Raw genomic sequence first — 72,089 nt, forward strand, 5'->3', positions numbered from 1 at the left:
GACTTTTGGAGATCCCATGGGGGTTTCAAGGTTAAAGACAAATAAATGTAGTTTGCCGCTGCCTGCCTCTGCGTAGCAACTGTGGTCTTTGAACCAGGGTCCATCCTGCTCAGCTTCTGAGAACTGATGAGATTGGATTAACCAGGTCAAGGCAAGAGATGAGCAGAGGTTTGTCATTGGCTGCCACTGCATCACAACCGTGGATTTCTTCATTGTCTCCAATCTAAATACTCGCCCTGGCTGTCCCTGTCTAGCTTCCAAGATCTGGCAAGCCTGGTGTATCGAGATCAGGGGGGTGGGAGGAGGAGGAGGAAAAGGAGGAGTTTGGATTTATATCCCACCTTTCTCTCCTGTAAGGAGAGGATTCACAAGCTCCTTTCCCCCTCCTCTCCCCACAACAGACACCTTGTGAGGCAGGTGGGGCTGAGAGAGTCCTGTGGCTAGCAGCCCAAGGTCACCCAGCAGGAATGTAGGCATGTGGAAACACATCTGGTTCACCAGATAAGCCTTTGCCACTCAGTTGGAGTGGGGAATCAAACCTGGTTCCCTGTATTAGAATCCACCTGCTCTTAACCACACCTGCTGTTAGCCACCACACCAAGCTGTCATACATGCTCCAGAAAGATTCACCTACATTTTGCAAATGAAACGTGTAGCCAGCTCCTATACATGGAGGATTGGCTCCAAACCATTGCAAAAATGAAAGGATTTCTGCTCACATTTTGCGCTGCCACCCACTCCCTGCAACTGATGCTATTCTGTAGGTCAAGACGCAGAGGGAAGTGTGTGAGGAACGCAGGATTACGCAGAAATCTACTCAGGCTTTGGATTGAACCCAGAAACTAAATATAACCACACTGCCTACTGTGAAGAGTAAAACAAAGGGAGCATAAATCGTTAAGAGATTCACCTGAATGGCCACCTAGTCCTTCATGAGCCTACTCTACGTCCACAGTAATCTACTACACAGGGCTTGCTCCGGGCTCCCTCACGCTCTGAGACTGCGTAGCTAGTAACTCAAGAGATAAGTTACTCAGTAGTGGCAACAAAACTTTCTACTTAGGGAGATTTATCTGAGCTCTTCTGCTGCTATCTTCTGCCAAAGCAGGAAGACTCCTTTATCTCACGTGACCTTCCCTAACCTTTCTTGCTCAAGGCTTTAACTCTTGTTTGTGTCTTCTGTAGTTATTTTAAGCTTCAATTTTAACTTATTTTAAGGATGGAACAGTTATCCCTTCCACACCGCTGGCGTTAGGGGAGTGGCGCAATCTGGAAATCCGCATAAAAAATGTTGGTCCTCTCTTCATGCCACGAGAATAAGTCTGGGTTTTTTTTTTCCTTTTCTTTTAACTTTAAATAAGAAACTGTGTCTATTAATGGTATTTTTAAAAAGATCAAATGGGTTGATGTTATATAATACGATACAGATATTTTATGCATTTCTGAGTTTCTAAACTTCTTCTGTGTGGTCTGCTGGCCTTTGCAGGTCATTTGCAGTTTCCGCAAAACTCCACCCAAATTGCCATGAAATTTATTATGCCGACCCACAATATATCAAAACTGTGATGGGGAAAATCATGATGTGAAGAAGAAGAGTTGGATTTATATCCCCCTTTTCTCTCCTGTAAGGAGACTCAAAGAGGCTCACAATCTCTTTTCCCTTCCCCCCCCCCTCACAACAAACACCCTGTGAGGTGGGTGCGGCTGAGAGAACTCCTATGAACTGTGACTAGCCCAAGGTCACCCAGCTGGCGTGTGTGGGAGTGCACAGGCTCATCTGAACTCCCCAGATAAGCCTCCACTGCTCAGGCGGCAGAGCGGGGAATCAAACCCGGTTCCTCCAGATTAGAGTACACCTGATCTTAACCACTACGCCACCGCTGCTCCTCTGGAAGGGATAACAGTATTTGTGTTGGTTCCATTTGTCTGTTAACTTATCGGCCACACAGCCCAGAAAATGCACGACAGCAAAATAGAATGGTCTCGTGTTGCAAAAGCCAACACTTGCTATGGATCCTGCGCTTGCTTCCTGTGATAGGCCTAGGAAGCAGTATGATCGGGGAAACCATCTCCAGCTTCCAGGCACAGAAGGCCTGTGTGAATGACTTAAAGCCGGGAAGTCAGAGTGAATGACTTAAATCCGGGAAGCCAGGTTGAGAAGAAGGAGGAGGAGGAGGAGGAGGAGGAGGGGGAGGAGGAGGAGGAGGAGTAGTTTGGATTTATATCCCCCCTTTCTCTCCTGTAGGAGACTCAAAGGGGCTGACAATCTCCTTGCCCTTTCCCCCTCACAACAAACACCCTGCGAGGTGGGTGGGGCTGAGAGAGCTCCAAAGAACTGTGACTAGCCCAAAGTCACCCAGCTGGCGTGTGTGGGAGTGCACAGGCTCATCTAACTTCCCCAGATAAGCCTCCACAGCTCAGGCGGCAGAGCGGGGAATCAAACCCAGTTCCTCCAGATTAGAGTACACCTGATCTTAACCACTACGCCACCGCTGCTCCTCTGGAAGGGATAACAGTATTTGTGTTGGTTCCAGTGGTTTTTTTTTTTTTTCAGATGATAATTTGTCTGTTAACTTATCGGCTTCTTTGGTGACTCTATGAGGGCAGAAAGGCAGGGTAAAAACCTTAATAGTTAATAACAGTAACGAACAACCCAGGGTAATCCCAAACACTGCATATTTTCAGAATGCATCAATGCTGTAGTACTCAGAGAAATTTAATGCTGTCAAAAGAAGAAGATATACAAAGCCGCATGCATATAAGTAAAAAAAAAAGAGAGAGAGAGAGCGCAGAGGTACAAAATAGTAACACCCTCCAAGTAAACGTGGGACCATCATTTGACTTTATTTCATCAGCACACAGGAAACCGCACCTGCCCCTCCAGTTAGGGAAATAAATATCACAATTCTCCAAAGTTTTTGCTGCATTTACCCCTGAGGTGTTCCAACATTTTTAGCATTTTTTAAAAAGTCACAAAAAACGAAAAGTGCTCCCCCCCCCCTTTTTTTTGCAGACTTTATGAACAAGAGTGAGTCCCCTTGCCGGAATATGTGATGCGCTGAATACATGGATTTAATCTCATTTTGGTATACATAAAGGAGCGGTGTATTAAGCAGGCATAACTGACACAGTGCTTCGACCACTTTAAAGTGCCAAACGTAAGGAAAGGGAATCCGCAAACGCTGCGCTTCTTTGTAGCCCACAACCCTTTGACTGCACTAGTAGTAACGACAAAATATATATATATATATTTGAAAGGGTGCACGTGTAGCAAGTTTAAAACACGTGCTATGTCATTATGACACTTAAAATCGTTATTGTTTAATATATGGCTTTCCGCTTGCATTTTTTTTTTTAATTTCAAACCATCGTTTCCACCCGGTTTTGCGCTTTTTAGACCTACCACTACTTTTACATAGAAAAAAAGGAAGAGTTTTCTCTCCAGTGCTAAAGCCAGATCTGCTTTCTTGTCTCATTTCCCATGTAGCATTTCAAATAATTAGGTGCTCACGAGGATTCAGCTGATACCTTTCTAGTTTGAACTTGGTGGACTTGTTCATTTTAAGCATTTATTTGCAGATCCAGTGAGGGTTTGGTGGTTTTAACCCCCAATTGCTAGAACTTTATGAATACAAACAGTGCTTTCCCACTGACGCTCTCAACGAGGATTACAAATTGAATACAGTGATGTTAAAGGCCAAGCACCTGACCCATGCAAGAGGGATAAAATAATGTTTGCTGGTATTACGCTACCCTTAATTGAGAAAGTTCCTTAAGTTACCGTTTCACTGTTTCAGCAATCCCTAACTCGGCAACCAGTTTTAAGGCTATATATACACACAAATGTATATTTCAAAGTTAGGAGGGAAAGACAAATATAGAAAAAACACATTTTACATTGCTTCCTATAAAAAGGTACATTTTACACCTTTTTAAAAAATGTTTCTAGCTACATTGCTACAACTTATTTATATTTTGTTGATTTTCCTTTTTTTGTGGGGAGGGGTATCTGCTGACTGAAAGTAGAGAAAGCTACATATTAATCATACAGTATCTTCAACTTAATAAAAAGACAAAATACAAGGTGCATGAAATAGTAATTCGGCAATCACCCAACTCATCTGAAAATTCACTTTTGTATATGCTCTGTAGAGGAAAAGTCAAATTAGTTGTATTACTTTCACCGAGTTTTTTAAAAATGTCAATTTAAAATCCAAAACAGTTAAACGTTCTGAACAGGCTGCGTTTCTAATGACACGTATTGTGAAACCGCGAGGAGGGTGTGTGCTGTCTGTTTGCTTTTGTTTTGTTCTAAGTCAACGGGGGTCATATAAAACATACCATAAAAGGCAAGATTGTCAGGCTCTGACAAATGAAATTTGCATTAACGTGAACTCAGGAGATTCTCTCAAAATAAAAACCACAACATAAATTCATGTAAATAGATTATTTCCATTTTTTTTCAAGCTAGGCTACCCACTAATGGAGGAGAGGAAGAGAAAGAGAGAAAGAGATAGAATCCATCTGTGCCTTGGGCAACAGTCAAGCGTTCTCCCCATTTCATAAATGGGCAACAATTTAATAAAAAATAATTATCCACATATGATATCTCATTTACAAGCATTTCTGAAGGGGGAAAACAAAAAGGAATTACACATATATTGTTAAATGTCTTGTTTGTTAAATCGAGCTTTATTGATAAAATGGAAATCAGAATATTTCACTTGGAACAGCAGCTGACCCAGCCGATTAGGAGAATAAAAACGGTGCAGGGACCCACTGAATACAGAAGATGCTGCCTTTCATGCAGCTGAGAATTAACTGAAGGTAAACGGGGACCGTCCTGCCTGTCTGCCATCCACAGCAGGGCTAGCCTGTGAGGCAACTTCTGCCTCAGAGGAAAGCGCTGCTGTTAGCAGAGCGACAGGATACGACCAAAATGATCTGTTCTGAAAAGAAAAGAGGGCAAATTATCCAGGCATTTTAAATCTTCCCCACGCCACAGTCTGTAGCCTAACCCCGATTTGCGGCTATAATGGCAATGCCTCAATGTTCGCTAACCCTGTCCTGGTTTCCGCTAAATCTCCCACACGTTTCAGTGGGAGCTCTAGGCTTCCCAGAGGAATTCAAGAACAAGGCAATTAAGGGTCTGACGGAGAACAGACTGAATTCCAGTTATTTTCCACACCGAAGTCAACAGTGACGTTCCGCTTTGTGTAAAATACCCTTTTAAAAAATCTTTCTGTGCACCTTCTGAGCGTTCCAAGCCTGCTAGGTTGCTGCTCCCAGCAATCCGGAACCACAAATATGAATGGAAAGGGCGGGGGTGCGGGGCGGGGGGGCTGCTGGGCGTCTCTTGCCCTGAAACGATAAACCGAGCATCTCATCTAACCTCGAGTGACGTAAAGCCGTTCATTATTAAATAAGCATTTTGTACAACCACAATTGCACTTTACAAAACCAAAAAAAAAAAAATCATACAACATAAAATCGTTTTCGGAGTCCAATTTACAACATTATGGGTTTTCAATGTCACTTGTACAGAAGATCTGCTTCGCAAAATAAGATCATCAGTTCTTGGGCTGGGTGGGTGGTGGGATTGCCGCCTCTTCCTGTGTCGCCGCTTCCCCACCCCCGACACATTTTCCCCCCTCATTCGGTAAGGTGGAGGATGAACGTTAAGAAGGATCGCTGTGAGCTGGGTGCATTTTCTTTTCCATAGGGAGGATGGATGTAAACTCCACACAGCTTAGATGGCAGTCTTACCACATTTCATCCGTTGACGCAGAGTCCTTAAAAAGAGAGAGACAGAAAGAAAAGGGACCCTTTAAAGTCTGGAGCGCCCAAAATGACAGCAGTTTCTGGATAATCCAGACTGGAAAGGGTAGAAGTGTGGATAGTATTAGGGATTCGGTTCTCTTTTATTTTCCCGAAGAGCTTTCCTCTAAGAATAACGTTTTTGAGCATTTGACAAAAGAGCGGTTATTGAAAGCTGTTTTTAGAGTTTGGACTTTGCCTTTGAATGATTAACTTCAAAGCAAGCTGTTTGCGATGTCAGAGTTAGTTCGGCTAATGATTTAACCTTCAAGTTACTCATACATGTGCCGCGCCGGGTTTTTTTGCAGCGTAAGGCTTAGGCACGCTTCAAAGTACCGCAGTGACGTCAGAGGGATGCGCTATAAAGTTTAGATACTAGCTTTACTTCGCTAATGAGAAGTTAATGTTAAATAATATTTAAGCCAACAGGAGAGATTCTCTCCCCAAACTGCCATTCTCTTCAAAGGTAAATTTTATTTATTTCCTTCCTTCTATATCCTACTGACTCTCCAAAAAGGACTCGGGACGACTTACAATAAAAAACAGGCTCTGTACAATACATAATATAAAACATTTAGAACACCATAATAACAATTTATTGTCGGAGGCTTTCTCGGCCAGATTCAACTGGTTGTGAAATTGGGTTTTCTGGAAACAATGGCTGTGAAGCTGTAGTCTGGCGATCTGGTTCCCTGACGTTTAAGCCTGTAAGTGTGGCTCGGCATCTTCAGAGGTGTATCACAGAGGGAAAGCCTGTTATCAAAGATCGAAGTCCAGACTACAGTAAATATGAACTTCCTCTGTGATATTAATCTCTCCGAAGACGCCAGCCACAGATGCAGGCGAAACGTTAGGAACAAGATCCACCAGACCATGGCCACACAGCCCAGAAAACCCACCACAACCAATAATACAATTTGTTAAAATTTACATTTCATTACAGTTCAAAAAGATGGCATAGAACAGTGATGGCGAACCTTTTTAAGACGGAGTGCCCAAATTGCAACCCAAACCCCACTTATTTATCGCAAAGTGCCAACCTGGCAATTTAACCTGAATGCTGAGGTTTTAGTTTAGAAAAAACTGGTTGGCTCCCTCTTCCTCCGCCCCACCCGCTCGAGCAGGGGCCAGCCTGTTCTAACCTCCAGCAAGTCCTGTGTGCACCGCTCTGTGCCTCTCTAGCATCTCTGCCTCCTCTGCGCCCTCCCTCTTTGGCCAAGTAAGGCAGCAGTCACCCGGAGCACAGGCACCAGGCCCACCAGCCGAGTCCTCCCTGGTCACCACAGTGCGCGCATGTCGTGCTCAGTGGCCCAGGCCAGCCTAGATGTATGTGTGTGTGTGTGTGGGGGGGGGTGATTTTCTGCCCCCCGCATGAAGAACTCTGTGTGTGCGTGCCCACAGAGAGGGCTCCGAGTGCCACCTCTGGCACCCGTGCCATAGGTTCGCCATCACTGGCATAGAACAAAATGGGGAGTGCAAAATTTAGATGCTCAATAAGGCAATGCTGGGCCATATGCCAGCTCTGCTGAGCTGAAGTCTGAATTAACCAAGCAAGTATCACACAAATCCTACAAATGCCCCAAACCTACAGAAATTTACCACTATGTGACACACCGGCTATTTGGTTATTAGTACTGTCTCCCTTATTCAGACTTTTGAACACATACGGGTTTTCCAGATGTGTGGCTGTGGTCTTGTAGTTTTACCCGCAAATGTTTCACCCACATCCAGGGCTGGCATCTCCAGAGGCATGTCACAGTGAGATACATTTCCTCTCTGTGGCCAGCCACAGATGCGGGCGAAACGGTAGCAGACAAAACTACCAGACCACGGACACACAGAACAGAAACCCCACAACAGACAGTCGATTCCGGCTACGAAAGCCATTAACAATACACTTTGAATACATGATTTCCCCGACTGGCTGGTGTTTTGAGAGCAAAGCAACCCAGAGGAAAGGCTGGAATTCATTCATTTTTTCAAACAGTGCCTTTATGCATAATTGCAGGAATGTGTGTGTTTGCCTGCGACCCACGTGGCCGAAATTCGCACAGTTTATCTCACACAAGATGCCTTTCCTCATGACTGCTAGCTTGTATCTCTACAATGCATTCATTCTATCCACATGATGCAGTCAGAGCTATATTCTAGATTCTCCTATAACAGAAAGCAATTGCCACTTCAGACTTATCCAAAAAAGGTACACAGATATTTTGTATAGAAAGCATGCAAGATTTGGAAGTTGTTTGGAATTAATACGTCTGACCAGACATGTAAAAGTCAAGCAGAAGAAGAGCAGATTTTGAATAACGGTCCGGCCCCTGCGGGATCTTGGCAAGTTCCACAGGGCCTGTAAGACTCAGCTGTTCCACCGGGCCCTTGGAGAAGCTGGCCGCTGATGGGGCCCCCCTCTCTCCCTCTTTTAACTTCTGCAGCCCTTATTACATCTATGGGCCTCCCTGTCTCCCTCTCGAGAGGGGCTTTTTAGATCATCTGGATGCTATATTTTGTGCGCTGTGTTTTAAATGGTTTTAATTATTTAATGTTTAGAGCCCTAGTTATATTGTATATAGTTATATTGTATATAGTTATATTGTATTTAGATTTATGAGGGTGCTCTATTTGTTAAGTTTTGTTATGTTGTTTATGTTGTAAACCGCCCAGTGCCCTTTGGGGGTGGGCAGTATAAAAGTTTAATAATAATAATAATAATAATAATAATAATAATAATAATAATAATAATAATAATAATAATAATAATAATAATAATAATAATAATAATAATAATAATAATAATAATAATAGTGTGGGGGGAAAGAGCGTGGATAGTCGATGTTGCAATTCCTGGTGACAGCAGAATTGATGAGAAGCAACTGGAAAAACTTACACGATACGAGGATTTAAGGATTGAACTACAAAGACTCTGGCACAAACCAGTAAAGGTGGTCCCAGTGGTGATCAGCACACTGGGTGCAGTCCCTAAAGACCTTTGACGGCACTTAAAAACAATGTCCCGGGCGCTTGACCGGAAATCACCATTATTGTCCCAGCTGCAAAAGGCCACCCTACTTTCGGGCTCTGCACGCGTGATAGGTCGATACATCACACAGTCCTAGATGCTTGGGAAGTGTCCGGCTGATGTGATGTAATACAAAATCCAGCATATTGATCTTGTTTGCTGTGTATACCGTATATACTCATGTATAAGACGAATTTTTCAGCACATTTTTAATGCTGAAAAAGCTCCCCTCGACTTATACGCGGGTCATTAAAAAATTTTTTGAGTTTTTACTTTGCCGGTGGCAGAGCAGTTTTTATGCTAGCGGCACCAAGACTCTCCTGATGATACTGCAGCCAGAAGTTTGGTAGAAGTTTGGTTCAGAGTCCAAAGTTATGGACCCCCCCAAAGCGAAGGTGACCCATTCCCACTGTTTCAATGGGGAGCTTTATTAGTAGAATGGGGCTGCCATTTGCGAGGGTCCACACTTTGGCCCTTCTTAGTTCAACATCGTTCTCTAGAAACCTGGCTGGTCTCATCAGGAGAGTCTCTTTATGACCTGTTTTCAGCCAGGTTTGGTGAAGTTTGGGGTCCAGGGGATCCAAGTTATGTGGACCCCCAAAGGGAATGCCCCATCCCCCCATTGTTTGCTAAATTCTGAGACCCTAATAGCATGAATTTTCTTCCATTTCCTGATAATATCCCTCTTAAAATCTAAGGTTGGGTTACATTTGGACATACAGATGATGATGAGGGAATCCAGTTTGAAGGATTTTAACTCCTTGGTGTTTCTTAGCCTTGGTTGCTGGTTGAGCTAAGATTTTTGTGGCCCAGCCTTTCTTTAAAGTTATTGTTGATACCATATTGTTCTTGTTGACCCTTTTTTCCACTTACAGAGCTAGTTTACTGTTTTTCTTTGAAATAAATATTCAAAAGCATTTAACCTACTGATGCCTCAATTGATGTAATTTTATTGGCATCTATTTTTATTTTTGAAATTTACCAGCAGCTGCTGCATTTCCCACCCTCAACTTATACGTGAGTCAATAAGTTTTCCCAGTTTTTTGTGGTAAAATTAGGTGCCTCGACTTATATGGCCTGAATTAGAGCTTATACCTAGTATGTACGGTAACTGTTTTTGTATCAATATAATAATAAATGGGGAAGGGGAGATTTTCACTGGGCACCATCCTTGTGCATTAGAGTAGTGCATTCCCAGACTCCTCCCTTAAAAAGAAAAGACACTTTTTGAAAAAGCAGAAAAAGAAACATACAAGAAAAGAAAATAAGAAGCTAACAAAAAGATAAAACAGTGAAACCAAATGAGGTAGTCATCGGCGAGCTATGAAAAATAGCACCATGCCAGGCTCGCATCTTGACAACTGACGGAGCAGTTTGTGAAACCAGGAAATTTTATCCAGTGAAAAAATACGTGAGGCAACAAACACAGAGGAGGCAGGTATCAAGATTTTTCTTAAAAAATGGAACCGCCATAAAATAATGGCGCATCTGCCAAGTCTGGCAACACTCGACTTCTCCCCAGGCATTCTGCGTTATGATACTGGGGAGGCTAAATTATATATGCAACAACCGAAGACGTTTTGCCACGCATGGCGAATTTTTTTTCTTGCTGATCCAAAAATAAGGGACATTTTTGCAATGAGTCAGTTTTACAGAAGGCCCTGCGCACATTTTCAGGACAAGTCGACTGTAGCCGTTGCAAACTTTATGTTCCGAAAAACAACTGCCGCCTCTGAATCAGAGTCAAAACAAGGAGTAAGTACCAACTGGGGATAGAAAGGATACTCACAGTCTCATCGTTTCTATAAGGGACCAGTCTGTTATAAACGGCTTCAATCAAACCCCGTCTAAAGCAAACAAAGAGGGGGGAAAAGTTTTACAGAAGGTCAATGTTTCTCAAAAAGACACCCATGATTTATGACCCTTAAAACAGAGATACTTCAGAAATAAACAATCTATTGTTCCATGCCATTTATTAACGGGCTGGATCCTACAGGCAGGGAACGCAAGGAGAAGTTGGTTGCAGGAGAGCTCCTACTGCTGTTCCCCTCCCACTCCCCCAGTCCTGGGAACTGCAGCTGGCAGAATTTCCTCTGTGGGGAGGGGTACCCCCTAATTCCCCCTTCCTCGTGCTAAGTGGCTTTGTATCCAAAAGTATCTTCTGACACTTGGCAAATTCCTTTTCAAGGATCACAGGGAACTACTGTAGGAAGGGCAAGGCAGGAGAAGGCCCACTTCTACGAGCCCAGCGATCTAACACATAGGCAACCCAATCTTGGGGGGGGGGGGGATTTGCTAAAGGGGTTACTTATCCCGCTGGCTGGGTGCTGTGTGGCACCCAACCCGGAAGCTGCTGCTGTTGCCAAGGCCCAGGCATGGCCTGGGGTGATCCAGGGGGTGGAGCCAACCTTAGTGGCCCTCCATTGCCTAGCCCAGAGGTCTGCAACCTGTGGCTCTCCAGATGTTCATGGACTACAAATCCCGTCAGGCCCTGCCACCATGGCCAATTGGCCATGCTAGTAGGGGCTGACAGGAATTGTAGTTCATGAACATCTGGAAAGCCGCAGGTTGCAGACCCCTGGCCTAGCCAGCCCCCGTGTGCCAGCACAGCCGCCGGTGGAGATACGCCATGTCTTTTGTGACAGATTTCTATTCTCCCCTATGGGGGATTCTCTGGGTTTTTAATTTTTTAAAAACTTTTTTTGGCTTCCTGCACCACAGGAAATCACTTTTGAGAGGGTGGTGCTGGAACGGAGCTGTCCCTGCTTGCCGGCCTGCTCTGGATGGGGCTGTTAAGAGTATTTTTGCCTGCTATTACATTTTTCACATTGTTGCCAGAATCCTTCGAGTCCCAGCCGGTGAGAAATTAGGAGGCTTAAGGGAGCCAGAGAACAGGGGGATACGTCTTTTCCAAAAGAATCATTCTAGTACTACAGAACACTTGTAGAATCGGGAGAGTCTTGAGTCAAAGAATCAGAGAGCTTAAATTTCCACTTCTTGAATAGTAAAACCCAACCTATCCTGGCAATTCCCTCTCAAAAATGAGAGGGGGAAAAATCTGTGACGATCTGCTGCAGGTGGGGGAGTTAAATACTTCACTGGTCATTCCTAAGTAGCAGGCAATATACCGTGACCTTTCTTCGGCTACAGTATGACCCGGTTTACTTTTAGAATCCACCTCCTTGTCTGCCACAAGTTTGCACGTGCTTCAACTTCCTTTTTTAAAAATAATCCCAAATTGGAAATGGGTGGTTCAGTTTAAGAAGAAGAAGAGCTGGATTTATATTCCGTCCCCTTTCTCTCCTGGAAGGAGACTCAAAGGGGCTTACAAAACTCCTTTCCATTCTCCCCTCACAACAAACACCCTGTGAGGTGGATGGGGCTGAGAGAGCTCAGAGAACTGTGACTAGCCCAAGGTCCCCCAGCTGGCATGTGTTGGAGTGTACAGGCTAATGTGAATTCCCCAGATAAGCCTCCACAGCTCAGGCAGCAGAATGGGGAATCAAACCCAGTTCCTCAAGATTAGAGTACACCTACTCTTAACCGCTATGCCACTGCTGCTCCCTTAACATTGGTAAGCCCCTTTTTTTGTTCCAAGATATTTTGGTGAGCTTCCCAACCCCTCCCCGTCCCTTAAAAAAACCCTCAGTGGTCTTATGTACATATTTAAAATCAAAAGCACATTTACACTAGCGTTAACTCACTTGCTCGCCAATTCACCCCCTGGTGGAAGGTTCGGGATGTTCTCCGTTTGCAACGTACGCATGACGTGGACTAAATCCGGTGCTCCTTCGCCCTGCTTCTTTATGATCTCTGGGAATCAGAAGTGCTTTCTTAGTAAATTCAGTTGAAATGCCATTGAAAAGATTGCAATTCTCAGTTTTATAAAAGGCAAACTCTGGTATCAAAGACTTCTCACAATAATGACTTATAGTAAAGTTAACACTCTAAATCATGGGGGGGAACGGTTTTGAGGGTCGTCTTTGCATAAGACCAGTTCCTCGGCAGACCTTTCGCGCAAGAACTCCTTTGGAAGCGCACAGCCTTAATTTTATTCAATCATTATGTAATTATCAAGTCTGATGTTCTTATTGTACCGCAGGAGAGCTTGTACGGAAAGAGCGCTAAGATCTGGCCTGCTTGTGCTGCCTGAGAGAAAAACAAATTGAATATAAATAGACTTCACAGTTAAATGCAGCTGCCATTTTTAGCCAGTGAGAACGACATCCTCCAATAGGCTGGTTTTTCAGTTTTACCATTTACAGTGTTAAAATATGATTGACACAGCAAAAGGCACACCAACAGGAACAAAAATATAAGTGGGTGAAATAACAAAAGATGCATTACACAGCGTATTTACGGGGGAACAATGCAGACGGGGAAAAAAATCACAGAACGACTTAAGCTCCGTTGTATGAACCATTCAACAGCCAAGAATATGATTTCTGCTACAATACTATTATTCAATTTTAAACAATATTTGAACACTAAATGCATTTAGCCAAATCATTTTCAAGTCATTTTTCTCTCAAATAAAAAAAATGTTACATTCATAGGAAATCAAGCACCAAGATTTTACAAAATGAGTGGTTTCTAATTTCCCAAAGTGCTTCATCTCACCATCTCAATGGCTACCAAAAATCTTAAGACAACGATGCTGAAGCATCTTATAGAAGCAACCAAGAATTGCTGGGATAAGGATCTACCTTAGATGAATTGAGCAATGGTCTTGTCTTCACTGTTAAGAAGCCTGTTCCAACTTTACTACCAGAGATCCTTTCACTGAAGGCATTAAAGGAGTCAAACTTGGAAATGTTTAAAAACTTGTCCTACTTTCCAATCTTCTGGCTTTCTTCGCAGAAGAAGCGTAACTTTAAACGGAGAGAATATCTGACCTTGATGTACACGAGAACGATTTTGCGCAAAGGCCAACAAAAAAGGCACAAGTTCCATCTTTCCCCAAAAGATGTAAATTAAACCTTTTATTCAAAACAAAACGAAAAAGGGAGATTTACCCAATATGACTGGAAGCCCTGGAGGGCAAAGCGGGGTATAACCATTTTAATCAACAGAAACGTCATAAACTTCTCATAATCTATTCCCTACAGGCTGTATGCAAAACACGTGGAAAGAGAACACAGCTGGCAAAGTAATTTTTGGAGCATCTCCCGTCATCTTTTCCTTATGGCACGTTTTGGCCCAATTCGTAGCTAAATCCATGCTTAATACATCTGACGGCAAACACGTTGGGGGAAAGTTTTAGCAGCTGCCAACAAATTTATAGGCAACATTTCATTTCACTCTAGAACTATTTTTTTCCAGTTAACCAAGGACTGTTATAGCGGCCCAGGATCAGACGAGCTCTTTAAGATTGCTGGGTTTATGCTAATCCAGTGGAAGTTCAGACATTTTTCCCCTTCCAGCAGTCAATTCTGACTCCATTTCAAAACATTGGCCATATGAAACAAAAAACAGTTGTTCAAGGGTGGGGGGGGGGGGGGATGTCCCTCTGGGCTGACAGAATTAATGTCATAGTTCTTAGGCTCCGGGGACAGTATTTCGAAGCAAGTGCTTGACATTTGAGACCGAAGGTATTTTAAAAGCGAAGCACCGGGCCAGAGACTCGTTTTTCAACGCCTACTATTTTGGGACAAAAAGACCTCTGATGCTGAAAGCTCAATAAAGAGAAAAGATGTCAGTTTTGGTTTGCCAAGTTCTTTTATTGTCAGTTGTGAACATCTAGTATTCGCTACAGCACTCTGACACCGTGTTATCTTTTGTACAAAAATAAAGGGATCTGAATGTACCTGAATGACAACAGTTCTAAAACCTAAAGCTGTAGTACACTTAAAAAGTACATTCTCCACTAAGTTAATACATTTGTACTCAAATTGAGATATATGCACAGCTCACACGAATAATGATGGCACGGACGGAACCAACATGCTGGCCTTCATGTTGCAATTATCTTTTTTTTTTTGCATCAATGCGTATCTCAGCTTCCTTCTCATTAACTGAGTATACTCGAACTGTAGCACAAAAAAGATTAAAAGACAGCCACACGGACAGTGTACCTTATTTTAATAGGAGGCCATGGAGTTAAAACGTTGGGAAAACCAGGTTCTATATTTTCACAACAGCGGGAGACGTTTTTACATCCAAACAACAAAAAATCTACTTGTCCTCTTTTGAGAGAGAACACATCTATAGCTAAACATTGTCTCTTGTTGAAGATACGGAAGGACACGTCTGTACCACGCTAAAATTTACCAAACTCAATGGATTTGTCAAAATACAGACATTTAAATAGTATTCAATATCGTCTGCTACAAAACATATTTCAAAACACAGACTTTCTGACCAGTTTTAAATCGATGTACTTGTGCAAGTCCCTCTAAAATGGAATTTGCACACTGGCAGAACAAATTCAGGTCTAAAAGTCTAACAGTGAAAGGTTTGGAAGTTTTTTTGTTTTTATAAAGTTGGCCTAGACCCCATTACCTGTGGTGTCAGTGGGACATTTTGGAACAAAGTTCTCAACATATGCAATTTTATACTGGAACAGGGTAGGAAAGCTTTAAAGATAATTTGTCGCATTTATTTACAAATGAACTTGTTTGACGTGAATACAAGAGACTGAACGGAGAACAAAAGAATTCGTTATTGCCATATGTTCTTCTAAACCAGCCCGCAGCACGGCTCCTTCACAGCGGTAAGATAAACCGTAGTGCTAACAGCAGCCCTTTTTAAAAAAATCACCTGGTCAGAAGGATAAGCCCTAATAGTGTGTACTGACTGGACTGCCTTGATTCATACATTCTGAAATGCTTCAAACATTACCACAATTATTTCATTTCTAGCAGCATAATGTTAAACTGCTTGCAAGTTTTCTTCCTGCTCGGCCACTTTCAGGTGGTGTAAAAAAAACAAAAACAAATCCTCTATTAACCAGAAGATATCCATCCTCAAATGGAAGTGAAGGCCACAAAATCAGGTGCAAAGGTACCCTTGGCGGCAGTGCCCCCAAAGACCTCCTAAATTGTTCTACCCAGGGGTGTCCAACTCTGGCGCTTCAGATGTTCATGAACTACAATTCCCAATGCCAGCAGGGGCTGATGGGAATTGTAGTCCATGAACATCTGAAGAGCCAGAGTTGGACACCCCTGTTCTAACCTCTCTCAGCTAAAAAAAAGAAGAAAGGAGCAATTATGCACAAAAGCCATTCAAAGAAAAACACGGGGGTACATACAGCATGCATGCTCCCAGCTCTGGCATCAAATTCCTGAAACTGAAGGTTATAGTAAGTAAATCTTTAAAAAAACAGTTTGGGAGATCATGAGAAGAACAGAACAAGAAGTGTTTCAAGAAGATGAGGCATGATCACGTCACCCGCTGGATCACAAACAGCTTTCAGAGAATGTTTGGGTGCTGTGTGGTTTCCGGGCTGTATGGCCGTGTTCCAGCAGCATTCTCTCCTGACGTTTCGCCTGCATCTGTGGCTGGCATCTTCAGAGGATGCCAGCCACAGATGCCAGCCACAGATGCAGGCGAAACGTCAGGAGAGAATGCTGCTGGAACACGGCCATACAGCCCGGAAACCACACAGCACCCAAGTGATTCCGGCCGGGAAAGCCTTCGACAATACATTTCAGAGAATGGCCATGTGGGTCTGTGGTGCAACAGTTCCGATTTCTGTCCAGCCGCACCTTATGTCTGAAAGGGGAGGGGCAGCCTATTATATTAAATCTAATTAATAAGAAGAAGAATGACAAGATTTGCAGAGTATAAGCTTGGTTGAGCGAAGGTGTCTGACAAAGGGGGCGGTGACCCTTGAAATCTGACACCGTGAACATCTTGCTGGTCCCTAAGATGCGACTGGACTTGGATCTAAATGGCTCACAGATGCGGGGCTTGTTCATAGTTTTGACAATTCCATGTGCACAAATTAAGAACCCCAGATTTAGGATTCATTAACAGGCTTACATTTTTAATGCTTCTTAGCTTTTGGCCATCTTGGCTGCAATCCAAAACAGCTCATGCACGCCATGCATGTTTTCTCCCGCGCCAACAAGAATCGTGGAGAAGCCACCAATTGCCCCCTTCCGGCTACTTGCGCTGTATCTAATGCTGCCGCAGGAGAATACTCTGACCTTCAGAAGAAACTTTTCAAGAGGAAGAACCGTGGCGGCGGTGGGGGACCCTCTGAACCCCCGCCTCCAGAGTGCAATTTTTAAAAATTCAGTGCAAGGAAAATTGGCAACTGCGGACCAACAAACGAAATATAAACGGGCTTTGATAAAACATAACAAACAGGTCACAGAATTGCTTGCAGACATGACACGCAGACAGCAGCCGCCTCTTAACCAGGGTCAAGGAAAAAGAACCTCGTTACATCCGCACCAGACCCCTGTGAATGTCACATGCCATATCTCCATGAAATGTGGCTTAAATAATATTAGTAACCATTAAGTGCACTGCCTCGAGTGTAAAGCACTATGGTTTTGTTTGTCTCTAAAATAAATTCCCCATTCCACAGGCTATCACACACACACCCCAATGCGTAAATTTCAAAATACTGACAGGCACTCTCACGTTTGATGGAGAAGTGTTTTTGTGTAGCTTAATACACGAAGTGTGTGGGATGTGTAGCTCAATCACTGCTACAGTAGAGACAGAAGCAACTCATTCATGCCAGAGCACAATACTGATGCCATCCACAACACCATTTTATCAGTGCATCCACTCTAATCCGTTTTAATGGGTATGAAACGTAACACTTGCAGGAATGGGTTTCTCCGCTTAGGAAATAACTATGCATTCCTGGTGACATCACCCCAGCCTTCCGTCTTTAATGTTCCAAGGCACTATGTGTTCCTGATTGCGGCACACCTTGCAAACTTAACGTTTTAACCGGATTCTATTTCCAACCAACCGGTAAAAGTTAACACACCTTTTTACCTACCGGTTCAAAAATTATCGGTTTTCCAGGCTGTGGTCTGGTAGCGTTTGTTCCTAACGTTTTGCCTGCATCTATAGCTGGCATCTATAGAGCCAGGATGGTGTAGTGGTTAAGAGCAGGTGGATTGTAATCTGGAGGTTTGATTCCCCTCTCTTCCACCTGAGTGACTAAGGCTCATCTGGGGAATCAGATGTGTTTCCGCACTCCTTCGTCCCTGCTGGGTGACCTTGGGCTAATCACAGTTCTCTCAGGATTCTCTCAGATCCAACTACCTCACAAGGTGTCTGTTGTGGGGAGAGGGAGGGAAAGGAGTTCGTAAGCCTCCTTGAGTCTCCTTACAGGAGAGAAAGGTGGGATAGACATCCAAACTCCTGCTCATTTTAAGAGGCCTGTCACGGTGAGGTGTGTTTCTCCCCATGGCACAGGGAGTGACTGTGTGATGGGGTATGGGGGGGGGGGAGGATGAGGCACATTTGCATGTGTCTGAGTGGAGCTCATTGGCAATCGCATTCTCAACTGAATTTGCAAATCGCATTCGCAACTGCATTTTATCAGCATTAACATTTCCTATGGAGCAGCAGTGGCGTAGTGGTCAAGAGCAAGTGCATTCTAATCTGGAGGAACCGGGTTTGATTCCCAGCTCTGCCGCCTGAGCCATGGAGGCTTATCTGGGGAATTCAGATTAGCCTGTGCACTCCCACACACGCCAGCTGGGTGACCTTGGGTTAGTCACAGTTTTTCGGAGCTCTCTCAGCTCACCCACCTCACAGGGTGTTTGTTGTGAGGGGGGAAGGGCAAGTAGATTGTAAGTCCCTTTGAGTCTCCTTACAGGAGAGGAAGGGGGGATATAAAACCAAACTCTTCTTCTTCTATGGCCTACATTGATCTCAGGATGTCTATTATGTAGCCATTACAGAAGTTGACACATCATCCCCTTAAGCATAATTATGCCGGCTAACCCGTGTTTCAGGAACCTGGAACAAGAAACCATTTCAGTCCTGAATTTATTGCTGTTAATGCTCCATCAGGAACATTACTTTCAAACTTTCATCTCTGGCAACCGTCAGCAACAGGCAGTGGACAGACCTGTTCATTGGACAGGACATACTACACACATCCCAAAAGACAATAAAGCTGCCTTTCCAAGGGATGTATGCAAAATGTCCCACGGCACTTAAGGATTTAATTATTTTTTTAAAAAAGCCTACAGACATTTAGTGTTTGGCTGCTGGGCTGTCGTTTAGAAATGAAATGACTTATTTTTTTTTAAAAGAGCCACCTTCTACTCTGCTTTCCAGGAACTTGTCCAGCTCTGTCTCTTTCTTCACTGCCTCTGGTAATACCTTTGGTGCATTTGGAAAACAGATCAGTATCACACTCATGTTGTCTCGGCTACCCTGGAGGGGAGGGATAAAAGAAGAAAAAGAGTTCAGGTGAAGTCCTGTTTTCCATCACGTTATACGTTTTAAGTGCATCGCCTTTTTTATTATTTCTAATCCACACATGCAAGTATAAAACACTCTTACGTACGAGGAAAATCTATTTGCTTACAGCACACTTCTGGGATTCCCACTGACCTCTACCGACTTCAAGACTTGCTAGGGTGGCTTCTGCCTTGGCAAACCCAAATTCAAACTGCGTGGCTCAGAAAAGGAGGCAGCTCACTGGCTTCAGAGAAACTGTTTGCGGGGGTCAACCGGGTTGAATCTCTCTGATGAAAATATAAATGGTCTAAGAGGCAGTGGGAACGGGTGGTTTAAACCAGGAAACAGAACCAGATGTGTTCCCTTTCCAGATGTGTTCCATTTGTTACCCAACTACAAGATTATTAAAGTCCAAAATTGTATTGGTTTTAATAAGTAGCCTCAGAAGGCTGTGAGTTTGGGCAGAGGATGGGAAGCAACTGTGTAGCTGCTTTTCGCTTTCAGCCACTTTTCTACTCAGATTCCGCCCCTTCAAAAAAAAATCCTATGGGTACCTGAATCTTTTCCCCAAAGTGGGGAAGAGGCAGCTGGGGGACGACGACAAAAAAGTGGGGAAAATAGCCACAGGACTATCCTCCTCTCCCACAATTCATCATCCTCTTAAAACTTTCAAACTACCGTGGATCTCCAAACAATTACATTTTAACAGTAGCACAGGGTAGAAATATTAAAAATTAAAATTCAATGTAATGCCCAGATTCCTCTGGGAAAAATAATATCCACATAACAGTGATATACCAGCATATGTGGTTCAATTTATAAGCATGGGTGTTTTTCCAAAGCCACCAGCAAACATTTTGATACCGTATGACAGATAATATTCCAGGGCCACCAATTCTTTGATAGCACATAAATGTGATTTCATGGACTGAATCTTGGGGGAGACGTCTGCCTCGGCCGTTGAGTGCTCAGGGGGCTCACCAGCTCAGATTGGCACAGGAGGCAGGTTGGCTCACCAGGCCAGATCAGGGGAGAGAGGGAGGAATTGACTCAGCTCGCTCATAAGAGCCAGCGTGGTGTAATGGTTAAGACCAGGTGGATTCTAATCTGGAGAACAGGGTTTGATTCCCCACTTCTCCACCTGAGTGGCAGAGGCTTATCTGGTGAACCAGATGTGTTTCCCCGCTCCTACATTCTTGCTGGGTGACCTTGGGCTAGTCAGTGTTCTCTCAGAACTCTCTCAGTCCCACCTGCCTCACAAGGTGTCTGTTGTGGACAGAGGAAGGGAAAGGAGCTTGCAAGCCACCGTGAGTCTCCTTACAGAAGAGAAAGGTGGGGTATAAATCCAAACTCTTCTTCTTCTTCTGATATGCCCTCTGAAGGGGCCAAATTTGGCCCCTGGGCCACATCTTTGACACCCCTGTTCTATACATCTTTGACACACATGATACATATGCTGCAAATCTTACACTCTTAACTTTTAAGTCATGCACGGTCAACACATCTGATCGCATTCCCTTGTGAGACCCTAACGAAATGCAAGCGTTACGATTTCCCCAGAATCATTTGGGTACCTTGTACAAGCAGGTGTCGACTATCTCATTGCAAACTCTCTCCAGGTCATCTGTGACTTCCAGTCTCGATCTCACAAATTCACACAGCTCCTCGTTTCCCATAACATCCCAGATCCCGTCACAGGCCAGGATGATGAACTGGTCTTCATCTTCCGATCTCTCAATCTCATAAACTTCGGGCTCAGGGGAGACGAGCTGCTCTGTCGGGCCCTTCCCGTGGACGCATTTGTAGTCGAAGTCCCCGAGCGCCCTCGACACGGCAAGAGATCCGTTCACGCGCTGGATCATGACTGACCCGCCCGCATTCTGTATGCGCTCCTTCTCCAGCGGGTTACTTGGCTTGTGATCTTCTGTAAAGAAATAAACCTTCCTGTTTCTACAAAGCAAACCTCTAGAGTCTCCGCAGTTGATAAAATAGGTGTGCTGGGGGGAGATCAGGACCCCCACCGCCGTCGAGCCGCTTCTGTCCACACCGTGCTTCTTCTCGCAGATGACCCTCATTTGATCATCGATCTGCAGAAAACCCGCTCTGATCCCGGCCTTGACGTTTTGCACTGAGGGCGGGCCGCCGCCCATTAGGAAATCATCATTGTGGGTGATGTGGTATAGTAAATGCTCGCAGCAATATTTGGCAACTTGGGATCCAGCATGCCCGTCGTACACAGCAAAAAAAGACCACCGGTCCAGTCCATTTGGTAAGCCAATGACAGCTGTATGTGCATCCTCCATCTCCACTCGCCAACCTTGCATGCTGCTCAGCCCGTAGCGTAGTCCGTTGCCCTGCCCTTGGGCATTGTGCTTCTCCATCTTTGGCTTGTCTAAAAACGCCCCCATGATGTCTTGTCCGTTCAGATCTAGGGAAACAAAAAGGTCTGTTCAGGTATTTCTAGGGAACAGTTCATCGTTTTAGGTCAGTGGTTCCCAACCTGGGGTACCCACCTGGGCATTTGGGGGTATGGGGGAAAAAAATTATTCATTTATTTTGGATTCACATCCTGCCCTAGCCCCGCAGGGCTCCGGGCGGGTCACAACAGTCAATAAATACAATCCATACAAAACATTTTGAAAATAAAACCATACAAAAATTAAAATAGTACAGTAACGCCGATACCTATACACTGCAGGATTACACAAAGCAGATGGCAAACATAATGCCTTCCCATTCACCCAGCTTCCCCTCCCCCAAATCCACATGTCTTTTCTAATATGGGGGTACAATTTTAGGGAAATAGGGTGCAAGGGGTACAGGAGTGAAAAAAAGGTTGGGAACTACTGGTTTCATTGCATGTCGCTTGAAAAGCGGAAGACTTAAAACAGAACTGTATTCCTCAACGGAGACAGTAGGGTGGCACTGTCTGTACGACCTGGGACCAGTCACAGTTCTCTCAGAACTCTCTCAGCCCCACCTACCTTACAAGGTGTCTGTTGTGGGAAGAGGAAGAGAAGGAGTTTGTAAATTGCTTTGTGACTCCTTACGGTAGAGGGAAAAAGGGGTTTAAAAACCAACTCTTTTCTTCTTCGGCAACAAGTATCAATGCAAAGAGGAATCATGCATACAGTCTACCGTAACTTGGAGCCGAGTTATTTTGCCACTGTGGATTGCACTCGTAAGCATACTTGCTATATTTTATAAATATTTAAGCTGTTACTATGCAAGAGGAGAGTTTACATTGCAAATGCAACTTTTACCAAAATGTTTACAGTGAACATAAAACAAATTAAGCCTCAGCACCAACCACAGTGCAGAAATAAAGCTCCCTCGATTATTTGCTGCGTCAAGCAGTAATATTTCAAATGCTCCCTTTTATAGCTCAACAAATAGAAGTCAGATTTGATTGGCTCAAGCATGTCATGTGCTTGGACAGCTGCCTCCACCACAGCCTTTTAAAGGTTTTTGACCATCCCCAAATGGAAAGCACAATTCATATGTGGTCTCGCTTAAGATAAACTTTTTGCATTACATAGGATATATTATACTGTCCAACCTTCAAGATATATAACTGATATACAGATATGGGGTCAGGATGCCACGGGAGGGGGAATAGTGTTGGGAAAAGGCTTTGCTTTGTGCCTTTGCCTCTGCAGGTGCTTATCAGCTGGACACCCTTGGCTCCTTGCGGTGAAGACAACTTCCCAGCCTGGTCTCTGACTGTCACTCTATTCTCATGGGGGGGGGGGGGGTTTACATTATATTATCACTGATTCTGGCGCCATTTTGCCAGAACTCTCTTTTGCTGAGCTGTTTCGCCACGAATGAATTCCTTGAACCCTCCAAGCAAGTTGTTACTGGTCCGGGGGGGGAGGGGGGGGGAGGGGGTTGACATATGGCCATTACACTGAGTTTGGGAGGGAAAACCTCATAAGACAAGTGAACGCCAACATTAAATCAAAAGGTTCGTCAGCTTTAACCAGAGAACCCATAGGCATTTTTTTCAAAAACTGAGTATATAAAACGATAAAAGTAAGAACTATATGAATTCTTAAATGATTCTTTCCAGGAAAATCATCTCTCTATTCAAAACACAAAAACATCCCAGTGCATTCCAGGGATCTCTGCTAGGTCTGTACATGCAGCTAAGACCTATCTGTGCAGAAACCTCAGAGCTAACCTAAAAATGATTCATGTCCCTGTGAGATAACTGGCTGGTACAGCCCCTACCCAGTGGTGGGATCCAAAAAATTTAGTAACAGGTTCCCATGGTGGTGGGATTCAAACAGTGGCGTAGAGCCAACGGGGTTGGGCGGGGCATGATGGGGCGTGACCAGGCATTCTGGGGGCGGGGCATTGCTGGGCGGGGCTGTGGCAAGGACACAGCCGCTGCGCCGGTCCTTGGGACGGAAACAAATGCACGCAGGTGCAGGCTGCCACCCACGCCGATGCACCTCCTGCTAGATTGCTTCAAGTTCTGCACACTATTGCTGAGGAGCGGAGGAGGGGGGTAACTAAGGCAAAAATCACGTGGCAAAATCACCAATTAGTAACCCCCTCTCGGCACACACAAATAATTAGTAACCTACTCTCAGAAACCTGTGAGAACCTGCTGGATCCCACCTCTGCCCCTACCCCCCTGACCCACATGTTGCCTACCACAAAGGCTGAACAAAATAATCCATTCTTGTTTGCTTATCATATGTTGATTTTTACAAACAGTGGGGCTGTCAAACACCCAGCAGGTGTTTAGTAAGTGATTAGTAGAACTGAGAAAATCTTTAAATTAAAAAATGGAAATGAAACCTGAAATAATTCTCGGCGTAACGGCAGATAATGTAATTTAAAAGGATGATACTCTTTCTCTATATTTGATCACCTCGGCAAGACTAGAGATAGCGAAGCTTTGGAAATCTGAGAAAACACCCTCCATGAAAGACTGGGAGAAGTGGATCTTTGATATAATGGAAGTGCATGAACTGACGTGGAAATTAAGAGAAGACGAAGAGACATCCAAAAGAAATTGGAACATTTATGGAAGTTATGTGAGCTCAATTAGTTAACGCTACTTGAAGATTATTTAACAAATGTAAAGGGAAAGGTAAAAATATTAGATGAAGCTTACTGTATTAGAATATTATTAAGGTGTAGGATTAGAAAATAGCACAAATATGTTATATAAGAATTGACTGGGTATCTTCTCATAGCTGAAGTTTTTTTTCTTTATTATTTTATGTATCTTGATTAAGGAGACTAATCAATGTTGTAAATTTAAAAAAAACAACATCCAGCAGGCCACAGTATCTGGAGGCCACAAATTCGGTGAGACTTGCATGTTCTCATGTAAGTGAAGTACATGATCTTCAGATGGAACCAAATGTCATGCTATCCCGAGAAAAATCCCTTCCATGTAGCACGTGAAGCATGAAGCAGCCCTGCCTACGAGATGCAACAATATCCCGGACAATATCCCGGACAATATCCTAGGTGCCTGCAACAATTTTTTTTTAGATGACCTAATTATTACATTTACTTAAAACATTTGTATCCCTTCTTTTCTCCCAGGATTCCAAGCAACATCAACCAAGAATCCAGGATGTTCGCTCTCATGCTCAGCATCCAATTTAACAAATATATTTTCTGCAGACAACGGCTGATGACAAATATAAATCTACTCAGGGATGGAGTAGAACATACCGTATTTCCCCAAAAATAGGACAGGGTCTTATATTAATTTTTGCACCAAAAGATGCATTAGGGCTCATTTTCAGGGGCAGGGCTCATTTTAGGGGAAATACGGTACCTTCACGATTCATTAAGGCGGGCTCTCGGCAGCCCCGTTGCTTCCCCACCACGTGTGATGCAAGCTGCATCCTCATTGGCAGGGAGCACCCTGCTGGATCATACCATTCTGTAACTACCAGCAGGGCTTATTTGTGGAGTAGGGCTTATATTTTAGCCATCCTCCAAAGATCCTGAAAAATCATGATAGGGCTTATTTTCAGTATGACTCCTTAGTTAGATTTAGAGGTGTCCCCTGTGCCCCATATTCCACCCTGGGGGCTCGCCCACATTATACCGACCACCCAATGGGTCCATTGTTTATGTTGTCATCATCTGATTTGAGGTCGGAGGTTGGAGCTGGTTGTCATTTACGTTTTAACTGGTATTTTAAAATGTTTGTTTCCCTGATCATAATTTAATGTGATTGTTTTATTGGTCGTACACCGTCCAGAGCCCTTTCAGGATGGGGCAGTATATTAAATCTGATATATAAGTATATAAATAAATAATCCTCCAGCAGATAGTATTGCCGAAGGCTTTCACGACTGGAATCAACTGGCAGTTACGGGTTTTCCAGGCTACGTGCCACAGTTTGGTAGTTTTTGCTCCTAAAGTTTCGCCCACATTGATGGCTGACATCTTCAGAGGCATGTCAATGGTGAGATGGGTTTCTTTCTACGGTAGAAACAGATTTCCCCATGCCTCTGAAGATGCCAACCAAAGATGTGGGTGAGGCGTAAGGAACAAAAACTATCATGGCCCCACAGCCTGGAAAACCCACAACAGTCTATGGCAGACCTCTAGGGGGGGAGCGTAAAATGTGGAAGTGTGGTGTGTCTTCTGTAACAATGGACTTGTTCAAATAGGCAAAGAGCTTTTGTCTCTTCCACTGAAACAAGGCTCCACTGTTAGCACACCAGAGTCATGGGATCCGACCTAGTGTTTTGCGAGGAGGAGGGATTTCTGTTGCGTATGTTGACTGACTGAATAAAAAGCAAGCACTTAAGCAACACTCCATGCCCTTGGGAGAAGCTGAAGTTGCACAGTTCTGGTTGGTGAGTCAGCACGGGCAGGCAAAGGAGCATAACCGAAGGGGTGTGTCCCACAAACGCTCCATGGTTAGCCTAATGTCACCGCATTTACTGGCTTTCTCTGCTGCTCTGTGTGCAGGGGAGTGAGAGGGGCGGTGCCAATGAATTAGGATTTCCAAACGCAGCTGAAACAAGAAGCCGCTTGCAATACTAATTGCAGTGGGTAAGTCAGGCACAAGCGAAGATAGAGACTCGGGTTATTGTGATGTCTGGGAACAGCCGAAAGATTATACAAAGCAAGCTACCATTTTCTTCTCCTGCTCAATCCTTTCTGTATGTCAAAACTGCCTCTGCACCTTCACAGCACTCGATGATGACAGGAAGCAGGAAATTAGGGTCCTGTGGGGTAACGGCTCCTCCCACACTTTAACAGGAGAGCGATACACAGATCAGCAACGGACAAGCACAAGCTGAGACGAGTGGGGTATATATAGCAGGGGATCTACACAAATCCAGCTTGTCCTTAAGGCTCCTGCGCACCAGCCAAATGGCACATTTTGCCCAACGAACAAAACGGAAATCAATCTTACAGGCTGCTTCTTTGCTTTTCACCGTGCTGCACGCTAGGGCTGAAAGGCCTGATAGAAACATTTTCAATACATAAAAATAACGTTTCGTCAAAGGCTTTCACAGCCAGAATCAGCTGCTTGTTGTGGGTTTTCCAGGCTGAGTGGCTATGGTCTTTGCTGCTGACGTTTTGTCCGCATTTATGGCTGGCATTTTCAGAGGCGTGTCGTGGCAAGAGGTATTTCTGACACACCTTCCCATGACAGGCCTCTGAAGATGCCAGTCGTAGATGCGGGCAAAACATCAGGATCAAAAACTCAGATCATGGCCATGCAGCCCAGGCAACACACAACAGTCAAACAACAATTAAGCCACAACATGGACTAATTAACAGAGCACTGGTTACTTGTTTCTAGGAGTGGTCATGACGGCACCAAAGTCTATTGCAGGGACGGCCATGCTGGCAGGGGCTGATGGGCATTGTAGTCCATGAACATCTGGAGTGCCACAGGTTGGCCAACCCTGGTCTATTGCATCTCTTGTAGGGAAGAGAGGCTTCTTTCCCTATGCGATCTGGCATGGTGCTTCAGAAGGCTACCGTACGAAGACTGAATTAATCTAGATCACTCCCCTTACCCATCTCCCTACAATTATCTCAAGGAAAAAAATATGTTTGCATAAATAAATTCTTTTCTTTGCAGGTGATCATGCCATAGTGCAAGATGGAAGCAACTTTCCAATACAGGATTCAGTTCTGGAATATGTGCATTCATACGTAGCCAAACTGTCTTCATTCTCAACTCTCATTTTTTTTCCTTTATGGATGTCCCTGTGGGCAAAACACGTCTGTCATATTTGATTGAAATTTGATATGGATGGAGTCGATATAAGTTCTTGGAGGGTGGGGAGGAGAACATTCGCAATGATTGTTAGGTAGTACTGATCTAGTCTTTACTGGGCTGTAATTAAACACAACAAATATCTTATTATTTGACCTGTCAACAGACGGTTTTATTTTTAAACCAAACAACGCTTAATATTCAACCTAGTTTGATTATCGAATTCTTGTTGTCTAAATGTAAGAGGAATGAGATAGCATAAATTCCTTGGTGAACACTGAGATAATTGTTCCAAAACAATGTATGATTCAGGTATTAATAGTCAACCGGAAAAGAAAAAAATGGTGCAAAGGGAGACACTATAAATGCAACGGCTTAATATTGCTATTTTAGAACTAAAGGTTAGAAGGTAATGTATTTTACAACTATGCAATGTTCTCTCTGAATGATATTAGTGCTGTAACTTTGAGATCCAATGTATCAGAGCCAATACATCTACAGTTTATGGGTAGTTGTATTTTTAAATTTTTTTTGCTATATTTCCTCTTTGTCAATTATGTATGAGAAAATTAATAAAAATATTTTTAAAAGAGCATAGTAGAGACAGCTTCTGAAGGGCAAACTCTGCAACACAAAATGTAAGGACACACTGCCAATTCCTTGGACCACAGTTACTTATAATTCAAATTATAGACTACACGGATTTTTTGCAGGGACGTCCTTAATCAGCGATTTCTCACACTGTTCTAAATTTTCCAGTTTGGTACATCTCATATAGTTGTATACATGTCATATACACTATTGAAGAAAAGTGTGTTCAATTATTTACTGGGAATCCTCTTTCCTCATTTCCCTATGACAGTGATGGCGAACCTACAGCACTCCAGCTGTTCATGGACGATTCCCAATTGGCCATGCTGGCAGAGACTGATGGGAACTGTAGTTCATGAACATCTGGAGTGCCATAGGTTCACCACCACGGCCCTATGAGAACACTAAGATACAATCAGAACCGTGCACGTATTAGCGATTAAAACAGAGTTGCCACTATTGTGCAAGACAGGCAGGCTACAGTCAAAGTTTAGCCTATAATAAACACACGTCATACAGAGTATATTCCCATTATAAGCAAGTTATCATCATATGACCGTGATGCTGTTATTAATACACAAGAGACTGTTCCGCGCACCAAACTAGTTTATATAACCTTGGGGAAAACAGAGGAAGGGGAAAAGATGACAGCAAAAGACAGGTAGCAAGAGATGAATGTAAGCAAATGCAATTACTTAATTGGGCAGGCTGCAAATTATTCATTTTGTTGTTAAATCAGCAAAAGCAATTTAGGATGACATGAAAGTATTGCATATTTCAATTCCGCCCCCTCACATTACAGGGTTTTTGTCCCCCTGTGGTGTCAGATTTTCCAGAATTTTTATTTTTTTACATAGGGTTTATATTGTCAGCCCCACTCCAGATGTATTTATCATTTTTTTACAATCTGAATTTTCCAAGATATAGAAAGAGAGGTGATTTTCAGCTGTTTCCCTCCCCAAGCTATCACCTGTCTCTTCAGAAGCAAAATTTCTGAGGGGAATTTTGAGCTGCCAGAGGGGAAAAAAAACTATGAAAATTGCCCCTGCTCCTTAGTGAATGCAGAAATGCTTTAAAAATGTCTGCTGGAATAGCACTAATCAGTTTTTCCCCCAGCTGCCCTCATTATTTTCAAGAAACACCTCTCCTGTTCATCAAAGAGGGCAGCACGGTGAAAAGACTAATAAGCAAACTTTATCAAGATGCTCACAAGAACGTCCACACATATCCTCGCTACCACAACTATTTATTTGCGGCTAGTTTCTGTGTAAACTGTTACATGATTTCCTAAACCTCACTGCAGTCCCATACCGGCGGGCACAGGAAAACGAAAACACCCTCATGAGGTTACAGTAATGGAAAAGTTTTCAGAAGGTATTTTCAGACATCATATCTACACCATGACAACCAAACCATTCGATGCGTCCAATGTTATCGTTGGTTTGTTTATGGAAGCAGGACACATGTTCTTTTAATACAGTCCCGATGATGTCAGCGCTAGAGATTTGGATAAATCATCAGATATTATCTGAGAAAGTTTTTAGACAGCTATTTAAAAAAAAATAAACTACCCACAGTCTCAGAATTGGCTGGTAGGGGAGATGAGAACCAGAGTTTTAAAAGTAACATACAAGGGATGTGACGAAGACCCCCCCAAATATTTTTAGTGTTGCCTGCCATGCTATAAAGCGACGTGATGACAAATTGTTACAAAGGCTATTCCAGTGATTGCATGCATGCTTTGTGGAGGCTGCCAACACCGGAGAGTAAATATAGCTTTTAAAAGCACCCCTCAGACAGGAAAGCGTAGGACTATATGGTCAATGTCATCACGGTACAAGATCAACAGAGTATCTTAAGCCTCTGCATCAAGGCAATTTCTTTTAACCATTCGCTCACACTCTATACTAAGACACGGTGACGCAGCAAAACTCGCACGCCGTGCTAGCAAACAAGTTAGCTCCAGGAGCTGCATAGGGACGAGGGAACTTTTCTTGAAGTTGACTATTAATCCGTGCATCTGAAGGCAAGACAGAACTGAGTGTTGATCTCCAAAAGTTGCTGGGATGATGACTGAATCAGCAGCTTGTCCAAGTACAGGTGGAGGTGAATGTAGCTCTGTTTGAATAGAACTACAAGATTCACCTGCTACTTAGAGAAAACCCTCAGGGCTGATGACAGCCCGAATGCAACGCCTTGAACTGTATGTGGGTTTTGTTCACATAGTACCAGAGGAACTTCTGGTGTCCAGGAAAGATAGGGATATGGACTTACACCTCCGTCAGGTCGACTGATTTGAGGAACTCCCCGGGTTGGAGGCATTCTGCAACTGACCTCAGAGTTTCCATCTGGAAAGATCTTAATCTGACAATCATGTAGTGAAGAATATCAAGTAAATGCCTTCTCCTCTTCCGGAAGGTGGCACCAGCTCAATCACTGAAATGTCCAGTAGATGCCATATTGCAGAGAGGGTTCTGTTTCTTTTGACTCAGTTTAGTGATGGGGGGAGATTAATATCCAATCTGGTGGCAGCCAAAGACATTCTATTTTGTACCCTAAGGATACAGCTTTAAGGAAACGAGATCTCCATTGTGGAGATGACGATTCTCTTCTGCCAGTAGCTGAATCGTTTTATGAGCCCATACAATGGAAGCTCTGGATACAACGGAGGCAGTGGAAGATGCCCAGATAGTCATGGCAATGGCCTTGTGCTTTCTTCAGGAAGTCAGGTCAGCGCATCGATCTAGATCAGTGGTGGCTAACCTTTGGCACTCCAGATGTTATGGACTACAATTCCCATCAGCCCCTGTCCTTGATATGGCCCTCGTCATCCTCCAGCAGGAGTCCAGCCGTTTGGAGCATAGCCACTGAGGCATCCACGAGTGGTACTTGTAGAATTTCTTCTGCATAGCAAGAAGCGTATACAGCTTCACAAAATTAGGGAACTGCCTATTAGCCATAGGCATCTCCAGTGATGGGATTCAAATAATTTAACAACTGGTTCTAGTGGTGGGATTCAAATAAATTAACCACTGTTTGTTTACAAACACCATTTTAACAACTGGTTCTGCTGAATCCCACCATTGGGTGTCTCCCATTTCACCCTGAGTTGGGTTTCAAAGAACTGGGGGAAGGGGAAAACTTTTTTGATGGTACCGACTTGGGGGAAAAAAAATCTTGGTCCTCCTTGTGTTTTTCTGATGTCAGGCTTGGGCTGGTCCTCCTCCCGCTGGGGACCCTTCAATTATAAGGCAGTCATGCATTTTGACAATAAGTACTGATAATCGTCATATCTAAAAAGCAAGCATCCTGTTCAGGGACGTTGAGTTCCTCAGAACCCTGCTGATTATCTGAAAGGAACTCGCCCGTCTCTCTGGATTCTGCCTCACTCTCAGGTGAGTCACGAGGGTCTCTACGGGGTCTAACATGTGGCCATTTTGGGCAGCTTCAGTCAGCCAATGCTTTTCTCTTTCCCCAGGAACAGGTCTTTTGGGAGTGGTCTCCCAATGAGGAGGGGATGGGGAGGGAGGGCTAGGGGTCCAGGATTCCAGTTTGGGGATCCCGTCTAATGAGAGACTTGAACTAGTCTCTTAAGGTCTCTTCACAAAGGAAAGGAAATCCAGTGGAGAGGATGGAAACTGGGTTACAGCTACATTACCCTCCCGGAAAGCGGTGGTGTGTACTCCTGAAATGGTTGTAGGACAGCTGTAGTCAGCCCTGAAGTCCTTTGCTGGACCCTGCAATCTACCAGAGCTCCTGGAGACTCGGGAATGGAAGGATTCCTTGGCAGTGGCCATTTTGTGTACCTTGTAGGTTTTCTGGCTGGTGGGCTAAAATGGTGACCGTGACTGAGGCTGCCTGAGAAGGTGAACCCGTCGAGTTGGAAGAAACTTCTGGCATGATGGGATTCTCCATGTTGTTGTCAGAGAGGAAATCAGAATTGGCCTCTCTGTGTATGTTGACCAGAAAAAGGCAAAAAAGCCTGGATGGGGCAAGCTGCGTTAAAGCGCCAGCAGTCAATTCTCCTTCCCCAGCTAGGGTGCCTTGACAGAGAAACAGAGGAAGAAGAAGGCTAAAGGAAAGGAGAAGACATGGGGGGGGGGGGGATGACCAGAAATGGATCACAAAATGAAAAGGATCAGAGAGAAAAAGGCAAGGAATTGAGGAACACAGGCAAACTAGATAGCTGCTTTTCCCCTTGAGGCAAAAAAGCACCTGAGGAGCCGGGGGGGGGGGGGGGGATTCCACCAAACAGGAAGGGGAAAGATTTCCTGTCACATTGGATGGTGAGAATCATCCACCTTGAGCTCAGAGGGAAAAAGGAACTTGAACATTTCTGCAGGTGTATCTATAGGTAACCCCCATGCAATGCTTGTCACCCACACAACTGATGTGAAGCATACATAAAGGGGCACCAACACAGAGGGAGAATGCGACATGGAATGCAGCAACGCTAAGTCTGACAAGATCACAACAGAATTATACATTATATATCATTTTTACCAACTTTTTTGTGTTTTTAAACAGGATGCAGCTGCCCGGGCTACTATTTACTTAAGCTCCATTTTTGCGCTGATAAACACTACCCTTCAAGCTGCCTTTACTTGTACTGGAGGAAACGTAGGAGTGCGCACAAATTTTCTGCAGGTGGAGTAACAGCAGTTTAGGTATGGTGGGTGATTTTCGGGAGCAAGATGAAAAAGGGGGAGGAGTTTAATATTTTACTTCACCTTTCAACTGCAGCTCCGGCAGTTTTATTCTGTAACCACTCTGTAACTCTGCCCCTAAATAAAAATTGTGGGGGGGGGGAAGGGGGGGACAAAAATAAAACCCTATAAATGTGAAAGTAGAAACATCCTAGAAACGTGAAGGCAGAGGAAAAATTGACGGCTTTTCTCTTTTGCCACCAAAAAGCATTTTTCAAGCATCGGGGGAAATGTGTTCTAACTGGAATGGGGAACTACGTAAAGTTTCCAAAGATATGCCTGTACAGTCACAAGCAGCAGTTTTCAGAAATTCTCTAAGGGGCTTTCTCTCATTCTGAATGCTTCTTGTTTCCCCCTCACTGATTCTCCTGCTTTTGTTTAATAAACAAAACTTCTGCCTTTGTTCAGCAAATATGACATGAACACATCAGCAATTCAATCAACAATACACAATCTTTACCCACATCTCTTTTCAGAATGCATCTTTGCCCTGTAACAATCCCACTCCCATGCTCTCTTCCTCTTTAATTCTCTCCCCAGCGCTCCAAGACAAATCTTGGCATTCATTCTCAGCAATCTAAGAACTGAGAATAAGTCTTTTGTAGGGCAGAGCAGCAGCCAGAGGTCTTTGGAGCTCTGCGAATGCAACCAGAACTAGCCGAGTTGACCAACTCCAGTTCCATTCGCAGAGGTCAATGATGAAGTGGAGTTCTCCGGGATGTATTGGATTGCCCCGGCTCAGACAAGTTCTCGGCAAATTAAGTTACGGCCATGTTTACACATGTTTCTGCTCTCCGCACATGACATTTAGAGGGAATAATTAGAAGGGTGTTCTCAACTGCTCCAAAAGATAATGAGGCAATAACTGGAAGCCATTTTCTTAGGTAAGCTGGTCGCATCACAAAAAGGTTTATATAGGTCAAAGCCACCACCCTGAATCTGGAAGAAAATGGGAAGTCAGCTGAGAACAGCAATACAACAAGCAGATCACGGTCTGTTAACAACCAAGGCATTAAGACACTTTAGTAGGGTAGCCCAATGTAGAGCGTCCTATGTCAACAGGAGTTCAAGATTGTGAAGACTCATATGGTCAATTATCAGGCACTGAGTGAAAGTGTAGGGGAAGCAACCCCTGCCAACATGCTAGGATAAAACAAAAATTAAAAAGTCCTTCCCCTCCTTGCATGCCACTCCCTCCCCTCCTTGCATGCCACCCTATCCCTCCCTCCCCCTCCCTTGCATGCCATCACAAATGTTTATGACAAAGGAGGAAGAGCAAACGGCTAAACGTAAAAAGCCAATCAAATGTCTGAAGACATCAAAATCAGAAAACCAGCAAGAGGGGAAAGAGCTAACTTAAATAAAAAAGAAAGATGGGGTTAAAATGGCCACGACCAACTACAGGAAGTGACCAAAAGCTTCTTCCTGCCTCGTTGACGAGTGGTGGTGAACAACCCACAAGACGGCCCCCACCATCCAGGAGATCACAGACCCATGAGCTTGGAAGGGGCCACATAGGTCATCAAGAAGAAGAAGAGTTTGGATTTATATCCCCACTTTTTCTCCTGTAGGGAGATTCAAAGGGGCTTACAATCTCCTTGCCCTTCCCCCCTCACAACAAACACCCTGTGAGGTGGGTGAGCTGAGAGAGCTCCAAAGAATTGTGACTAGCCCAAGGTCACCCAGCTGGCGTGCGCTGGAGTGCACACGCTAATCTGGTTCATCAGATAAGCCTCTACAGCTCCAGTGGCAGAGCGGGGAATCAAACCTGGTTCTCCAGATTAGAGTGCACCTGCTCTTAACCACTATACCACATTGGCTCTCAAGTTAGCTGCGTGCATCCCTGATAAGTGTTTGTCCAGTCGCTGCTTGAAGATTGCTAGAGGGGGGCAGCCGATTCCACCACTGAACCACTAACACTATAAAAAGGTTTTCCCCCAATATCAAGACGGTGTCTTTCCGTCCATCATTTAAACCCACTGTTGCAAGTCCTCTCCTCTGGAGCAGCAGTGGTGTAGGAGGTTAAGAGCTCATGTATCTAATCTGGAGGAACCAGGTTTGATTCCCAGCTCTGCCACGTGAGCTGTGGAGGCTTATCTGGGGAATTCAGATTAGCCTGTGCACTCCCACACACGCCAGCTGGGTGACCTTGGGCTAGTCACAGCTTCTCGGAGCTCCCTCAGCCCCACCTACCTCACAGGGTGTTTGTGACACACTTTCAAATACTTCAAGAGAGCATTCATGATACTCACACCTGAAACACTGTGCTGAGGGGAATGCAGCTAAAGGACTATGTCTCAGGATTAAAAGGAATGATTAAAAAAACATGACAAATTAAAAATAGCAATTAAGGGAAATGGTGGCATTTATCCAGAAGTTATCAAATCTCATACACATTAATTCTTTACAATGGGTGTGAGAATACAACTAAGAAGCAGGGTATCTATTATTCACACAGAAGACCCCAGCGTTCACTTCCTAGCATCTTCACTTCAAAGGTTCAACTACTAGAAGGTAATGTGAGTAACTTGAAACCCTGGAGAGCTATTGTCAGTTACAGAAGCCAATGCTGACCATTGTCCTGAATGCATATGAAGCAGCTTCATGTGTTTATGTAGAAGATAACATATGTAAAATCACCAGCCAGCTTTCCTGGCCGCCTTCCAATTCACAAAAGAAGATATTGAGGTTTTAGTTTTTCGAAAACACGTACAGTTAAATGTCCTGCAGCAGCAAAACACCCGTTCGGTGTTAGGAAAAAAGTTTAAAGTATCATAAAACCAACGTGCGGTTCAACCACATTCCCATTTTTGCCCATCTTTAAAAGGATGCAGAGCCACAAAAGGCAAAGGGCACACACAATGATCAAGGAACTGCAGCATTGCTCTCATACAAAAGACTAAAAAGGTTGTAGCTGTTTTGCTTAGCAAAGTAACAGATTAACATGCGTACATTCTGACTGGCTTCAGGTCACACATAAGCAAATGCTTCATCATGTAATATAATTTATATCCACTACGGCAAATTTGTGCGACTTCTCTCAGGTTACTTTTAGACCAAGATGATGACACAAACTAACAGAAGGTAAGTTATCACTCCTAGCAAAACAGTATATATATCCCCTGGCAGAATACAGCAGTTTCAACTATTAGAAACAGGAGGAGCAAAAATTACCAGCCCATGGCCACATATCCCAGAAAACCCACAACAGCCAGTTGATTCCAGCCAGGAAAGCCTTTGAAAATACTTAGCTATCTCTCTCTAACACATTTTACTTATACATTAAGTACTTCTAACACAGTGATGGCGAACCTATGGCACGAGTGCCACAGGTGGCACTCAGAGCCCTCTCTTTGGGCACGTGCACACAGAGTTCATCATGTGGGGAGGGGGCAGAAAAACACCCCCCACACACATACACCCCTAGGCAGGCCTGGGCCGCTGGGAACAATGCCCCACAGCGAGCAGGAAGGGCTGGCGGGCCTAGTACCTGTGCTTCGGGTGGCTGATGACTGAGAGGGGGCAGAGGAGGCAGAGATGCTAGAGAGGCGCAGAGCGGTGCATGCGGGACTTGCTGGAGGCTAGAGCAGGCTGACCCCTGCTCGAGCAGGTGGGGCAGAGGCAGGGGGTGGGGTGAAGGCACTGGAGCAGTACAGGGCAGAGCGGCAGGTGCATGCAAGACTAGAACCTCAGTATTCAGGTTAAATTGCCATATTGGCACTTTGCGATAAATAAGTGGGCTTTGGGTTGTAATTTGGGCACCCGGTCTCGAAAAGGTTTGCCATCATTGTTCTAACACCTTCATAATCAAGCAAACTGATTTCACTTTCTACACAATATGAAAACTACAACATTGATGTAGCTGTAAATCATAGTTAATAATAACAGGAAGTTTATCAAAAATGAAATTCAAAAATTAGTTTTGGGCATTTAGGACAGCAATCAAGCCCATGAACTATGCTACAATTGTCTGATGTCTGTTAACACAACTGTTCTTTTAATGATGCAGCGAAAAATGGGAAATCAGCAGTTTTGTTTTTAAGTCCAATGCACTGTCGCATTCATTTCACTTAACAAGGGCCATAAAGCAGGTTAAAACGATATCTCCCACTAAACTATCCAGTGGCCAGATGATCCAATAAGGTATTAATCTATGCTAAGACAATCATGTTTTAACTAGGTGCTTTTCCCTCTACAGCTTAACAACGGATTACCAGTCATGAGAAGTACGTTTTGTCATCGGCTGCCAGGTTTTCTAGCCTAAAATATCCCCAGCAATGACAAATAAATGTGAATCACAATATTCCAGCTCTCAGTCCAGAAAACCAACCAAATGTGTGAAATTAAGAACTAGGTATTTTAAGCCAGTGGAATTTCTTACATACTTCTAAATTTGGCTGACCGACACCCCACCCCCCCACCCCCACCCCCACCCTGGGACAGGCCCTCCTGACATGACCCCTCCTTTTTGCAGGTGGTTGGGGTGGGTAGGGAGAGTATGGAGGTTTTAGATTGTGTTGGGTTTTTAGGATGAGGCTTTATTGTTGATGAATTTTTATTGATGTGATTTTACAGCTGTATGGTTTTTACTGTAACCTGCCCTGCGTCCACGGTAAAGGGTAGGGTATTAATGTAAAGAAACAGGAAACAAAATTAAAAATAAATTAAAATGTGCAGAGTAATATTCAGCTGAATTAAAGTCAAAATAAGACAAGATATATCATTTTACCTACATCATCTACTCTCAAGCAAGTATTACCATCTAATAGACAAAGGTAGAAATTGGAAAAGATGGATAGCCACGTCCACTTTAGTATATGTTCACTTTATCATGTAAGTTTTAAGCTTTGTTACAAGTGTAATGCTTTAAAAAAATATGGACTGTCCCACACAAGAACTGTGTGTTCACTGCAGTCAAAATGCTTCCAAACAGGGATATTTCTATTCCAAGAATGTTGTGCTTGATCACTGGACACATTTGAAAATGTAGTTTCATAATCTTTTTTTCTTTTGTGCCATCAAGTCATAGCTAATTTATGAGGACACTCTAGGATTTTCAAGGCAAGAGACATATGAAGGTAGTTTGCTACTTCCTGCCTTCAGGTCACAACCCTGGTATTGCATGGAGCAGTGGTTCTCAACCTTCCTAATGCCGCAACCCTTTAATACAGTTCCTCATGTTGTGGTGACCCCCAACCCTAACATTTATCCATTTTACAGATGGAGAACACTGATGCAGAGAGTCTTAGGCGATCCCTGTGAAAGGGTCATTCAACCCCCAAAGGGATCCCGACCCCCAGGTTGAGAACCACTGGCATGGAGGTTACCCATCCAAACACTAACCAGGGCCAAACATCCTTAGCTTCTGAGATCTGACAAAATCAGGCTAGCCTGGGACTATCCAGGTCAGGGTAGAGAAATTCTGATGTGTATCTCAGGAAATCAACAGATGAGGAACTGAAGGAGTACAAAAAATATGGATAACAAACCATGGAGCTTTTGACTTCTGGGTTCAGTTCCACGAGGCTTCTTCAATGTCCAAGTGCTTTCTCAGTAACTACAAGCTCTCACATTTTAATACAAATTCTTTCCCAACCCTCTAGAACTCAGGAAGCAGCCTCCCGCCCCGCTCCCCCATCCCCAAAAAACACTTCTCTTGGCTCTTACTGCTGACCTACTATTTCTTCTCACATATGAATGCTCAAATCCTCTGTAGATGAAGTGATTTTTCTAAAAGGAGCTGACCTATACAGTAAGACACAGCCCACCTAACTTGATTGCCTCACAGAAAAGTAATTCCCATTGGTTGACTCCCTGAAGATTTTATTTATGGACTACATTTATATCCTGCCAAAGCAACATTGTTCTCGTCTCTTCCATTTTATCCTCACAACACCACTGTGATGTAGGTCAAGCTGAGAGCACGTGAGGGATCCAAGGATGCCCAGCGAACTTCCCAAAATCTCAGGAAGCGCCTAAGAATTTGAAGACATTTTCCATTGTAGTTCAGCAAATTTCTCCTTGAAATATCAATTTTGGTGATTCCAGTATCCAGGAAATTGAAATAATTTAGGAATCCAGTAGCAATTTAATATTGTTACCTTTCATTCTATCGTATTTTTAAAAACCTGACTTAAAAATCGCTGAGGAGGCAAAAACAAAGGATGATCTCACTAGGAAATGTGGGCAGGCGACTATATGATACACGCCTGGATAACAAATTACCGTATATACTCATGTATAAGTCAAATTTTTCAGCACATTTTTAATGCTGAAAAAGCTCCCCTCGACTTATATGCGGGTCATTAAAATTTTTGTGTGTTTTTACTTTGCCGGCCAGCAAGGGGTGCAGTTTTTATGCTAGCGACACCAAAATTGCAGGGTACCCTCAGAAGACACTCCTGATGATACCAGCCAGGTTTGGTAAAGTTTGGTTCAGGGGGGCCAAAGTTATGGACCCCCAAATGAGGTGCCCCCATTCCCCATTGTTTTCAAGGGGATCTATTAGTAGATGGGGCTACCCTTTTGAGGGTCCATAACTTTGGACCCTCTGAACCAAACTTCACCAAACCAGGCTGGTTTCATCAAGAGAGTCTCTTTATGATACCAGCCAGGTTTGGTGAAGTTTGGGTCAGGGGATCCAAAGTTATTGACCCCCAAAGGGGATGCCCCATCCCCCATTGTTTACAATGGAAGCTAATAGTAGATTTTCCATTTCTGATAATATCCCTCTTAAAATCTAAGTTGGGTTACATTTGGACATACAGATGATGATGAGAAATCCAGTTTTGGAGGATTTTAACTCTTTTAGCTTGGTTGCTGGTTGAGCTAAGGTTTTTGTACTTTTAAAGTTATTGTTGATACCATATTGTTCTTGTTGACCCTCTTTTCCACTTACAGAGCCAGTTTACTGTTTTTTCTTTGAAATAAATATTCAAAAACATTTAACCTACTGATGCCTCAATTGATGTAATTTTATTGGCATCTATTTTTATTTTTGAAATTTACCAGCAGCTGCTGCATTTCCCACCCTCGACTTATACGCGAGTCAATAAGTTTTCCCAGTTTTTTGTGGTAAAATTAGGTGCCTCGACTTATATGCGGGTCGACTTATACGCGAGTATATACGGTATTCTCATACGTCTTTCCGCAACATCTTCATTTGAAACGTTACAGAATATTTACAGACACTTTGATTTAAAGTGATTTTAAAAGTTAGTATTTGCTTAGTTTTCAGGCATTGCTTCTCTCAGGACTGACTAGTCCCTTTTACAAAAACTGCACATAATACAGCATGAACTGACAAAGGAACATTTCCTTGAGTTTTGATCCATGCTACCGTGTTTCCCCAAAAATAAGCCCTATCATGATTTTTCAGGATTTTTGGAGGAGGCTTAAACTATAAGCCCTACTGGTAGTTACAGATCAGGATGGTGTGATTCAGCAGGGTGCTCCCTGCCAATGAGGATGCAGCTTGCATCACACGTGAAAGGGAAGCAACGGGGCTGCCGAGAGCCCGCCTTTATGAATTGTGAAGGTACCGTATTTCCCCTAAAATAAGGCCTACCCTGAAAATAAGTCCTAATGCATCTTTTGGTGCAAAAATTAATATAAGACCCTGTCTTATTTTCGGGGAAACACGGTGCACAAAGCACAATATTGCCTGTATCCAGCAAGGGCAATACACATATATAATTGGCTGAAAATCCATATGCCCCCGAACATTCTAACACGGCTTTGGAAAAGAGCAAGTGTTCATCATCTCTTTAGCCAGCTATCCCTAGCTCTGTATCCAGCTTGACTTTGATGCAAATATGTGGAAGTAAATTATTCCCACTTAATACAATTCCATCAAATGTACTTTAAAGCCACAATTACCTCAATGGGACAATTAAGAATGGACTACCACCACCACCACCACCACCCCCCCCCCAGCAAGTTCTACCTCTGAAAACACAAAACATGCCTCCCAGGTGACTTTTCAGCGTTCCTGCTTCAAATGCTATATATTGCTTGTGTGGATAGGTAACTTGCACACACAAAAAGAGAGAAGAGCAGCAGGTAACCTGTGAACCAGCCCCAAATTTGAACGTAGAATGATTCAATTTATTTCCCGCCATAGCTCTAATCCTGGAGTACTCCATCTGTGGAGTACACCTCCCCAGGGAAGGGAAAGACAGTTTCCTAGGCCAAACTACAAATTGTTTATCAGTATTTTAAAGGCACAACATTTATTTCCACAGAAGCGTTTGTGTTCATTTCAGTGAATGTGCATTTTTAGTCCACTCGAGAGCACTGGGTTTGCATTTTTAGGCCTGAGGAAACACCCATCCAAGACGCCCTAAGTCGCCTCCAGGAGAATGCAAACTCACCCTGTCTAAAGTTTAGGGAAGATTCATGGGAGGTGTGGGTCAAACGATGTTTCCCAAGGGACGTGTACTACTGAAAAGTTTTAAGAACGCTTCTCCGTTCACTAAATTATTTCTAGGATCACCATGACAGACAGACTAAACGGCTTCTTCCTTACACCGTGCTGACAGCAACTATACAAACTTTGCAGAGTTCTACCTTTGCACTGTATTTTGACTCCGAACATGTTTATTGTGTCTGTAGACTGCTGCATAAGTTGATAAGACATAGATAGCACTTCCAAGAGGATAAGCTCGCTCTCCTTTGCAAACAACCGAGCCTGGTCTTGTTCAAACAAAATACATTGTAGTCATTAGCTGCCTACGTTACAAGTCAGATGTTGGTTTAAATCTATACAATTGTAAAAACCATCGCAAAAACTGTACAATGTTCATCCTGTTTCGTGTCCAGGAAACTATCATTAGAGGAGTTACATCCTGATTTGAAACAATTTATATCTAAGTTTTGGACATACTGGGCATACACTTGAATCACAGGCTCAAAGCTTTTAGAGTAGTTTCAAGACTCAACATACTGTAAGGGGAAGGGAAGCATACACATTTAATACTGTGCCAGAACTGCAGTCTAGGCCAGGAGCTTCAAACGTCCAGACTCTTGAAAAGGCTTATGAGGCCCATGAACCAGTTCAGGGTTTGATTCACTGCTCCTCCACATGAGTGGCAGATTTTTTTATCTGGTAAACTGGATTATTTCCTCCTCTACATGAAGCCTGCTTGGTTACACTGGGTTAACCGCCATTCTCTCAGAACTCTCTCAGCCCCACATACCTCATGTCTGTTGTGGGGAAAAGAAGGGAAAGGAGCTTGTAAGCTGCCTTGGTGTCTCCTTATAGGAGAGAAAGGCCGGGTATAAATTCAAATGCTTCTTCGCTGCCATCCTTCATACCTTCAAGGTGGGGTCTTCAAACTATGCCCCCCATTATATGTTCAGATGTTCATGAACTATAATTCCCAGCAGCCCTGCCACTTGGCCATGCTGGAAGGGGCTGATGGGAATTGTAGTCCACGAACATCTGGAGGGCCATAGTTTGAAGACCCTTGCGGCTTTGGAAAAGAGCAAGTGTTCATCATCTCTTTAGCCAGCTATCCCTAGCTCTGTATCCAGCTTGACTTTGATGCAAATGTGTGGAAGTAAATTATTCCCACTTAATACAATTCCATCAAATGTACTTTAAAGCCACAATTACCTCAATGGGACAATTAAGAATGGACTACCACCACCACCACCACCACCCCCCCAATTATAGCTAAACATGCTCAAGTTTGGCTGGAACATGTTCACCATATTCCAGGTAACACCACCAATCTCACTTAAATCTGTGGAACTGGCAGCCGAAACAAAGCACACAGGATAGGACATAATTTCTACTGTATTAGCATTCTATAACCTTAACCCACTCAATTTCACTGGTATGCTACTGCAGTCCTTTTATAACTCAGAGAATTCATATTAATTTTAAAGATAATCAACATTTGAATACTCAGCAGTTCAGATATATTCTGTTCACAACACTCCCACCAATGTTCAAGGTGAGTGAATATTGCAGTAATAAAAAGAAACCTCACTTTTTAAAAAGAATCACAAATTACAAACTGTGACTCAAGCTCAGAAAGCTGGTGAATGGACAGCCTATTGCTTGTCTGTGGTTGAATACTGGCAAGTGTTGCATGGAGTCACAGAGTTGTGTAAGGGGCAGCCAAACCTTTTGATTGCATCATGGTGCCCATCTAATAGCCAGAAGTGTAGGTTTTTTGCTCCCCAGCTCTTGAGAAATGAGAATACGTATGTACAGACTTCACTTTGAAGTAGGCGCTCTGCCACTCCCCTGCCTTAAAACCACATTTAAGAACCAAATAAATCTTCACTATCATTCCAGTAAAGTTCATGAATTAAATACTGAATCAATATTCAAAGTCATCTGAACATTCCTTCTCAGGAACAAGTCATGTACCAATGAATACAAGGATGAAGCTCTAGAAGCCAACCTAAGAAGTGGCATCTACAAGGAAGAACAGGTAGGTAGATGGGTGGGTGAGTGGGGTGGGAGTTTTTGTCCTGCTGTTTCTTAGGATAGGATGTTGGACATCTCCACTAGTCCCTTCCCTTCCTCATCCCACACAGAAAGGAAAGCAGAGCTGAGTTCTAGCCACTCTCTAGAGCAGTGATGGCAAACCTTTTTGAGACCAAGTGCCCAAATTGCAACCCAAACCCCACTTATTTATCGCAAAGTGCCAACCTGTCAATTTAACCTGAATGCTGAGGTTTTAGTTTAGAAAAAAACGGTTGGCTCCCTCTTCCTCCACCCCATCTGCTCGAGCAGGGGCCAGCCTGCTCTAGCCTCCAGCAAGTCCTGCATGCACCACTCTGTGCCTCTCTAGCATCTCTGCCTCCTCTGCGCGCCCCCATCGGGCAGCAGCCACCCGAGCACAGGCACCAGGCCCGCCAGCTGAGTCCTCCCTGCTCAGTGCGGTGCGCACACAGAGGCCCAGGCCAGCCTAGATGTGTGTGGGGGGGAGGTGATTTTCTGCCCCCCACATGACGAACTCTGTGTGCGCGTGCACACAAAAAGGGCTCCGAGTGCCACCTCTGGCACCCGTGCCATAGGTTCGCCATCACTGCTCTAGAGCATAAGTGTCAAACTCAGTCCCTCTAGGTGTTCATGGACTACGATTCCCATCAGCCCATGCCAGCAGGGCCAATGGGTCATGCTAGCAGGGGCTGCTGAGAATTGTAGTCCATGAACATCTGGAGTTTGACACCTATGCTCTAGAGCAGTGGTGGCAAACCTTTGGCATTCCAGATGTTATGGACTACAATTCCCATCAGCCCCTGCCAGCATGGCCAATGGGCTGATGGGGATTGTGGTCCATAACATCTGGAGTGCCAAAGGTTCGCCACCACGGCTCTAAAGGAACATAACTTACACTCTCCTATTCCCAGTGTAATGCTAATTCTTCCAACAACAAGAACAGCAGGTACAAAGTATGACCTTGAGTAAAGATGTGAAAGCCCCCCCCCCCCCGCCCGCAAAAAAAAACCCAGAAGAATTAAGTAGTGGTCTGATCCACCTCTCCTTTCCCCCATTTTGAGAAATCTTGGGGGGAAACCTCCTGGGTACTATTTTTTGCCTGTTTTTGAAACAAGTGAAACGTAGAACGAAAAAATGTAGAATGGAAAAAATCATATGAATATAGAACCAGGATGTCTGTGTTATTCATTTACTTATTCTTGGCAATAATCAATACGTTTTAATGATAATTTAAATGCCCTAGTGTTTTCAAAGTCATAAAGTTTTGATATAGGCTGAACTTCATACTTACCATTACCATATCACTATTTTTGTCCAAATAGTTCGTTTGCTTGTCCGTACCACAATTTTTTAAAATTTACATTTTTGTTTTTTCCAGTCTCAGAAAGGGCAAAAATTAAGACATATCTGTCAAGGTGGCAAGGAAAGAAGCAGTCTGCCACTCTTTCTCTCTAATGTTGGGTGTATGTGCCATTTAAATTTCATAAATATGACAATTTGTACAATTTCATATGTTACCAAGTTATAATTAATGTGTTTTATATTGTGAAAGAAACAAAATACAGTTAGGTTTGATGGGAACTATCACATATATTTCCGATTCCCCCCAAATTTTCATCTTTTTCATGGCTTTAAGATGGCTGGAAATTCTACATTTCTAACACAGGGTTGAGCTCCATTTCCACTTCATCTGAAATATATCTATGTATTTGCATTGTTGTTAAAACTGCAATAACATTAATTCAGGGCTATTGAGACCAACTTTATAATTACCCTCTCCACGGAGCAAATAACTTGCTCTAAACAACTATTTTATTGGATCCCTTGAGGAAAACTGAAACACAGATGGAGATGAATAGATTAGTAAAATCCATACTCATCTGAAAAGATGAGAACATATACATAAAATGCATAAAGAACCAGTGCACAAGGATTACAAGAGCCAATGTGGTCTACTATGATAGAGATCATTTTTAGACCTAAGACAGGGGTCTGCAACCTGCGGCTCTCCAGATGTTAAGAACATAAGAACAAGCCAGCTGGTTCAGACCAAAGTCCATCCAGTCCAGCTCTCTGCTACTCGCAGTGGCCCACCAGGTGCCTTTGGGAGCTCACATGTAGGATGTGAACGCAATGGCCTTCTGCGGCTGTTGCTCCCGATCACCTGGTCTGTTAAGGCACTTGCAATCTCAGATCAAGGAGGATCAAGATTGGTAGCCATGTTCATGGACTATAATTCCTATCAGCCCTAGCCATGCTGGTAGGAGCCGATGGGAATTGTAGTCCATGAACAACTGGAGAGCCGCAGGTTGCAGACCCATGACCTAGGAAAACACTGTCGACACATACATGACAAATTTACTGTATGGCCTTCAGCTAAGGCACTATCCTTCAACCTCAGCTCCTCAGTTATAAAATGATAGAATCATAGAGTTGGGAGAGACCCCAAAGGCCATCATGTACAACCCCCTGCCATGCAGGAACACACAATCAAAGCACTCCTGACAGATGGCCATCGAGCCTCTCTTTAAAAACCTCCCAAGAAGGATTCTCCACCACACTCCGAGGTCGTGCATCCCACTGTTGAACAGCCCTTACTGTCAGGACATTTTTTCCTGATGTTTAGGTGGAATCTCTTTTCCTGCACCTTGAACCCATGACTCCTGGTCCTAGAATCTGGAGCAGCAGAAAACAAGCTGGCTCCCTCACCAACATGACATCCCTTCAAATATCTACCAAGTTAACAACTAATCAAACTAACAAGCATCAAGCACTTTCGTACGTTAAAACAAATAGACTTGGATCCATTGCAGCATTTCCAATGATGGAAAGATTTTCTCCTCACCCACTCAAGGCTGCTCTCCAGGGCAGGGGACCTTCAGGAGAATGTTTCCAGGAGCTTCGGGGACAGAGGAGACAGAAAGGAATGCTCTGTGGTAGGAAATCCTTTCGTGAGATCCAAGCTTTGATAGTCGCAATATAATCTGTACCGCTTTGTAATAAAAAATTGATTCTGAAAGCATATCATTGGAACAAAATGCAAAACAAATCAACTTTTAATGAAAAATGTTCCCTGCACAGGAGATTCTAAGCTTAGCTGGATTCAGACACACTCTGAAGCTTTAGAACTGGAAGCTGGACGGGAGGGGGGGTTCAACCAGAGCTAGTTTTTGGTAAAGATGGAGGGACATATAGAGACTTCCTGTCCTCCTTTAATACCTTAATCCTAAACATACTGTTTAGGTTTGAAGGCAATGACATTTGATGCCAGAAAGATATTTCATGTCAGGGAATTTAAAAGTCTAGAAGATTTAAAACAGAAAAAAAGAAAGTCTGCCACATGGGATCTGGCAGCAGAGGCCACGAACCCAGCTCCAAAGGGTATGAGGAGAGTTCTAAAATTATTTTGCCATGTTTAACATTAGTCTCTAGCTGTCATCTGCATGTATAAATATTCCACCCATCTGGCTCTTGAAAGAAAACAGAAACAGAGAGGACAATTACCTGGCTTCGCTACGCCTCTAAATGTTCACATATTCCACCACCCCCACCCCAAGATCTTGCTTCCAAGCACTTGCGTTTACTGCTCCTTACAACTTTATAAAGGAAAAGAAAGAAAGCTGACAGCTCTACAGGATAGGCAAGGCCCAAGAGGATCACAATCTTAATTTCATTCTTAGAGCCTGACAACGCCTTTAGCAGCACAGGCACTGCAGCAGTCTTGGTCTGCAGACTCAGGGGGAAAAAAAACTGCTAGGTCACATTTTGAGCTTGCTACTGTTGTAACGAAGAAGCCCTTTGTAAAACAAGAACATTAAGCTGCATAAACCGGTTAAGCCAGATCACAGACACAAACCGACAAAAGAGTGTCATGACTGAAAACTTAAGACATTAGGTAAGTTACAAATTATTCCCATAAAAGATACTCGCGCCTGCAAAATATAGAATTCAGACTAATTAATGCCTGAGCAGAGAATCCTTAATAAACACAGAGGGGCGATCCAAGTGAAAAGCCACATTAACTCGAAATAACTAATCAATCAGAAGCTTGATTGTCCCACTGAAGTAACTGCAACCAAACAACTGGGAACACCTACGCTTGCCGCTATTTCCACCTCCACTTTGGGTTCAATCCCCAAACCTGTGTTTTCAAAACACCCCCTATTGAGCAGAATTATATGCACCTCTGTCTTTAAAACTTTTGGCATCAGGGCGGTGTGTATTCTGCAGTCACACCACACAACCACATGACTGCCTCCTGGGCGCAGCCCTCAGCAGCCAGGTAACCATTTCCACCTCCACTTTGGGTTCAATCCCCAAACCTGTGTTTTCAAAACACCCCCTATTGAGCAGAATTATATGCACCTCTGTCTTTAAAACTTTTGGCATCAGGGCGGTGTGTATTCTGCAGTCACACCACACAACCACATGACTGCCTCCTGGGCGCAGCCCACATGACTGCCTCCTGGGCACAGCCCTCAGCAGCCAGGTAACCTCTGCTCTCTAGCCCTTTTTTATAACATTTATGGTTGTTATGGGAGGCTTGGGAATGGAGGAGCAACACTTTGGGAAATTCGGGGGTGAGATATGTAAGCAATCTAGTGTAGGACTTCTGTGGCCTGCATAACTTTCCCCCCTCCCAACTACTACCATAAATAGAGTATGCACATGTAAATCGTATAAACAAATCAGCTTGATTGGAAGAATTTGCCTAGGCTTTTCTGGATGCAAAATCTGAACGGCAGAATAGAAGTAGACCCAACCATAACAAGCAGGACAAATAAATGTAGAATTGCTTGGTAAAACATCACTTAAAAAGCTAATTTCAACGATGACACAAAAAAAGAGCTATTTAAATACTTCCAATATTTCACTGGGTGGTGATGCAATGTTCCCTTAAAACAACAGTCTCACACCCAGTTTGAATATTTGTAATATGACAAGAGGCAGTATATTTACATAACCCTTTTAGTTTGGGTTCCCAATCCCCCCCTCCCTTTCCCACATCTTTCAGTCAGCCACAAGCAGTTAGGTGGAGGGAGGGAATCGCTGAAGCAGACAGCTTTATAAATATTACAGATTTAGAAGTATATGCCTAGTGAAGTCGATTATTCAGCAGGGTGGGGTGCTTTACAACGAGATTCGTTTATTAATGGTTCTCTGAGCGATAGGAGACTGCTGAGCTAAAGGTAGGCTGGAGGAGGAAAATGTGTACTTGCAACCATTATTAATAAATCTTGGCAGCCAAGGAGGTCTTTCGCCCACCCCCGCTGCCACCACTGCCCTCCAGGGAAAGAAACAGACATTGCGCTACGTCACCACCAAAGGACTGGGCTGACAAGAACAATGAACACAGAGCAACCAAATCCCAACTTGGCCTTTTTCTTCAGGCATCTGTAGACTGATTAACTCGTGTTGTGAAGCCATGCTTACCTGGAAAACCAGCAATATGGAAACCGATATGGGCTTTTCCCTCCTTGTCAGTGTGAACAACATGATTTTTAGGCCTCCGGGCATCAGATGCCTAGCCAACCATGCTTATTTATTTTAAAACACTGTGAAGCATAAAAGTCTTATGTTGGCCGATTTAAAAAAGAAAACTGCCACTCACTGAATCACCTGATTTTGATTGACAATGCTGATGCTTTGTCATTACCTGCTTTTGAAACTCACATTACCACCAGTCACCAGTGAGGGAGGGAGAAAAGCCAGGCAGGAATTCACTGCTGCCTCTAAACGGCCATAGCTGTCCTCACCCCATACCCTAGCTGCTTCCTGTACCTCTTACTCCCTGCACTTTAAACTTTACATTGCAAGCTCCCCAAGACAGAGACCAGGTCTTTTTTGGGAGGGGGAGGGGAGAAAGGAGTGCCTGATGCATAAGGGAAGGAGAAAAGGCAGGTGGAAATATATTCACTTCCACCACTAGAACAGCCTCACACCTCTATCCCCCTTCCTACTCTTTCTTCCCTGAGCTATCCTCACCCTACACCCTAACTACTTCCCGTACCCCTTATTCCCTGTGCTATAAACTTCACACTGCAAGCTCCTCAGGGCAGAGACTAACCCTTTTTTTGGGAAGGAAGAAAGGACAGCAGGACATACAAGGGTGTGGGGGGGCAGGTGGAAACAAATTCACCCCCACTAAACAACCACAGCTTCCTCACACTCTATCCCGGCCCCCTTCCCTGCGCTTTAAACTTCACACTGCAAGCTCCTGGGGGCAGACACCAGCCCTTTTCATATATTTTTTTGGAAGTGAGCAGGGAGAAAGGAGTGTAGTGCTTCGAACCAGCGTCGTGCGCGATGGCGACGGCCGCCCATTTCAGAGCCATAAATAAAACCTGCAAGGAAAAGCGGGGAAGGAGAAAGCAAAACCTACCTACCTACCTTCCTTCGCGTGGGTGCGTGCGCGTGCAGGAATTCTTACCTACTTAATACGGACCTATCCAGTGGTTCAAAAAAAAGGACTCCACCAATGGCCCCCCCTTTCCAGGCGCCAGATGTTAGCAGGGGAGGGGGCAGAGGCTCCTGGGAGGAGGAGTACGACCTCCCCCGCCCCCGCCCCCGCGCAAGCAGGGTTCGCTTTTCCTCCCCTCTCCCTCCAGCCCGCTCGTTTACAGGCCCAGATCCAGCCCCAGGCGGCCTCCTCTTCCTCCCCCCACTCCGAAGCCCCGGCCCCCGCCGTGCACTCACCCCGCTGCCTGGGCGGCCCAAAGAGGAGAGGCGTCGCTGGAGGGGCGGCTGCAGCTCCGGAGCCACGGGGGAGCGGGCCTCGCCGCGACCAAGGCCTGCCTTGCTCAGTTCATTGGCACGGCGGAGGCGACGACAGCCGCCGCCGCCTCTCCTGCTCCCGCTCGTCCGCTCTGGCCCAACGGGGGCACCGAGCGCTCATCTCTCCCGCCCGGCCCGACCCACCCGCCCCCCGGCCGCCTTCGCCCCCCGCCGCCCCGGCCTTCCCTCGCCTCGCCGGCCGGCCGCGCCACAGAAAGCGGCTCCCTCCCTTTTCCCCTCAGCGCCGCTCCAGCGCCCCAGGCGGGCCAGGGCTCCGGCTACGCACGCGCAAAGACGGGGGGAGAGAGGAAAAACTCCCTGCACGCACCCCGCATGCGCAGAAGAGGGGGAAGGGAGGCAGCCCGCCCCGCGCTCCCGTCCGACCGGCGCCGAATGCGCAGGCGGCAACGAGAGGCCCCGCCCTCTTTTTTGTACGGCTGACTTTGCTAGCCAATGAGCGCCCCCGCCACCTCTTCTCTGCTACCCCCCCTTCCCCCCGGTTGTCGCTCGCTCGCTCGCTTTTTTAAAGCAACTGCGTCAACGGAGGGGGTTTGCTTCTGGCTTGCCGAATCTGGCGCAGCGAGAGACCCGGATGTGGGGAGGCGGGCGGGGAGGAGAGCGACTCGGAGTGGGAAGCGCTGGCTGAGGCCGGGGTTCTTATTACGTCACTCTTGTGGTCTACTGCGCCTGCGCGCTTCTCTCCGGCCTGAGGGAAAGAAAGCGAGAGAAAATGGCCTTTCAGGGCCTGGTTGGAAAGCTGTCGCCATCCCGCCTCCTCTCGCGCGCACGCACTGTGGCTGCCTTCCGAAGCGAAAGCTGCCACAAATGTGACTGTGATGCACCCAGTGAAAACGCACCGCACTATTAAAAGTTGCCAAATGACAAGCGCCTCCTTGCATTGTTAATTTCCAGGGTTAAGGTTGTGGAGGGAATGGTTCCTCACCTAGCAAAGGTGGATTACTTACCTCACAGCCCCTAGCTATTCAGTCATGAGGTGATCAGCTATTGACCCTCCACCAGAGAAAAAACTGCATGCAGTAATTAGCACTCGTAGATGCACATTTTAAAAAATGGACACAATTGCTATAATTTAACATGAAGAGGACAGATGGCGTGGTATACAGCAGTGGTGGCGAACCTGTGGCACAAGTGCAAGAGTGGTGGTGAACCTATGACACGGGTGCACTCAGAGCCCTCTCTGTGGGCACGCACAAACAGAGCGCCCCCCCCCCTCACATCTAGGCTGGCCTGGGCCGCTGGGCTCGATTATTAGCATTAAACCTAAGACCTAGTTTTGGGGAAGCAGCGTAGGCAACCCTGTTAAGCGCTGTTAAACCCCACTGATTTTCATGCAAAGAACGAAAGCGTGCTCCTTTACCTGGGAGTAAGCTTGGTTGCTGGCAATGGGGCTTGCTTCTGAGTAAACCCTCCTAGGGTCATGATTCACCCGTTGGAAGGGTTGCACGGTTGCTTCAAAGCAAAGCCACCGACTACCGCCAACCTTACTCCTGAGTAACGCACGCCTCGGAGCCAACCGTTATTTTCTAAACTAAAACCTCAGTATTCAGGTTAAATTGCCATAAGGAGATTCAAAGGGGCTAACAAACTCCTTTCCCACAACAGACACCTTGTGCGGTAGGAGAGGCTGAGAGAGTTCTGAGAGAACTGTGACTGGCCCACGGTCGCCCAGCAGGCTTCATGTGTAGGAGGGGAGGAACGAATCTAGTATACCAGTTTAGAATCTGCCACTCATGTGGAGGAATGGGGACTCAAATCCCAGTTCTCCAGATTAGAGTCCACTGCTCTTAACTACTACACCACACTGGTTTTATGGCATTTTGGTATATTCAAAGAGCTTCTCATGGCTTATCACACTGATCCAAACATCAGTACAGCACTGTAGATTGTTATTGCGATTATCCTCATATTGGGTGGTGGAGAAGTTGAAAAAGGAGCGAGAGAGCTAAAATGACCTATTAGCTGTCCCTTGAGGCAAAATCTGGAACATTTGAACTTCTCAGCCTCGGCATTAGACCGGTTCAAATGGCTGGGGAATCAACCGAGAACAGGAAATCTTCCACCGCTCCTCCCAAGAAGAAAAGGGAATGTAGCAACTGCAGCCCTAATTTATTGGCAGGACAAGTTCTACGAGAATTGCCAAAATGTTAACAAAGAACAGACCTCCTCTGGTATCTGTGAATGGATGCACATGGATGCATATGAAAGAGATTAAGTCCCACCCAAATAGGCTAAACTTCATGTGATATGACAGGATCAGGCCCTGTGGATTCTAAGATCTAGGGTGGGGTGGTACAAGAGGAAGGGCCCATTGCTTGCGTGTGTGTGTTAAGTACCGTCGAGTTGCTTCTGACCCATGGTGACCCTGTGAATCACTGTCCTCCAAAACATTGTATAATTAGCAAACTTGTGAATCTACTTTCTTCAATTCAGCTTTCTTCATTGTCCAGCTTTCACACCCATGCATAGTAATAAGGAACACTAAGGTATAAATGTATTTGATCTTGGTTGCCAGTGACTCAACCTTACACTTAAGAGTCTGTCCTTCCTGGGATGAACCTCATAAGAACATAAGAACATAAGAACTAGCCTGCTGGATCAGACCAGAGTCCATCTAGTCCAGCACTCTGCTACTCGCAGTGGCCCACCAGGTGCCTTTGGGAGCTCACATGCAGGTTGTGAAAGCAATGGCCTTCTGCTGCTGCTGCTGCTGCTCCTGAGCACCTGGTATCGATATCCTTTTTGAGATGTGGCGACCAGAACTGAACACAGGACTCCAAGTGCGGTCGCACCACTGCTTTATATAAGGGCATGACAATCCTTGCAGTTTTATTATCAACTCCTTTCTTAATTATCCCCAGCATAGAGTTTGCCTTTTTCACAGCTGCCATGCATTGAGTTGACATTCCAACACTGAGTTGACCTCCTTCTGATTTCTTGGTTGCAGTCTCGGTTTTGGTTGGCGAGCAAGCCAAGGAATAGGAAGTCTTGAACAATTTTGATTTCCTCGTTGTCCACCCTAAAGTTAATTGTCCAGTAATTACTTTTTGTCTTTTTAAATAGTTTTTTTAAATTAATTTTCATAGTATAATGAACAGGCACAGCAGAAAGATGTGAAACAGAAAATAAAATCAAAATAGAAAAAGCAAGAAAGAAAACAATAGATCCACCCAGAACTGCACTGATATTATCATAACACATTGGATCCCAAAGTAACATTCTAGTATAATCAGAGAAACCATCAAGAAATCTTAAATTCACTATCTTCTTGTTGTTGTGGGCTTTCCAGGCTGTGTGGCCATGGTCTGGTAGATCTTGTTCCTAACGTTTCACTTGCATCTGTGGCTGGCATCTTCAGAGGTGTATCACATGAAGAAGTGTGCTACATACTGTGTCAGGTGAGAGCGGAATGTTTAGTGGGGTGATACACCTCTGAAGATGCCAGCCACAGATGCTGGCAAAACGTTAGGAACAAGATCTACCAGACCACGGCCACACAGCCTGGAAAGCCCACAACAACCAGTTGAGTCTGGCTGTGAAAGCCTTCGACATCACTTTCTTCTATCCATTAACTCTGCAACATCTTTACTAATCAATCTCTTATATCTTAATAATTATCAGATTAGTAATCTCCCAGTTGTTTTAATTTTTACACGATCGATTCAGCTTCAAATAAAAAAGAAAGTTTCTATCTCTCATCAAATTTGTGTTTGGCCATCTATTTGCAAGGTTTGTTAATTTAGCCATTATAGGATATTCTCTGATTTTATCTTCCCAAAGTTCTGTACTAACATCTTTATCGGATTTCCAACAGGATGCAATTGTTACTCTTTCTGCAGTTAATACCGTGTTTCCCCGAATATAAGACAGTGTCTTATATTAATTTTTGCTCCCAAAGATGCGCTATGTCTTATTTTCAGGGGATGTCTTTATTTTTCCTGTGTTCTGTTCGTCAGGCATGCTTCCAAACAAAAACTTTGCTACGTCTTACTTTCGGGGGATGCCTTATATTTCGCACGTCAGCAAAACCTCTACTATGTCTTATTTTTCAGGGATGTCTTATATTCGGGGAAACAGGGTAAGTGTCAGCATCGTTCATTAAGCTTCTTAGGGAGATTTTCCAGTAAGATACCCATTAACATCGTTTTAGCAATAAGGAAAACTATTAATTTGATTATTTTTTTGTCTTTTTGATGTTCAGCTATAGTCCTGCTTTGGCATTTTGTTTAATGGAAATCATTTGCATGCAGAAAATCCCCAGATTCTGTTCTAAGCATCTCCACCTATGTTGGGGAAGATATAAACAGATCTTGATTAGATAAGGAATATAGACGTAAAATAATAGGAGGAGGAGGAGGAGGAGGAGGAGTTTGGATTTATATCCCCCCTTTCTCTCCTGCAGGAGACTCAAAGGGGCTGACAATCTCCTTGCCCTTCCCCCCTCACAACAAACACCCTGTGAGGTAGGTGGGGCTGAGAGAGCTCTGAGAAGCTGTGACTAGCCCAAGGTCACCCAGCTGGCGTGTGTGGGAGTGCACAGGCTAATCTGAATTCCCCAGATAAGCCTCCTCCACAGCTCAAGCGGCAGAGCTGGGAATCAAACCCTGTTCCCCCAGATTAGATACACGAGCTCTTAACCTCCTACACCACTGCTGCTCCCAAGTTAAAAAGAAAAACCTACTATTCCCGGGCTACAAACAACAAAAAAGTGACTCGAAGGAAGGGTGAATCGAAGGTGCGGTGAATCGAAGGAAGGGTGAAAAGGAATCTAGCTCTTCCGGACTGAACCTAGCCAACCTTGCCCTGAGGGGGTTTGGATTTATATCCCCCCTTTCTCTCCTGCAGGAGACTCAAAGGGGCTGACAGTCTCCTTGCCCTTCCCCCCTCACAACAAACACCCTGCGAGGTAGGTAGAAGTTATAGTCACCTGATCCTGGAGCCAGATGGTCTGTTGAACAGAACTGAGCAACCCATGCTTAGCTCTGTGGAACAATATCACAGACAGAGTTGTCCAGAGATACTACAAGAAGTGGACTTCTTGTAGGGAAAAATGGACCCTCATGGTTAATGGCAGAGTGATCCTAAATCTCCCTAGACAAAAGGGATTTCCTGCCCTTCCCGGACAGACATCAACTTTAATGGTGGGTCATCAGCAGAGGTGGAGCAAGGGGGAAACTGCGTTGGGGCCCTGCCACGGTGTCATCTGCACCTGGAACGCCCCATCACACCCCTGCCATGCCCCCTCTGCGGCCCAGCCACGTTCCCTCCACTGCTCCGCCCATAGCGTTACGCCCCACCTGGCCCTGTTGGCGCTACGCCACTGGTCTAATGGGTTTAAACATCAGCCCGATGTGCTCAGGGAAGTTAGCTGAAGAGATTACAGCCGTGAAACAATGATAATGTAAAATAAAGTGGTCATAAGAACATAAGAACTAGCCTGCTGGATCAGACCAGAGTCCATCTAGTCCAGCCCTCTGCTACTCGCAGTGGCCCACCAGGTGCCTTTGGGAGCTCAAATGCAGGATGTGAAAGCAATGGCCTTCTGCTGCTGCTGCTCCCGAGCACCTGGTCTGTTAAGGCATTTGCAATCTCAGATCAAGGAGGATCAAGATTGGTAGCCATAGATCGACTTCTCCTCCCTAAATCTGCCCAAGCCCCTTTTAAAGCTATCCAGGTTAGTGGCCATCACCACCTCCTGTGGCAGCATATTCCAAACACCAAGCACACGTTATGTGAAGAAGTGTTTCCTTTTATTAGTCCTAATTCTTCCCCCCAGCATTTTCAATGTATGCCCCCTGGTTCTAGTGTTGTGAAAAAGAGAGAAAAATGTCTCTCTGTCAACATTTTCTACCCCATGCATAATTTTATAGACTTCAATCATACCGCCCCTCAGACGTCTCCTCTCCAAACTAAAGAGTCCCAAACGCTGCAGCCTCTCCTCGTAAGGAAGGTGCTCCAATCCCTCAATCATCCTCGTTGCCCTTCTCTGCACTTTTTCTATCTCTTCGATATCCTCTTTGAGATGTGGCGACCAGAACTGAACACAGCACTCCAAGTGCGGTCGCACCACGGCTTTTTAACGCACCATGGTCGTTAAAAGTGTTACTCATAGGAAGAAAGGATAGTACAATATAGGGCAGGCGGGCACATTAATACATCCTTTGTCTTCTCTGGTGCATATGGTCCAGGGCTGGAGATGGGAACTATCTCCACACAAGATCTTTTGTGTAGACTTAATCCTGTCAGGAAGGGTGTGAGAGGACATCGTGCAAGTTGCTTTGGAGGGAGGAGGAGGAGGACAGGAGTTTGGATTTATATCCCCCCTTTCTCTCCTGCAGGAGACTCAAAGGGGCTGACAATCTCCTTGCCCTTCCCCCCTCACAACAAACACCCTGTGAGGTAGGTGGGGCTGAGAGAGCTCCGAGAAGCTGTGATTAGCCCAAGGTCACCCAGCTGGCGTGTGTGGGAGTGCACAGGCTAATCTGAATTCCCCAGATAAGCCTCCACAGCTCAGGTGGCAGAGCGGGGAATCAAACCCGGTTCCTCCAGATTAGATACACGAGCTCTTCACCTCCTACGCCACTGCGTTCTTTTCCCTTGTAGGTACATTGAACCAATGCCCAAAACAGGCTTCCCCGTTTTGAGGCACTGTGCTGGCAAGCACCCAAGGTTGGGCTGAGGTGGTTGAGGCCTCGGTCTGTGCCTTATTAAAAGCCGGGGCCCTTTGGTCCACCACAGGTCAGTCTGGCAACACCAGAATTACAGCCAATCTTTAGATGACAGAGATCAGCTCCCTTGAAGAAAATGGCTACCCTGGAGGGTGGACCCGATGGCTTTACAGCCCAATAAGGTTCTTCCTCTCCACAAACCCCGCCCTCCCCAGGCTCCGCCCCCAAAATCTCCAACTAATGTCCCATCCCATCCACAGCAATCTGTAGTCAGACAGTACTGGGCTCATATGGTCCGACAGTAAAAGGAAACCTGGCACATTCCTAAACTGAACACTCCTCCCCAGTTCTCTCACAGCTTGCTTCCAAATGTTGGGCTCTGGCCCCAAACAAGTTAAATGTGATGGCCCCGGACATTTGATGACAGCGGCCCTGAATTGTGCTTTTAAGTATTTCTATCTATATAATGTATTTTATTGACAGCATTAGCCACTCTTGAGCTCCATCAGGAAGAAAGGCATCAGGAAGTGTGGCACTCTGGCTCCGCAGGGTCCCCCGAGAGCCCCGAATCTATCCCACCTATCCCTTCCCGGGCGTTGTTAGGCCCGTCCTCTGTCCTGGTATCTGGGGACTGTCTGCCTTTGACTAGGCCCGTCGTGGCGAACCTTTGGCACTCCAGATGTTATGGACTACAATTCCCATCAGCCTCTGCCAGAACGGCCAATTGGCCATGCTGGCAGGGGCTGGTGGGAATTGTAGTCCATAACATCTGGAGTGCCAAAGGTTCGCCACCACTGGATTGGTCCTCAACCTGGGGGTCGAACGACCCTTTCACAGGGGTCGCCTAAGACTCTCTGCATCCGTGTTCTCCATCTGTAAAATGGATACATGTTAGGGTTGCGGGTCACCACAACATGAGGAATTGTATTAAAGGGCATTAGGAAGGTTGAGAACTACTGGACTAGGCATTGGAACCACATCCTATCTTCCCCTTGCTCTGAGTCCCTCCTTGCCCCCTCTTCCATGTGGTGCTAGGCCTCCCCTCACCCTCCCTTGTCTGGTGGCAGTGGTGGGATCCAAAAATGTTAGTAACAGGTTCCCATGGTGGTGGGATTCAAACTGTGGCGTAGCGCCAATGGGGCTGGGAGGGGCACGACGGGGGCGTGGCTGAGCATTCCGAGGGCGGGGCTGTGGCAAAGACGCAGCCGCTGCGCCGGTCCTTGGGCGGGAAACGAATGCACGCAGGCGCAGGCTGCCACGCACGCCGGTGCACCTCCTGCTAGACTGCTTCCAGTTCTGCGCGCTATTGCTGAGAGGAGGGGCGTCACTAAGGCAAAAATCACGTGGCAAAATCACCCATTAGTAACCCCCTCTCGGCACACACAAATAATGAGTAACCTACTCTCGGGAACCTGCGAGAACCTGCTGGATCCCACCTCTGTCTGGTGGGCCACGTGGCCTCGATACGTCTGTCTCCACCTTCCTTGCTTCTGTCCTCAGACTCCTCCATGTTTTTTTCTGTCTCTCTGACTTTCTGACTCTCCGTCTCTCTCTCCTCTTCACTCCCTCTGTGGCCTCTCCTTCCCTCTTCCCGGTCCCTCCCTTTATACACTGCCGCCGCCGCCGCCCTGCTCCACCCCTGGGTCCAATCGGCTCTGCTGCTGCTGGATGTCCTGTGGGCCCTCCCCGCCCCCGCCCCACAGGTCTTAAGTGTTGCCCTGCCAGGTGGGGTTGGGACCTGCTGGATGGCCTGAGCTGGGGCCTCCACTGGTCTGATGGTCGCTGTGGCCGTTCCTGGGGCTGACACGCCCTTCCTGGGGGCTAGAGGGGCCTGGATGCACCTCCCCTTTGCCGGGACCGCCAATTGTGCCCCGCCTCTCGCTGGTTGCCTGGCGCATCTCCCAGGGCTTGTCGGGGCTGTCCGCCCCGTTTGGTGAGTTGGGGGGCCCTGGGCTGCAGCCAGAGGTGGGATCCAGCAGGTTCTCACAGGTTCCCGAGAGTAGGTTACTAATTATTTGTGTGTGCCGAGAGGGGGTTACCAATTTTTATTTTTTATTTTTTATTTATTGTATTTGTATACCGCCCTCCCCGAAGGCTCAGGGCGGTTTCCAACAAAATAAAAACATCATATATATATAAGTTAATTAAAATACATAAAATATTAGACTAAAGATGGCTTCAGCTATTCTATTCCCCCTTTTATGAACCCACGGGAGGCCAGATGTTTGCTTTTTGTTGCAGTTGATATCATCCCGGCTGGCCAAACACCTGGCGGAACAGGTCCGTTTTACAGGCCCTGCGGAAACTTTGTAAATCCCGCAGGGCCCTGATCTCACCTGGAAGCCTGTTCCACCAGGTAGGGGCCAGAGCCGTAAAAGCCCTGGCCCTTGTAGAGGCCAGCCGGATCGCCTTGGTGATTTTGGTGATTTTGCCACGTGATTTTTGCCTTAGTTACGCCCCTCCTCTCAGCAGTAGCGCGCAGAACTGGAAGCAGTCTAGCAGGAGGTGCACCGGTGTGCGTGGCAGCCTGCGCCTGTGTGCATTCGTTTCCCGCCCAAGGACCATTGCAGCGGCTGCGTCCTTGCCACAGCCCCACCCAGGAATGCCCCGCCCCCGGAATGCCCGGCCACACCCCCATCATGCCCCGCCCAGCCCTATTGGCGCTACGCCACTGTTTGAATCCCACCACCATGGGAACCCTGAGGCCAGGGATGTCTTCCGGGCCGGCTCCCAGCCCCTTCCCGGCCCCAGTCAGGCAGCTAATAAACATTTTAACTAAATAAGCAAATGAGCAGATATGTTTTTAAACTTTTGTGCAGGTGGGATGTTTCTAGTCGTTGGTAGCTGTTGATGTTTTAATTTATTTATTGACGTGAACCGCCCTGAGCCCCTTGGGGGAGGGCGGTATATAAATTGAACAAACAAACAAACGAATAAACAAACAAACAACATGGATGCCATAAAGTCCATCCTTCAAAGGAGCAATTTTCTCCAGGAGGAACTGGTATATCAGCTGGAATTCTGGGAGACGTTTTGGCCCCCGCCGGGAGATTGGTGACTAGACTTCCTTATGGTAGAATTAAAAATGACAAGAAGAAGAAGAAGAAGAAGAAGAAGAAGAAGAAGAAGAAGAAGAAGAAGAAGAAGAAGAAGAAGAAGAAGAAGAAGAGGAGGAGGAGGAGGAGGAGGAGGAGGAGGAGGAGGAGGAGTTTGGATTTATATCCCCCCTTTCTCTCCTGCAGGAGACTCAAAGGGGCTTACAATCTCCTTGCCCTTCCCCCCTCACAACAAACACCCTGTGAGGTGGGTGGGGCTGAGAGAACTCCGAGAAGCTGTGACTAGCCCAAGGTCACCCAGCTGGTGTGTGTGGGAGTGCACAGGCCAATCTGAATTCCCCAGATAAGCCTCCTCCACAGCTCAGGCGGCAGAGCGGGGAATCAAACCCAGTTCCTCCAGATTAGATACATGAGCTCTTAACCCCCTACGCCACTGCTGCTCACAAAAGGAGCAAACTCTGCTAAAGAAAATGTATTCTGACGTCACTGCGTGGGTATTCCCTCGCTTCTAATGACCTGAAGCCATGGAGCAATTTCAAGTCGGTGTTACAGCATCAGAGGAGGGAATGAAATAGCGTCCCTGGCAGCCCTGCGTTGCTTGCAAAGTGCCGTCCCGCCCTTCTGTGCCCTTGGAGAAGCCGGATCGGAACACGACGCAAAGGCATTCCCGCCCCCTCTCTGGCCTAGTTCTCATCGAGGCGGGACAACTGTGGCCGGGCCCTACGTAGGCACAGCTGCGGTGCCCTGGCACTCTACCAAGTTTCCAGCACCGGCCTCACCCACTATTTCGCGAGTTACCTTGTTAATTTGGGGGCGGGTTCTTTTTCCACTTAAGAGTCAGGCCAATCTCTCCATGCCAGGCAGATTGGGCAGAGATGGATGGATTCCCCAATCGAACGGGAGGCGTAAAGGCGTGTGTCACTCGAGTGTTTATCTTCGTTTAATGCCAGAGTCTGCATCCTAGCCCACCTTTCCCTTCCTCTCCCAATAAATAGATACCTTTGGAGGTAGGAGGGGCTGAAAGAGTTCTGAGAGAACTGTGACTGGCCCAAAGTCACCCAGCAGGCTGTTGGTGGAGGAGTGGGGGAAAGAAACCCGGTCCGCCAGATTAGGGGCCTTTTCCGCACAAGCCCCTGAAACTGTTTGCGAAACATTTTCAACCTCCCTCCCCATTTGTCTAAACTCACCCCCTTGAAATGATTGCTAGCTGGGCCGTCTAGGTGGGGGTTGAAAATGTTTTGGGGTTGTTCCAGGTTTGTTTGTTTGTTTAGAGATCTGTAGATCTGATGCTGTGTGGTTTCAAAGCCTCCTGCTGCTATTGTCTGGGGGTCGTATCTTCGAAGCTACAGAGACGCAAACCCCCCCACTCCCAAATTTAAAAACCTGACATTAATACAGTGCAAGACAGCTGGCATGACCTCAGAAAATGGCACTAACTAGGACAGTGGTGGCGAACCTATGGCACGGGTGCCAGAGGTGGCACTCAGAGCCCTCTCTGTGGGCACGCGCAAACAGAACTCATCATGTGGGGGGATCGCCTCCCCCCCCACACACACACACACATCTAGGCTGGCCTGGGCCACTGGGCTCAATTATTAGCATTGATTAAACCTAAGACCTAATTTTGGGGAAGCAGTGTAGGTAACCCTGTTAAGTGCTGTTAAACCCCACTGATTTTCATGCAAAGAACTAAAGCACGATCCTTTACCTGGGAGTAAGCTCAGTTGCTGGCAATGGGGCTTGCTTCTGAGTAAACCCTCCTACAGTTGTGATTCACCCATTGGAAGAGTTGCACGGTTGCTTCAAAGCAAAGCCGCCGAGTACCACCAAACTTTCTCTCGAGTAATGCATGCCTCGGAGCCAACCTTTTTTTCTAAACGAAAACCTCAGTATTCAGGTTAAATTGCCGTGTTGGCACTTTGCGATAAATAAATGGGTTTTGGGTTGCAATCTGGGCACTCGGTCTCAAAAAGGTTCACCATCACTGAACAAGGAAGTCCAGGGACTACAGAGCAGCATGGGAAATGTTTTAAAGAGATCCGCACAGCAAGTGAAAACGCTTCCGCAAAATAATCTCTTCCCAGAAACTGTCTCCAGAAAAGAACTGCTAGGAAACAGCATGCAAATAAAACGTTTTCAGGCTGAAAATAAAACATTTTGGGGGGTGGGGGGGGAAAGCCATGCAGAATTCCACAGAGGAAACATTTTTGTTTGTTTGTGCAGAAAGGGCCTGAGTCCACTGCTCATGTGGACCGGGTGCAACCAAGAGTTTTGCATGGCTCCAAGAGCTACAGCGGGTATTGCCTTTGGCTTTGCTCCACGGCTTTCCAGAACCGCCAAAAAGAAGGTTCTTTTTGAATGCCCCTGGGTGGAACGTTCTAAAAGAGTTTGTTCATGTGATATGACTACGGTTGAAACACTTGACCATTCTTTGTTTCTATGCCCTAAATACAATAAGATACGCATGAAATACATGAATTCCATTTTCTTGCAGTGTTCTCAGTGGCATGAGTGTTATAAGATACCCAATCTCCTGAACAGCTCTGATGTACTCTTTTGTGAAACTGTTGCAAATTTTATACTGGAAATTAGTAATTTAAACTGTATTTCTTAACCTTGTTCTGTTTTAAAATTTTGTCCTGTTTTATATGCCAATAAAGGCTTGTGTTGTGTGTTGTATTGTGAGTGCCCCTGGGGTGCTCCGGTGCCTTCCAGTGCCATGGGAAACTCCACGGCGGCAGCACCGGGGCCATTTTTCCCGCCTCACCATTCCGACCCGCCCCACCAATCAGGAGAATCGCCGCCCCAGCCCCCCCGCTGCGTAAAAATCCTTGCATGCGTGCGAGAATCCCCCTGTTCTACATGAGACATGGCTTTCATCGGAGTTTTAAAAAGACCTTGCTTTTGAGACAGAAAAGGGGGGTGCGTGAAGGGGAGGACGGCGATTCTCTCACACGTGCACGATGGGGGGGGGGGACCCAAGGGCGCCGATTCTCAGCGCCTGCCTGCATTCATATTTTTAAAAATGTAAAAATAGTGAAAGTGGGTGGGAGGAATGGGACTAGATTCGGCCAATCAGAGCACAGACAGCGGAGGCTGCCCACAGATGTGTGGAAGACGTTGCGGAAGAGCTCGCGGTGCGAATGGACAAGCCCCGGGCTCGTGGGGAAACAGCTGGGGCTTAGGGCAGTGATGGCCAACCTATGGCACGGGTGCCAAAGGTGGCACTCAGAGCCCTTTCTGTGGGCACGCACACATAGAGTTCGTCATGTGGGGGTGGAAAATCACCCACACACACACACACACACCCAGCTAGGCTGGCCTGGGCCACTGAGCACAACGTGTGTGCACCGCGGTGAGCAGGGAGGACTCGGCTGGCGGGCCTGGTGTCTGTGCTCCGAGTGGCTGCTGCCCGGGGGGGGGGGGACGCAGACAGGGCAGAGCTGCTAGAGAGGCACAGAGTGGTGTGCATGGGACTTGCTGGATCCTACAGCAGGCTGGCCCCTGCTCGAGCAGGTGGGGCAGAGGAAGAGGGAGCCAACCGTTTTTTTCTAAACTAAAACCTCAGCATTCAGGTTAAATTGCCGGGTTGGCACTTTGCAACAAATAAGTGGGGGTTGGGTTGCAATTTGGGCACTCGGTCTCAAAAAGGTTCGCCATCACTGGCTTAGGGCATCGGATGATGAACCTACTACCAGTCCTACTGCTACTATCATCGACACACATACAATAACACTCCTGTGTTGAGCTACACCGTTTACTTAGTGAAGTAAAAAAGTAAAAAGTGCCTTAATAATCTAGAACGGTATAAACATACAAAACGTTCCACCATACAAAAAGTACACAAAACATGTATTTGCTTACTGCACCGGCCCTGACTTGAGTCCATGAAAGAACCGGGCAGCCATGGGGGGCTAGAAGCAGGGTGAGAAGCAGGTATGCTCCCAGATATATCATGGGGCATTTTGACCGTGGAAAAACAGCCCTCATGTTCTTTCCTTGCTCCTGAGCAGAGGCGTAGCAAGGGAGAAATGTGTACGGTGCACTGGTGCATCCTCCGCCCCTGCCCCGGAACACCCCCACCATGCCCCCTCAATGCCCCTGCCATGCCCCCTGAACACTCCTGCCATGCCCCCTCAATGCCCCTTTGGGGGTAGGGCGGTTTATCAAATCAAATTAATAATAATAATAATAATAATAATAATAATAATAATAATAATAATAATATGATGATGATGATGATGATGATGATGCCCCCTGAACACTACTGCCATGCCCCCGGAACACCCTTGCCACACCCCCACAGGGGCATGCGCCTGGTGCGCCACCCCCCTGTCCCCTTGGAGCTACGCCTCTGCTCCTGAGGAGCCTCTCTCTCCTCTGTTGCCTGCTAGGGTTGGCAGCATCGTCCTGTTCACAGCCGACTGGTGTCACTGAAAAAACAATGCCAGCAGCAAAATACAGGTGAAGCCTATGGAGATATTTGTCTCCCATGAAGCATCCGTGGAACGGAAGTGTTTTGAAGTGCAAGGGGTGCTGGTAAACCTCACAAACCTCAGTGGAAGCAGGATTTCGTTTTCACTGCGCGTATTTGAATAACGACCGCAATGAGGAAACTGGCACAATTTCTGACCATAACTGATGAGAAGATGTAGGCTGACCAAGGAAGAGGCCAGGCTGTTTGCTCCCATAATAAGTTGTAACACGGGTTGGAACGTTTGCCCCGTGGCGTCCAGAGTGCTGTCAGGCCATTCATCTTTTCGCTTATTCACTCTAGCTTGCTGGCCTCCTGACATTTGTTCCCCCTACACCTCGCTGTAAATGTGGATTAGAGGAGGAGAAGGAGAAGGAGAAGAAGAAGGAGAAGAAGAAGAAGAAGAAGAAGAAGAAGAAGAAGAAGAAGAAGAAGAAGAAGAAGAAGAAGAAGAAGAAGAAGAAGAAGAAGAAGAAGAAGAAGAAGAAGAAGAAGACTTGGCACACGCCCCTGTGGGAGTGTGGTGAGGGCGTTCCATGGGCGGGATGAGGGCGGGGCGAGGGAGTTCCGGGGCGGGGCAGGAGGACACACTAGTGCACCGGGCGCTTTCCTCCCTTGCTACGCCTTTGCTTGCAACAATTACATCAAAGTGAAAGTACCCCCCCGTCACCCAGATACCATCTCGAGCAATATAAACTGTTGCAAAAGTGATCAGCTAGGAATGCCTCTCAATCTCCAGGCGCAGCCCCTGACACCCAGGAAATCTCCATAAACCACCTGGAGGTTGGCAACACATGGCCCAGACCCTCCTCCCCACACACACATGCTCCTCCTCCACCATCCTGCCGCTGCGACCTGCATTCCCAGTTGAACATGCCGAACAGTGCCGCCTGGTGGTGCCCACTTTCTGTGGGCCTTTCCGACTGCCACAGAAGCGGCACTTTCAATCCACTTCCGCAATGGTTTGCAGGTGGATTTGGCTATTCCGCACAGTAAAATTCAGCTGCAAAGTGGATTGAAAGTGGATTGAAAGTGCAGTATTCCGCATGTGCGGAAGGGGCCAAAGAGAGGGACATCCCATTCAAGGAGGTAACACTTATACATTCTTAAGGTGGTGGTAGCACCCCCTCCCTCCCAACGCCCAGGGATGCCGAGTTGCTCACTCCAACACTCCCTCTTGATTCTGCATACTGATGAGATTCAGAATGCTCAGGTTGTCGTCTTGGTACTTGTCTCTGGTAGCAGTTTGGCAAATAGGTCTGCTGTCATTTTCTCAGTGGGACAGTAGTGTGACTTGACAGGCTCCGTGCCCCTGCTGGACCTGATGTACTGGTTCCTGATTCCAGTGTGCTTTGTCCACACCAGGGGTAGGGAACCTGCGGCTCTCCAGATGTTCAGGAACTACAATTCCCATCAGCCTCTACCAGCATGGCCAATTGGCCATGCTGGTAGAAGACGATAGGAATTGTGTAGTTCTGAACATCTGAGAGCCTAAATTCCTACCCTGTGCTTACTGCTACATAGATAAGTTATCAACATTAAAATATAAAAAATGATATATATTTTTTCTCAAAGACTGGAACCCCTTGGTGAATTACACTAGAAGAAAAACCTTTCAGCATTTGTCAATATATTTACAACAATAAGATAATAAAATTGTTATAGACATAAAGTTACACATAATTTAATGGAATATAATAGCACAGTAGCTGTAATTTAATTTACAGGTTGTAGGCATAGTATATTTGTTAAGTTAGAAGATTGTAATTATAAGAAGCCAAAATAAAAACTGTGAAAAATTGTTTTAAAGTAAAAATGTAAGGTTAGTGGGAAATGAACCAGATGAGCCTCTTTTGTTTCTTTGTATTTTTGGCTTTGTGTTATATTTTCCTGTTTTTGTTCTTGTTGTGGGTAGATTGTGTAGATGTTTTGTATGTGTCTTGTCAGCGATGTACCTGAAATTTGATGTGCTGAAGGTGATATATGATCTATTGTTGGTTAAAACTACAATTAAGATATAATTACAAATATTTATTTATTTATTTATTTATTTATTTATTTCTCATGATATACCGCCCCATCCCCCAGGGGCTCTGGCGGTGCACAAACCAATAACAACAAATCAACAAAACCACAATAAAACAATAAGTAACAGTTAAAATCAGTCTAAAAACATTCCAGTAACTCCAAAAACATGACAATTCCAGTAATTTCAGTATTTTGGTAGCCCAGCTCAACTTGGTGTCGCTTATAGATATAATTCCAAGATGGAATGGAATATAGGGGCGGCACCATCACGGGCTGGTCTCCCAAAAGCCCGGGCGGAACAATTCGCCTCTTGCAGGCCCCTCTTGAACTGTTCTAGGTCCTGCAGGGCCCCTGATGGTAGGGGGAGGTGTTGTTCCACTCAGGTAGGGAGCAGAGGCACTCCAAAGGCAGTGGGAAGTGGGATTAGAAAATTTTAGTAACAGGTTCCCATTGGGGGTGGGATTCCCAAACTGTGGCGAAACCCAATGGGCGCTGGAGCAGGAGCCACGACGGCGAGTGTGGCCGAGACATTCAGGTGGAGCATTCCTGGGCGGGGCTGTGGCAGGGCATGGCAGCTGCGCTGGTCATGGTGACTTGAAGGAATGCACGCGCGAAGGCGCAGGCTGCCACGCATCGCCCGGTGCACCTCCTGCTAGACTGCTTCGAAGTTCCCTGGCGCCACTGCTGAGAGGTGAGGGGGCGTAACTAAGAGCAAAAATCGCATTGGCAAAATCACCCATTAGTAACCCCTTCCTGGAAGCTTTCACACATAATTAGTAACCTACTCGCGGGAACCTGTGAGAACCTGCTGGATCCCACCTCTGACTAAAGGGCACACTAAAATGTGTCTGTGTGTATCTATCATCTATCTATCACCTATCTCTACCTATCGCCACTAGTGGACCTTGGTCTGATATTTCTGCAGCCCAGTCTGAATCAACATATCCTAGTAGGTACTTCTCATAAGTCAGGCAGATGACCAAACTCTGTGATCTCTTTTCTCCCACCCTGGAGGGGACAGAATTATGCAAATTAGACCTCCCGCATGGCGTGCCTCTCTCTGTACCGTAAAAGAAAAGGCGTGTGGACATCACTCCAGTTAATAACGACGCGCTCCCTGGCAGATATTGGAGTAACTCTGTATAGCATTACAGCATACGTGTCTGAACAGAGTCCCAGAAACCTAACAACAGCAGCGGCTGGCAACGTGAAGGTGACTTTCCCCAATCAATCTAAGTTCTTTCTCCATGCCAGCATGAAGATAACCAGCAGGTGATAATAAAATGATGAACAGTGGTATTTTTATCTAAACAGATGACTGCATCTGTATGTTTTTACTCAAACAACTTCACATGCAGAGTTTATTAAAAACCTGTTCTGTACAGCTCTTTTCTCCAGAGTGGTTTTTTTTTGGGGGGGGGGGGGGAATGTGTGTGGCAAGGGGGGAACAGACAAAATCTTTATTTAAGGGCTTGAATAATTTGTCCCACTGAACAAGCCAACGTACAGTCTTTTGAGGGCTTGTAATTAAGATCCATCAAATAACATGATTGCAATGAATCCGCAACAGAAAATCTGACGTCCTTGAAATGTATTGTCGAAGGCTTTCACGGCCGGAATCACTTGGGTGCTGTGTGGTTTCCGGGCTGTATGGCCGTGTTCTAGCAGCATTCTCTCCTGACGTTTCGCCTGCATCTGTGGCTGGCATCTTCAGAGGATCCTCTGAAGATGCCAGCCACAGATGCAGGCGAAACGTCAGGAGAGAATGCTGCTAGAACACGGCCATACAGCCCGGAAACCACACAGCACCCAAGTCCTTGAAATGGTTTCGGGGAAACGCTCCTGCAACCTGTTAAGCCAAGTAGCCCAATGCCCATGTTATTATTGTCTTCCAAAATGGGGATAGAGCTATCTAGGCCAGTGATGGCGAACCTTTTCGAGACCGAGTGCCCAAACTGCAACCCAAAACCCACTTATTTATTGCAAAGTGCCAACACAGCAATTTAACCTGAATACTGCGGTTTTAGTTTAGAAAAAATGGTTGGCTCCGAGGCATGCGTTACTCAGGAGTAAGTTTGGTGGTACTCGGCGGCTTTGCTTTGAAGCAACCGTGCAACTCTTCCAATGGGTGAATCACAACTGTAGGAGGGTTTACTCAGAAGCAAGCCCCATTGCCAGCAACTGAGCTTACTCCCAGGTAAAGGATCGCGCTTTTGTTCTTTGCATGAAAATCAGTGGGGTTTAACAGCGCTTAGCAGGGTTACCTACACTGCTTCCCCAAAACTTGGTCTTAGGTTTAATGCTAATAATTGAGCCCAGCGGCGCAGGCCAGCCTAGATGTGTACCCCCCCCCCCCGCAACTCTGTTTGCGCGTGTCCACAGAGAGGGCTCTGAGTGCCACCTCTGGCACCCGTGCCATAGGTTTGCCACCACTGATCTAGGCAGACCTTCCAGAGGTGGGAATTCCACAGCTGTGGTGCCACAACGAAGAAGGCCCCTATTGCCAACTTTATACCTCAGGAAAGGAAACTATGTGCTACAGAGCTGCCTTTTCCAATCTTAAACTATGTTGGGATATATGGAATCACTGACCTTGCCTTAGTAGGGTGGCCAACCTACAGATGGGAGCTGGAGTTCTCCCACAATTACAATGGATCTCCAAACAACAGTGATCAGACAATAGTGGGATGGAAATGCCAACTTTGGAGTGTGGGTTTTATGGCGTTATATTCCGGTGAGACCCCTCCCTCCCCCAAAATGGCCCTCCCAAGGCTCCATCCCTCCCCCTCCCAAATCTTTAGGTATTTGCCAACCCAGAATTGGCAACCAAACATCTCGCTGCACCTCTCATGATGGGCCAGCGGGTGGCGCCCTTGCTCTGAACACATGAGTACCAGCAGCAAGTCTTCCAAAAAAGTATCCAAAACCATGATAACTCCATAGGGCCGTGGTGGCGAACCTTTGGCACTCCAGATGTTATGGACTACAATTCCCATCAGCCCCTGCCAGCATGCAGGGGCTGATGGGGATTGTAGTCCATAACATCTGGAGTGCCAAAGGTTCGCCACCACTGCCATAGCGTCTCGTGGCGCAGCAAGAGAAGATCTTCTGTATTTCATATTTTTGCTTTGTATTAACATAATAGTAGTGTGAAAGTGTATATTTTTTAATATGCTGAGAATATTAAAAATACATTTAAAAAAAGAAAAGAGGGAAGGGAGAAGATTTAGCTTGGATTTTCCTGATACTCTTCCTCCTCCTCCTCTTCCTCCCAGTTGCCTGGTAGGCTGGGGCTATTCCTGCTAGTAGTATGTGGGGTCTGACTTATATGGTGGCCAACCTCTAGGTCAGGCCTGGAGATTTCCTGGAATTACAGTGAGAAAAACAGCCCTGGAAGGGGTCTCAAAGGTCCTCTAGATCAACCCCCTGCACAATGCAGGAAGTTACATGCTCCCCTGACGTTTCCCTTCTCCCAAACCCTGTCCTCCTCAGGCCCCACCCCCAGATCTCCAGGAATTTCTCAAACTGGTTGCAGAGTTGCAGAGATGATGATTCCATTGCCAGATGGATCATGCATCAAAAGTCAGCCAAAAGCAGATGGACCATTGAGGTCATCTGGAAAAGCCCCGGCGCGCAGACACTCGGAGGCTGTCACCCAGCACGGGGCAGGCGCTGGCTTCGTTATAGCCCAGTGATGGTGAACCTTTTTGAGACCGAGTGCCCAAACTGCAACTCAAAACCCACTTATTTATCGCAAAGTGCCAACACGGCAATTTAACTTGAATACTGAGGTTTTACAGGTTCTGGTGGGTTTTCCGGGCTGCGTGGCCGTGGTCTGGTGGATCTTACTCCTAACCTTTCGCCTGCATCTGTGTCTGGCATCTTCAGAGGTGTATCACAGAGGGAAGTCTGTTACACACTGTGATACACTCTGTGACTTCCCTCTGTGATACACCTCTGAAGATGCCAGACACAGTTGCAGGCCATGGACCCTGTGATCCATGGGCAGAGAAAGTTTGATGGGAATGCGGGGTGGTGGAGGTGAAGAAGAAGAAGAAGAAGAAGAAGAAGAAGAAGAAGAAGAAGAAGAAGAAGAAGAAGAAGAAGAAGAAGAAGAAGAAGAAGAAGAAGGAGAAGGAGAAGGAGAAGGAGAAGGAGAAGGAGAAGAAGAGGAGGAGGAGGAGGAGGAGGAGGAGGAGTTTGGATTTATATCCCCCCTTTCTCTCCTGTAGGAGACTCAAAGGGGCTTACAATCTCCTTGCCCTTCCCCCCTCACAACAAACACCCTGTGAGGTGGGTGGAGCTGAGAGAGCTCCAAAAAGCTGTGACTAGCCCAAGGTCACCCAGCTGGGAATCAAAACGGGTTCCTCCAGATCAGAGTGCACCTGCTCTTAGCCACTACGCCACGGCTGCTCGGCAGAGGGGGTTGCCTGCTCGGTGGTGCCGGCTCCCGTGCTGCGAGTGCAGGCGGTCCCAAGCAGGTCGCCGCCGCCATTCCCCCTCTGCCCCAGCCACCTTCTCCCTCGGGCAGAGGGGGAATGGCGGAGGCGACCTGCTCGGGAGAGGGGGAGATTCGAGCACTCGCATGCCCGGCGAGAGACCTCCGCGTGCCACCTGTGGCACACGTGCCATAGGTTCGCCATCACGGTTATAGCCAGTTCAATTTTTGCAGTTCCAAAGTTGCGGTAGTTTCAGATGGCACAAATCAGGAGGTGTGGATAGTATCGAGTTGCAGCCCTGGTGTCCTGGGACTTCCAGGCATTTGGGATCGAGGAAGCCAAAAATGGAAGCCGTCTGACCACGGCAATGAAAACCGGTAGCAGCCAGTCAACATTGGCAAGCGCCTGCTGTGTGCCGGCTTCTGAACGTGTTCACTAGCCAGCACGTGCGAATGTAGGCCATTCGAGGCACACTGGCTCGGGAAAACAAAAGAAAAATCCATCTCTCATCTTGTTACCGCGCTGCCTGGGTAACTTTTAATCTCCCAGATCAACCAGCTCTCAGCAGCGCAGAGGAACAGAAACAGGACCCAACACAGCGAGTATAGTAAAATAGAAATGAGTTTATTGAGATGCTGACCTACGTGTCAGCACCTCCACACCACGGCAACTGCAGCTGCCTAGCAGCTTTACAACAACTGAAATGCACTTTCTCCCGCCCGGGAGTCCGGCGGAATACAGGACAGCCTACAACCATTCATTCACAAAATACATAGTAACCAATCATACATCTACAAACACATGGGAACCAATTAGAGTCCGATCGGCAGTCCCTTCTTGAATCTCGCGGCCGGAGTAGGGCGAGGCGATGACATAGGCACTGGCGGGAAGAACACAAAAGAGTCCTTTGGGTGCTTGGGGTCAGGAAACGAAACTTAACGACGATGGCACCCTTATCTGCTTGCTGGTGGGATTAGGCAGATTGAGGCACTTCTTCCGGGGTCCCTTTTGTCAGCGTCCATTCAGGGTTTTACAAATGAAAGGGACATGCCCAGGTGGAGCAGGGGTGGATTCCTGCCTTGAGCCAAGGAGGTTCCATGCAGACACAAATACAAAAGATAGCTATAATTCCTACTTTCTATCTAATACCTATCTTTCTATCTAATATCTATCAAGTTTGTTCCTACCTAACTTGTACAGAAATAAAACACAGCTCCATCTTTATTTGAAAGTAGGATCAGAAATGGAATAAAATCACTTCTGACTCCGCTATCAATCTCATCTTCAGCCACCTTCCCTGTCTGTGCTTTCCATTGGCAGAGATTGCAGAGAAGCTGCGTTGACCCAAAGCAACACCTCTGACAAATATTGTACCACGTCTATTGTTGAAGGCTTTCGCGGCTGGAATCGACGGGTAAGAGCAGGTGGACTCC

The 72,089-nt window shown here is 45.8% G+C and overlaps 1 protein-coding gene and 1 long non-coding RNA gene across 2 annotated transcripts; both read right to left on the reverse strand.

Annotated features, from left to right (window-relative positions):
* Positions 1–2,819: 2,819 nt before the first annotated feature.
* On the reverse strand, positions 2,820–50,294 carry PPM1A (protein phosphatase, Mg2+/Mn2+ dependent 1A). The gene is made up of 6 exons (XM_048485843.1): positions 49,896–50,294; positions 20,794–21,647; positions 19,075–19,192; positions 12,541–12,649; positions 10,626–10,683; positions 2,820–5,792 (listed from the first exon to the last, which is right to left on the reverse strand). The coding sequence occupies exons 2-6, from the start codon at positions 21,625–21,627 to the stop codon at positions 5,763–5,765; spliced, it is 1,149 nt and encodes a 382-aa protein (XP_048341800.1). The 5' UTR covers positions 21,628–21,647; positions 49,896–50,294; the 3' UTR covers positions 2,820–5,762.
* LOC125426954 lies at positions 14,536–16,273 on the reverse strand. Its single transcript, XR_007243609.1, has 2 exons — positions 15,998–16,273; positions 14,536–15,898 (listed from the first exon to the last, which is right to left on the reverse strand). It is a non-coding gene; the product is annotated as an uncharacterized LOC125426954 (long non-coding RNA).
* Positions 50,295–72,089: the final 21,795 nt, after the last annotated feature.

The sequence above is a fragment of the Sphaerodactylus townsendi genome, linkage group LG02, assembly GCF_021028975.2.
Source record: "Sphaerodactylus townsendi isolate TG3544 linkage group LG02, MPM_Stown_v2.3, whole genome shotgun sequence".
Classification (NCBI taxonomy): Eukaryota; Metazoa; Chordata; class Lepidosauria; order Squamata; family Sphaerodactylidae; genus Sphaerodactylus; species Sphaerodactylus townsendi.

Excerpts from the sequence above, each read along its gene's own strand:
- PPM1A (XM_048485843.1), bottom strand. The coding sequence starts at position 21,627 with ATGGGGGCGTTTTTAGACAAGCCAAAGATGGAGAAGCACAATGCCCAA. Across the intron at positions 12,650-19,074 it reads CCTGGAAAGCAGAGTAGAAG|AGATCATAAAGAAGCAGGGC; the intron begins GTGGCTCTTTTA and ends TCTGATTCCCAG. Across the intron at positions 10,684-12,540 it reads GGGGGTGAATTGGCGAGCAA|ACGGGGTTTGATTGAAGCCG; the intron begins GTGAGTTAACGC and ends TGTTTGCTTTAG.